Genomic DNA, 71,062 nt, shown 5'->3' on the forward strand with positions numbered 1-71,062 from the left:
TCCCTCATTGACACACTCACTTAGACATTCATTCATTCATTCATTGTCTCAGCCATTCGCTCACTCGTTCACTAACAGCGATAGAATGTCAAACCTGGCTGGCAGCTTCTAACATGGCTCCTAGTGGGCCTCACTTCTGGTTTCTCTCTTGCACAGTTCTCCCCCCTTGAAAACCCACTGCGCCTAGAATCATATTCCTAGTGTAAAGAAGACAGTGAAAATGACAGATCCATGGTCATAAGACAGTGTGGGGTACAGGGGAGAGAAGGAAAGAGAGAGATACAGAGACAGAGAAAGGAAGGAACTCTGCATCCGGCCCATGGTACATCCATTTTCCATGATGTCCTACCTGGAGCCAAGAGTACTCTGCTTCTTTGTAAGTTAATAAATACACAAAGAGTTAGCTGGTGGACTTGAACCTATATAAATTGGTAAATTCATTAAACATAAATCTAAAAATTCCCATTAAAACAAAGGTTTGTTAGACTCTCTGTGCATGCGCGCGCGTGTGTGTGTGTGAGTGTGTGTGTGTGTGTGTGTGTGTGTGTGATGTATGCATGTGTGCTCACCCATGAGAAGGCCAGAAGTTGAGACTGGGTTTCTTCCTCAATACTTTCTCCACTTTATATTTATTTTTACTTTTAAGACTTACTTTATTATTTTTTGTTTGAATGTTCACACACACACACACACACACACACACACACACACACACACACGCCATGTGTGTCCTGCTGAGGTCAGAGGAAGGTGTCAGATCCCCTGGAACTGGAGCTATGGATGGTTGTGAAGCACCATGTTAGCAGAAGGAGTCAAACTTGGCTTCTCTTGCTGCTCTCTGTCACTGAGCTGTCTCTCTGGTGCTATGTATTTGTGTTTGAGACATAGTATCTCTCTCTCTCTCTCTCGAGCTTGCTACCTGTCCCTGGTCCTCAGCTCTGGGATTATGGACACATGCCATTGCCCCCAGATTTTACATGACAGCTAGGGATTCGAACTTGGTCCTCATGCTTTTGCAACAAGCACTGTACCAATTGAGCCACCGTCTGCTTGCCTCCCCTCTTATAATTCTTATTTTATTTATTTACTTTTGGTTTTTCTGAGACAGGGTTTCTGTGTGTAGCCCTGGCTGTCCAGGATCTAGCTCTGTAGACCAGGCTGGCCTTGAACTCAGAGACCTGTCTGCCTCTGCCTCCAGAGTGCTGGGATTAAAGGGATGTGTTGCCACTGCCTGGCTTAATTTTTGTTTTAAGAAGACTGATTTAAGGGCATTCAATCATTCTAGCTGCTTCGTTTTAAACCTATCTTCTTGGTATTTAAGAGGTAGACTGGATAGCCGAGCCTGCCATGTTTATCTTATAAACAGTAAGGCTAAGTAGTTAGGAGAAGAAGGAGAAGGAAGAGTATGGATAACTGAGGTGAGGCTTGTAGCCATCCCTAGCTTACCCATCTACTGGCTCCCTGCTTCCTTGAAGAGAAAGAAGTTCCTATTGCTGGCTTGCTTGAGTTAACAGTGCTCTTTGCGTGGTGTCTGATTCTCACAGACAAATCAACGCGACTCTTGAGATAGAGGACTTGGCATAGCCATCTGCAAAAATCTAATGGGCGTACTATCTTTTGACTTAATAAATACTACTTTCTTAATACGTGCTAATGATACTAATTTCAACTTAGTTAAACCTACAATGTTGGGGCTGGAGAGCTGGCTCAGTGGTTAAGAGCACTGACTGCTCTCCCAGAGGTCCCGAGTTCAATTCCCAGCAACCACATGGTGGCTCACAACCATCTATAATGAGATCTAATGACCTCTTCTGGTGTGTCTGAAGACAGCTACAGTGTACTTATATATAATAAATAAATATATCTTTAAAAAAAAACCTACAAGGTTGTGTACCACATGAAGCCAACACTGAGGTGCTATAGCTTGACAGGTCATAGGACCTTGTTGTCATAAAATTATAAAAAATAAAATGCTCTCTTTTAGGTCCGGCGGCAACATAGTGCCCTAAGATATCTGTTAGATATCTTAGTCTCAGGCAGCAAAGCCTCTCTCCCACTCTCATCTCATATCACACTGCCGAAGGCCTCTCTCTGAGCCCGGCAGCAATCTCTCCACCTATCTAGTTCCCAAGGCAGGTTTCCATGCTAGAAACACACATCCCAACTCCGTGGCAGCCCAGACAGCCGCCCCACACTCCCTCACACTTAAATCTGCACATGAAAGAACATACAACACAACAACCTCTGACCCAATTGATAAGATATAATTGCCCACCTAAACATACAAAGCCCTGTACACATCCATCCCTCAAGACCATTCAGAACAACCTGTAAACACACAGAGTGGAATCTTAACGTCAGCTTCCATGTTCTCTCCACCACTTCTCTGCAGCCTCCTCCCCCTTCCGTTCCTGTCTCCTCCTCTTCCTTCATACTTTTCTCCCGCCCATCCTTCCTCCTCGTCCAATGACAGGCCTCACTTAACCTTGTGCCTGCCTCACCTGTGACATCAGCCCACAGGACCTGACACCTCAAAGGAGTTTAATAGGTTCAAATCCATGTCATGTGTATAATACCTGAGACAGCTACTTCTCACACCTAGAAGGACATCCCTGTATATCCTAGAAGAAAACCTTAACGAGATTTCTGACTTCCTTCAGGCAGCCACCAATCGCAAACAACCTGGATCTTCCTACGGGGTTTGGGGAGGGAATCACAAAAGTCCAAGTTTTCCTGCGCTCAGCAAATATTTCTGGAACCCCCTGCTGAGTGCCAAATGCTGTAATCCTGTTAAGGATACAGCCAGTGATAAACAGACAATGGACAGACGTCTCTGGTGGTGCACAGGTTATGTCTAAATTGAGAAGAGAGCAACCGATGAACAGCTGCGAAAAGCAGCCCACAGAAAGGCAACGGGTTGACCTAGGAGGAAGTGGGCGGCACAGAACAGGGAAGCCTGGTTACATGGAAAGGTGAGGGGTGATGAAAGACCAAAGGGAGCAAATGGCAGGCAAACAACTAAGCTAAAACCGTCAATCAAGTCATGCCACGGAGGAGCCGTCTGACAGCAGAGCCTGTCCTCCTGAATGGGTCACTCAGAGCCACCCTCTGAGTCTTCGGAGAACTTGGCACACGGAGAGTCCCACTGCACTGTGGTGGGAGTTGCACGGTGGGGAGCGGGAGTTTAGAAAAATGATCACTACCAACCATGTTCTGGATGCTTCAGAAGGGTCCACAAGTGCCCACGGTGACTGCACCTCAAAGAAGGCACAGTTGAAATGTCCTCTCACACAACACAGGCTGAAAAGAGGCTTAGCATTTTGTCCAAGGTGCAAAGGCAAGAAGCGGGGGGGGGGGGGCACCCCGATGAGCAGTCCTACTCACCTTACGACCCCCTCCCCCTCCTACCAAACTCTCTGTGACTCCTGACCAGACCACCAGGCAGAGAACAGCTGGAGCTGAAGAAGCACCAGGGGCTCAGAACTCGCTCCCGTCCCCACTTGCTGGAGGACTAAGCTCATGTGTGGAAAGTTCTGGATTCAGCACTCCTTCTGACTGCGGCTCTGGGAGGGGCTTTGTGGGGCAGGTGTGGGGAAGGGCCGTGGGAGATGCCATCTCAGCACTGAGAGCTTTAAAGTTACAGAGAACTAGGGGCTGCCCCTCTGACTCCCTCACACATGTACTTCATCAGACCCATCCTTAGCTATTGTTCCTGAGAGAAAGGTCTCAGGACAGAGTCTGTTCTGGAAGCCACTCCAGAGCACAGGGTCCCGAAATGTACAGGGGGTATCAGGTCTCTGTCTTAGGGATTTTAGTGCTGTGAAGAGACACTATGACCAAGGCAACTCTTACAAAGGACAACATATAATTGGGGCTGGCTTACAAATTCAGAGGTTTAGTCCAGTATCAGCCAGGTGGGAGCATGGCAGCATCCAGACAGGCATGGTGATAGAGAAGCTGAAGGTTCTCCATCTTGTTCAGAAGGCAGCTAGGAAAAGACTGGCTTCCAGGAAGCTAGGATGAGGGTCTTAAAGGCCACACCCACAGTGACACCTTCCTAAAACAAGGCCACACCTATTCCAACAAGGCCATACCCTGTAGTACAAGTCCCTGGGCCAAGCATATTCAAACCACCACAATCTCCCAGGGAACACTGCCTGAGTCAGACCCATCCACCTTGACAGTCTGTCCCTATAAACAAGAAAGAGACAAGGACTAAGTCCAGCAAGAAAAACTGTGTTGACACAATGCATTTCCCATTCTTAACTTACCTGTGAGACCGGTTGGAACTGACCTACCAGGAATCCAGTGGTACAGGGTCTCTCCCTCTGTATCTTCACCCTCTGCACTGGACAATGTCACTCAGACACTTCGTCCCAGGTGGCAGGTTTGAAACAAGAGGACCATTCAACTGCATCCCACCGACGCCACTGAAAAGAGACGGTAGCTAGGTGGTGTTGGGGCTCATCTTTAATCCCAGCACTAGGCAGAGGCAGGTGGATCTGAGCTCCAGGCCAGCCTGGTCTACAGAGTTCCAGGATAGCCAGGACTATAAAGAGAAACCCTGTCTTGGCGGGGGGGGGGGGGGTGGTGGTGGTGGTATAACATGTTTGTATTTGTGGGAGTGCTCACACATGGGCATATGCAGGGGTGTGTGCCCATGTATAGCCCATGGGGATCTTCATCTATGGCTTTCCATGAGATAGCCGCTCATTGAACTAGACGCTCTCTGTTTTGGTTGGGCTGGCTGGCCAGCAAGCTCTTGGTATCCTCCTGTCTCTGCTCCACACCACCACCAGGGTTTCAGGCAAGCTCAGACAAGCTGTGCTTTATAAGTGCATGCTGGGAATTCACACTCATGTGCAGGCCCTAGGTTTGCAGAGCAAGAACTCTTACCTGCTAAATCATTTTCCCTGACTCAGATTTAAAACAACTTGTTCTGGGGCTGGGGAGATGGCTCAGTTATAAAGGTTGCCAAACAAGGATGAAGTTTAGAAGTTCAACACTTCCTACATCAAAATAGCTAAAAGCATAAGACGTATAATCCCAGACTGGGGAGGTAGTGGGGAATTGGATGAGTCTTGGGGTTGTCCAGACTATCAATCTAGCCAAACTGGTAAGCTACAGGTTGAGTTGACCCCTACCCTCCACACAGATGCATACACATATGCAAACACATGTGTGCACTCACATGCACACACGCGCACACACACACACACACACACATACACACACATAGATACACACATATGCACCCAACCATACATATACAAAGGTAGTTTTAGAAATTTAGAAATCATAGAAAGTATTTAAATTCAAAATTATATGTGTATGTACAGGTATGGCTGTTTGTTGTGTTGTATTGTGACAGGGTCTCATGCAGTCCAGGATGGCTACCACACCCAGCTTCAAAATGTCAAAGACATAGTAAATGTATGGTGGCAACTCCAAGTTGCTATTTAATGTGCTTTGTATTACAAGAGATAAAACCAACCCCTGACCCATGGGCTGTTAAACAGACATAAAAGACAGTCAAAGCATGCTGTCCCATATCCCACTATATCCTGGTCTAATATACATAGCCAAAAAATAAACGTGTAAAAATTATCTTATTTAAAAATTACAAGAAGGTTTTTATATTTAACAAATGTGGCAAAGTGAGATTCCCTTTTTCTTAAACTATTTCTAGAACTATTAACTTACTAAAGAACTACTAACTTACTAAAGAACTGGTCCTTTACCAAATCATTGCCATAAACTATTCTTCTGTGACTGTGGATTTAGTTCAGTTAGTAGAGTACATACTCAAGGCCCTGGGTTCAATCCCCAGCACTGTCTAAACCAGGCATGGTGGCACACACCTCTAATCCCAACACTGAGGGAGTAAAGGCAGAAGAATAAATAGTTTGGTGTCATCCTCAGTACCTAATGGAGTCTGAGGCTACATGAGTCTCAAAACTTTTTTTTCTCTGTATAAACATACAAGAAGGAGATGAGACCACTGATAAAGCCATGCAATATTATTAGCCTTGGCTTCATCAGAGACTGGATGCTTTATTATTATTACTATTACTATTACTATTATTATTATTATACTACACATTTGGGGGTGTTTATGTATGTGCCATGGCATGTATGTGAAGGTCACAGGACAACTTTTGGGAGTCAATTCCTTCCTTCTACTAGATGGCTCCTGGGGCTAGAACTTAAGTCATCAAGCTGGATAGCAAGGGCCATTCCTGCTGAGCCATCCCACTGGACCAGAGGCTAGCATCTTGTCCTTTCAGTTGCTCCAGGCAGACCATCTTTGGATTATGTGTTAGCCACTCTGACCCGTTCCTCTCCTGCTTTGAGTCGCTACACTGTTTTAATAAAGCATACAGCATAGTAGAAAACAGTGTATGGGCTTGACTGAAAACTCTGGACCCAAACCTTACTCTGTGACTTTGATCTGGTTGCTTGGCCTCTCTGTGCTTCCTTTTGCTCATCTGAAAAAAATTAACATACCTAATGAAGGTTTATTCACACTCCCTCCCCCTGAATTTTCCACCTCACCCTGTTCTTTCTTTTCCACTTTCAGGAGCCTGGGTTTAGATGACAACCTCAAAGAGCCCTTCTGCCCCTTCTACTGAGCTGGCCTTTTATTTTTAAAAATTTTTTTTAAATTATTTATTATATAAAAGTACACTGTTGCTATCTTCTGAAGATCCCATTACAGATGGTTGTGAGCCACCATGTGGTTGCTGGGATTTGAACTCAGGACCTCTGGAAGAGCAATCAGGGCTCTTAACCACTGAGACATCTCTCCAACACCCTGAGCTGACTTTCTTGGACATTGTGGTGGTGGTGGTGCTGCTGGTGGTGCTGGTGGTGCTGGTGGTGCTGGTGGTGGTAGGAGCCTGTACCAAGTGTGAGCTCTGTGGTGGCAGTGATGGCCTCTGAAAAGCCAGCTTGTTGGCTCTCACCACTCCTACGACCTCCCAAGCTTCTGGACTCAGAAGTGACGCTTTGTATTCTTAGCTTATTTATTCCTGGAGAGGTTAAATCATGGGTCACTTGTCCAAGGTTGCCCAGGGAGTAAGCGCTCCATCTCCCTCTAAAAAAAGCAACAGAAGACCAGGAAAATGGCTCAACCGGTAAAGGCACCTGGCAACAAGCCAAACATCCTGCGTTCGATTCCCAGGATCAACGTGGTGGAAGGAGAGAGCTGATTCCCATAAACTGGCTTCTGCTCTCCGTACCTGTACTGTGGTGCACGTGTGCACACATGCACACATGCATGCACACATACGCACACAGACACACATGCATGCACACACACTAAACAATAAAGTCATAATGTTTTTAATTTGGTTTTTCCAGGCAATGCTTCTTTGTGTGGCCTTGGCTGTCCTTGAACTAGCTCTGTAGACCAGGCTGGTCTTGGAACTCACAGACCCACCTGCTTCTGCCTCTATCTCCTGAGAGCAGGGATTGAACAAGTTTGCCACCACACTTGGCTTAATTTTTTTTTAACCGTATGTGAATGATGAATTACCTTAGCCCCACACTGAGTACTTAAGAAGGGGTGGGGTAATTGTTTGGTGGGTGCAATGCTTGTTGAGGACATGAGCTGGGAACCCCAGCTCGCCCTGGGTATAGACACATGTTATCTGTAACCTCAGCACTTGGGGACAGAGACAGGTGAACCCCCAGGGCTCCAGCACCTACATGGTGTCTCACAACCATCTGTAACTACAGTTCCAGGGCAACATCCATCCTCTCCTGGCCTCCAAGAGTACCAGACATGCATGCAGTACCCACATACATACACACCTACAGGCTAAACAGCCATACATAAAACATAAATAAATAAATATTTTGAAAGAGAAAGGGTGTTCTTGCTGGGTGTGTGCCTTTGATCCCAACACTTAGGGAGCAGAGGTATGCATAGTGAGACCCTATCTCAAACAAACAAACATACAACAAAAACAAAGACAAAAACAAACCCTCCTCTTTATTGGAATATAGTTATATAATTGTACGCCAGTGCCAATGTGCATCAAATCCTACACTAAAATGGCTACATCTCATTATTTTCTGTTATTACACGCTTGTATGTTAAATTCTGTCATATTACAAATGCAGCTTTGACACTGTCCAAACATCACCCTAATAATCTGCCTGTCTTCTCCTCCTTTCTCACCTCTCCTCACTTCTGACCTTCCGGGGACAACCCCCCCACCCCCGCTGTGCTTCTCCCTGATCAATTTCTCTGTTGAAGGGCCAGATTCCAAGTCACTTCCAATATTCTATACTCCACTTTGAATATGGTCTCGGTGTGAGAGAATAGGTGCTTGTCTTAGTCAGGGTTTGTTTTCCTGCACAAAACATCATGACCAAGAAGTGAGTTGAGGAGGAAAAGGGTTTATTCAGCTTACACTTCCACATTGCTGTTCATCACCAAAGGAAGTCAGGACTGGAACTCACACAGGGCAGGGACTTGGAGGCAGGAGCTGATGCAGAGGCCATGGAGGGGTGCTGCTTACTGGCTTGCTTCCCCTGGCTTGCTCGACTTGCTTTCTTATAGAACCCAGGACCACCAGCCCAGGGACATAAACATTCACAATGGGCTGGGTCCTCCCACTTTGATCACTTGTTGAGAAAATGCCTTACATCTGGATTTCATGGCATTTTCTCAAGGGAAGCTCCTTTCTCTGTGATAACTCCAGCTTGTGTCAAATTGACACACAAAACCAGCCAGTACACTGACAAAGGGTTTGATATACAGGCTGGGGAAGCTGGGTCCCATGACGTCTTTTGCAGAGAGTTAACCAAGGCCCAGACTTCCCATGGGCGTCATCGTTCACTGCCCCTCTCTGGAAACATCTTGAATTCTCTACTAAGACAATACATTTGTTTGTTTGTTTGTTTGTTTGTTTGTTTATTGAGACCCGGTTTCTTTGTGTAGCTCTGGCTGTAATGGAACTTACTCTGTAGACCAGGCTGGCCTTGAACTCAGAGCCTCCCTAGTGCTGGGATTAAAGGTCTGTGCCACCACTGTCTAACAATGCTAACTTCTTTGCTCTACGTCATCCACTCCCTAATTTCTTTTTAAAGTCAGTTTCATTTCTTTCCCCAGATCCTCACACATGTGATTTCTTTCCTTCAAGGACCTGCGGTCTCTTCACTCAGAAAAGTGTTTCTCGGAAACGGTTTCTCTTAGTCTGTCAGGAAGGCATGCTAACTGTAGTATATTCCATTGGGGCCCACACAACACACCAGGAGAAACTCCCATAAAAAGCCAGGCCTTATCTTGTCTGCCAAGAGACCCCAGCCCCAGCCCCAACACACCCCCACTCCCACCCCCCACCGCCTCACCCCCCACCCCCGGTGGCTAAACAACCAAACTCTTCCAAAGATGTTGATGTTGAAAGGGGCTCAGCCCTCAGGAGGCGGCCACAGCTGAGCGAAGCAAACGGCCTCTTCACACATGTGCTCCAAGTATCCAGGAGGGTGAGCCTGTTCTTTGTTCTATTGAAGAGGAGGGGTATTTGCAGGCAGTGGGGAGCTCCCTGAGTTGCAGATTCAGCCCTGGTTCTTCTAAAATTTCAGGCCTGACGGAATCTTTCTTTCCAAGGTTATGTCTTTGGCCTCAGAATTCTGGAGACTCTGAGTGATGACCATTCCTCTGGTCCCGACTCTGCAGAAGTGCCTCATTCCCAGACCGATGGGAACCAGTTCACACATGGAAAGCAAAGCAAGCTCTGTGGTAGCAGAACCAGCCCAACCACTCTGAGCTCGGCGGCTTTCTGTCCTGACAAGGCCTGGAATGAGCAAGCACAGTGGGCAAAACCAAACGGAGGCTGTCTGGGAGGACGAGCAGCGCCTTCACCCAAAGCAGAGAACAGGAGAAACAAACCCCCGCCATCAGCCAAAGAAGGTCTAAAGGCCTTTCTGGACCGGAACATCCTGGAAAGCAGGAAGCGGATAAAAGAGGCTCCTACTTTCTCTCCACTGTTGGGTGTCCCTGGGGAAGACAAGGCCCTAGCTCAGCAAAGCCTCAGACAATCTCAGGAAATGGAGGCGCCGGGTGCTAGGAAGGGGGAAGGGGGTAAGGGAGGCTGCAAACAGAAGTCTGATCAAGCTCTCCAAGGTGTCCTCCTTCCGGTGGAAAGGGGCAGACGGACATCTCAGCCATCTCACTCGGGAGACACTGAGGTGCTGAGAGCTGCCCGGCATGCCCCACTCATGCTTCGGCTTTCTCCCAGCTTGCTTTCACATCCCTCAGACCAGTTCCTACATCTACCAGTTTCCAGTAGATTCGAAACTCATCCCCATCACCAAGCACCGATAAAAAACGACCTAAGTGTCCTCCTCACAGTGCCTGACACACAGCTACAGCCTTATTCTTTTTTTTTTCCCCTTAGATACTCATTACTATTACTCTGACACAAGGCTTCCATCAGTGCCATGGATTACATGCCATCGTACTTTTGTGTGTGCATGTACTCGCTTTCGTGTGTGTGTGTGTGTGTGTGTGTGTGTGTGTGTGTGTGTGTGTCCAATGAACCCCTAAGATATACTTGTCTCCCAGCCCCCAGGTGCCTCTTCAGGCTTTTACATGGGTGCTGGGATTGCTGAACTCAGGCAAGAATGCTTTTGTGTTGAGATTTTACCTCCTAAGTCATCTTCCAGGCCCTAAAGTCCTCCCTCTTACAGAGGATCAGGCAGCCAAGAATCATATTTGAGGGAAACTGTAACCATGAAAGAGAGAGAGCCAACAAACAGAAACAAGCAGAACTCCAAGGAGACACAGGCAGTGTGGAGACCAGGAAGAATGAAGAATTTCTACTAGACTTTCGACTCCCAGAGGACTTACGAGTTGCGAAACAAGAAGACAATGTTAGGGGCTGGGGATTTAGCTCAGTGGTAGAGCGCTTACCTAGGAAGCGCAAGGCCCTGGGTTCGGTCCCCAGCTCCGAAAAAAAGAACCAAAAAAAAAAAAAAAGAAGACAATGTTAGAAAGAGAGCATCGAACAAGAAACATTCTAAAAGTTTAAAGTGATAGCAAAATACAGAAAGGTTAAAGTAAAAGAGAAAAAAAACTTCTAAGAAAAAAAGCTACTAGGTTAAGAAAAAAGACTTAAAAGTTAGACAATCATTTTTGGAAGTTTTGACATCCAAATTACTGAACTCCCAGAAGAGAAAAGCAAGCAAGCAAACAAGGAGCCATATGTGGCAGCTCATGCTATAGAGACCCCATAATCCTATCACGTAGGGAAGCAGAGGCAGGAGGATCTTTGAGTTCAAAGCCAGCCTGGTCTGCACATCAAGTTTCAGGACTGCTAAGAGTCACATAGTGAGACTCTGCCTCAAAAAGAATAAAAGAAAGAGAGAGGAAGGTGGGGGAGAGGAAGAAGAGGAAGAAGAGGAAGAAGAGGAAGAAGAGGAAGAAGAGGAAGAAGAAGAAGAAGAAGAAGAAGAAGAAGAAGAAGAAGAAGAAGAAGAAGAAGAAGAAGAAGAAGAAGAAGAAGAAGAAGAAGAAGAAGAGGAAGAAGAAGAAGAAGAAGAAGAAGAAGAAGAAGAAGAAGAAGAAGAAGAAGAAGAAGAAGAAGAAGAAGAAGAAGAAGAAGAAGAAGACGACGAAGAAGAAGAAACCTGTAGGAGACAATTGCAAAGAGCTTAGGGACATGAAGTACCAGATGAAAGGGACCAATTAAGGACCAGATTAAAGGATATAAGCACCAGAAGACATGCCATACATATTCCAGGACACCAGATGTGTAGAGAAATCCTGAAACCTTCAGGGAAGGACATTTTACACAGAGGGATCTGCAGCCAGGATCATGTTTTTCTCAGTGGCAGCAATGGGAGGAAGACAGTGAAGTATCTTCCTAAATCCTGAGGGAAGATGATTTCCAACCTAGACTTCTATACCCTGCCAACTCTCAGCTGGGACAAGTGTGTGAGGATAGACTAAAGATACCCTGGGGACAGAAGAGGTGGCTCGGCAATTCAGAGCAGTAGCCGAACTTGAACCGAGGACCTGAATTCGGTTGCCACCATACAAATGAAGCGACTCACAATCTGCCTGGATCTCCAGCTCCAGGAGTTCAATGCCCCTTTCTGCCTTTATAGGTGTGCGTGCATGTACACACACACACACACACACACACACACACACACACACAAATAAGAGTTGTGGTTTGAATAAGAATTCTGCCCACAGACATGTATTTGAACGCTTAGGGAGTAGCATTAGAAAGTATGGCCTTGGAGGAAGTATGTCCCTTAGGGTGGGCTTTCAGTTTAGTTTTGCTTTGTTTTTTGAGACATTGTTTCTCGGTGTAGCCCTGATTGTCCTGGAACTAATTCTGTAGAACAGGCTGGCCTGGAACTCACAGAGATCCACCTGCCTCTGCCTCCCGAGGACTGGGATTAAAGGCAGGCACCCACACTGCCACCCTGACCACCCAGCTGGCTTTGAGGTTTCAAATGCCCAAGCCAGGCCAGTGGCTCTTTCCTGCTGTTTGCAGATCCAGATGTAGAACTCTCCGCTCTTTCTCCAGCACCATGACTACCGGCATGCCTCTGTGCTTGCCACCATGATGATAATGAACTAAAGCCCTGAACCTGTAAGCCAGTCCCAATGAAATGTTTTTGTTTGTAAGAGTTGCCACAGTCACAGTATCTCTTCACAGCAGTAGAAACCTAACTAAGATAGTTGTTTTGCCTGCGTGTAAGTCACATGTGAGCCTGGTCCCTGAAGAGGCCAGAAGAGGGTATCAGGTTTCCTGGAATTGGAGTTATGCATGGTTATGAGCTGCCATGTGGGTGCAGGAAACAGAATCCCAGTCTTCATGAATAGCAGCCAAGTGGTTTTAACTGCCAAGTCACCTCTCCAGTCACACTTCCTCCAACAAGGCCATACCTTCTAATGCCACTCCCTAAGCGTTCAAATGTGCGTCTGTGAGGGCCATCCACATTCAAACCACCAGAGGTGGAAATTCCTTTAGCTCATACAGGGTTTCTCAGTGAGTGCCCAGGGACTATTTGAACATATATGTGAGATTTGTGACAGAAGGGTGAACAGGTGAGTGGTCGTGTTTGCTAAGTGTCAATGTTCTCTGTGTTGAAGCTGTGTTCCTTCAAAGACCACCGAAAGCCCAGGGGAGGCTGAGATGGGAGGAAAAGTCAAAAACGAAACTAAGGCTATTAATCTGTTTTCTAAAAGATCTGGGTGCTGGGAATGTTGTCATACATTTAATCCTAGTACTCAGCACTCGGGGCAGAGGCAAGTGGATCTCTGTAAGTTCGAGGCCCGCTTGGTCAATGTAGTAAAGTCCAGACCAGCTGGAGTAACACAGTGAGACTGCCTTTTTAAAAAAATCTGTGAGATGTCTACTCCCGAATGAAACCTGTCCCAAACACTACTCTGTCACCAGTACCTTACCGCACCTCCAAGGCCCACCCTCTAAGCATTTACCCCAACAGCTGGGATGCCCAACACTAGGGGGCGCTCTTCCACCACAGTGGCCCTGTCCTCCCCCCTCCCCTTGGAAAAAGCAGAGGCCCTTTTCTGGAAAGACTGAAAACCCAGAAACTCCTCGTGTTGGGTGCAGCTTCTTGTCATGACTAGAGGGTCTTTCCAGGCAGCAATGGCTCATCTACTAAATCCGCATACACCATTCTTAGTTTCACAGAAAAGGGAGGTGTCAGGGGCTAAATGAATCTTAGTTCACTAGCCTGACGGTGGCAACCCTGGACTCCCTTCCTTCTATGTGACAGCTATCTTGGGAAGAATAAACTAAAGGCTATCCTTCTGAAGTCTCTTCTTATATGCCAACGTCCATTTGACATGGCTTCCCTGCGGAAGTAGGTTCGTGGCTGGTCCAACCATTTGTGGACCCCAGAGAACAGAGGAGGGAAGGGAGCAGGGAGCACAGCTCCCCTGTCCTTACCATTTCCTTGGATAACCCCACCCCTGCAGCATCACCAGATTGAAGACCCACAGAGGACGGCCAGAGGCTCAAGGACTACACGCGCAGCCTGGGAAGTCCGGCTCCTTTGGTTTTAGGAAAGTCTCTCCAGACCTCACAGGCGTGGTTCCTTAATACACAAATGCTCCATCTTTTAAAGATTTAACCCAGAGGACACAGCCCCTTCCCAGCAGCCCTATATGAGGCTGCTGGTCTGAGGCCTGGGAAGAAAAGGGGGAGGTCACAGTGATGGAAGGCTGGGCTTGGGAGATATAATCTAAAAGTAGTGGTAGGGGCCGTGAGGATGAGCAGAGGGTGTGTGGAAAAACACAGGAGGCTCTTGCTTGGCTCTCCCACCATTGGAACAAAGAAGGGTTGGTATCTTCATCTCCACGCCACTTGTCACTTACCTTAGCTCTTCTAGTGGTTTGTTTCTGGCCCTGGATTCTAGTAGGCTTCCTGTTCCCATAACCTGTCAAGTGGAGTGTCAAGGGAAGCTGGGAAGGAGAATTTCACAACTAGCTGGTTTCCTTTGATGTTGCCACCGGAGCCCAGAGGCCCTCCTCCCCCAATCAACCATTTGGGAAGTAAAGAAGACCTCTTCTTGGTAACTCAAGGCAAGGGGGGGGGGGGCTGCAGAGAACCTGCCCTCACATTCCAGCAGGGGGCTGGGAGGTACAGCTGCCTAATCTGGAGGAGGGTATGGGTATTTGAACAATTTGCTAAGCCCAGAACACACCTCTGATGCAGCCACACCCCTGTGAGCTGAGCTCTCCAAAGCAATGGCTTTCTCTGAGAATTGGGTCAGCTTTGCAGCGTTCCCCGGGCAAGATTCCAAACCCAGCCAGTCCCAGAGTCATCTGGGAAGAATCATTACCTGCAGGGGGTGGGAAGGATCAGGGAGAGAGACTGAGTTAGGAAGCACCCACCCCCCCCCACCCGCACACCTCCCTACTTGAGTCTCTTTTCTCCTGTTCTCAGTGAAGCTCGCTGGCCACCCCGGGGCCCACCTGTTCATATCTTCCCCTGGCATGTCTGAGATGAGGCCACGTTCTCCAGCACCCTGCAGAGCCAGGTGTGGCTGCCAGCTCAGGCAGATTCTATTAAGGCCCCAGGCCTGACCCTGCCTGAGAGGCCCCACCCTTTATCCTTCTTGTAAAGAGGAGGGAAAAAATGTGTACAAATTGTATTTGAGACTCCCTCTCCTCACTCTGTCCCTTTGAGTCTTGGTCTGAAGCAGCCTTGCCCACCCCCAAAATGAACCTTTGGGTTCTAGCTGCCTTAAACTGGCCCCTTTCTTCAACTATCTCAGGAATGCTTGTTTGTCAAACATCTTGTTAGGTGTCCCTTCAAGCACTGGTAAACCCCAGGACTGCGCCATACGGCCTTTCCCCTGATTTTGTAACTCAGAGCCTATGTGCCCGTACCTAGTCTCTCTCCTAGGTGTCTCCACCAAGGGTTTCCAAGAATGCTGCCCATGAAGTGAGGACACCTGGGAACCTCTTCTCTAGTCTTTGTCATAAGGTTCCCACCTACCGAAGCTAGTGGGGACAATAGTGTGCGAGCCAGTTTGTCTTTGAAAGGTAGCCTTCAGCTTGGCACATTTGTTTCCTCATCAGTCTCAGACACAATCAGGATCTAAAATGCAATGTTTGGATTTCAAGTAAAACATACACACATTTTCTTTTGGTTTTAGACTTTTATTTACTTCATCTTATAGGTATGCTATACTTTGCTTGCATGTGTGATCGACAACCACGTGGGTGCCTGGTACCAGCATAATTCAGAACTGCCTATCAGATAGCCTGGAACTGGAGTTACAGATGCTTGTGAACCACCAGGTGGGTGCTGGGACCCGTAGGCACATCCTTTGTAAAGGCAGCAAGGGTGGTTAACTCCTAAGGAATCCCCGCCACACACACACACACACACACACACACACACACACTCTTAAAGGAAAGCTTTATGCAAAACTAGTCACATCCCTGGCTATTGAGTTTGAAAGGTTTCCCATCCTTGGTCTACTCCAGCAAAGTTGGGAATTGAGATCGCTGTGCTGAGGAAAGGAGGGGAGGACCTGGCCAGCCCACGGCAGAAATCTAGGCTGATTCTAGGTGAATGGGATTGAGGAAGGAATGCATGCCGACGGGGAGCTCTAACCAGAGGAGGGAGGAGGAGGGGAGTCAGAAATGACAGACAGAGGAGTCCATTCCACACTAAAGTAGAACACCAGAAGCCAGAGAAGGGGAAGACAAAGAGGGCTGGCTAGGTGTAGACAAATTGGAAAAGATTGGAACTGGGGACAGGTAGGTGGAAGCAGAGACTCTCTGGGCCCGCCTTATCAGGCTAGGGTACCCGGATTCCGAAGACCAAGAAAAGAGTCCTGGCTTCATCAGCTATTCTCTGTGTGAGTTATTCTCTAGGTAAGTTATTAAACTCTCTGAGCCTTGGTTTCTTATTTATTACAGAGATAATGAGAGCACGGTTGGAGAGTGACTAGAATCTTATGGCCGAGTAAAGAGCAAGTGGTGACCCGCCTTGTGCTTGACTTAAAGCTGAACGGAGCTGGGGAGAAGTTAGAGAGAGTGCCCAGTGAGTGGCTGATTCATTTGGGTAGTGGGTTAAATCCACCAGATTTTCAACCCAGATTCACACACTTCCTGTAGAGGCGGGATCTAAAAGAGCTGGCGAAGGTGTTTGTAAACAATAAAAGTGCAATTCAAAGTTTGCCGCTGGGGGGTGAAATAGTAGGGGTTAGGAAAGAGGCTGGGCAGCTGCGGGCCGAAGCATCGGTTGGTTCGCCTGCAACACGGCCCAAGCTGGGCGGATGTAAAGTGCTTTGCAGTCCTCCCGCCATCTCCAAAAAGCCACAGACCCCTCTTGCAGCCACCACCGGGCGTTCGAGGCTTATCCCTGGAAGTCGTCCCTCGGTGCATGTAAGGATGACGGGTGAGAACCGGGTGCGGACAGTGGTGGGGCGATCTTGGGACCAGTTGGTTAAGACACCCCCAACAGCTAGGACAGCAAGGCAGAAGGCAGGGAATGCCGTAAGGCCCCAGAGCCCAGGGTGGCACAAGGGGACAAGGCTGAGGCCAGCCCAGCCGCCGGCCGCAGCGCCGCCTCCCCGGAGGAAGGCGGGGGCTGGGCCAGGAGGCGGGGGGAGGCGGAGAGCGGAGGAGGGCGGCGCGCTGAGAGGTTATTTGTGGTTCGCTTTGATCCCGAGGGGGAACCTGAAACTCTCACATTCCTGGCATAGCAGCCGCCTCCAGCGCGGGCTGACCTAGAGGCTGCGCACTGGGGCGCGAGCAAGCAGATCGTCGGCGCCACCGACGAGTGCGCACCTCCGTTGCCGACCGTACCTAAGCCGAACCCGGTCTGCGTGCGCCGGCAGCCGCGGGCCGCAGCGGTAAGCAAGGCGCCTGGCGCTCCGGGTAGTGCGCGAAGCCTGCGGGGACGCTTCCCAGCGGCACCCGGACACCGCGATCAGCCCGACTCTTTCTGGAGATCGGAGCTGGAGTGGAGGAGCCTCCCCGGGGAGGGGACACTGTGCACCCTTTCGAGGATTGATCCTGGGTGTCTGTCTAGCCTAGGCTGCTCGCGCTTTTGTGGGGGTGAGGACACGATTCTCCGACCCACTGGGGCTGGAGGAAGGACAGAGGATCAGTGTTTGGGAGTGTGCGTCTCGTACGGGGCAAGTGAATAGCTGCTGTAGGCATATCTCGCCGAATACGGGGTCACCGTGATTGCTTTGTCTAGATTGGGGATACAGGTGGCTTTTACCGTCAGCTAGCTCAAGAATTCCTCTTTGTCTTCCTTGGAAAATCCTCTCCGGAGCCACGAACTGGCTCTCACTTAGAAAGAATGCAGCCTGCTGTCCAGTCCGGTGACGTCAGCGCTGAAGTATTTGGAAAACAAAGAGGGTTAGGGAGAGAGGCGGACCCGCGATGCTTAAAGACCTCTCGCGGGTGTGGGTTTTGCTTGCCCGGGGCACTCGGGCAACCACCAGTGCTAGTGGTCCACCTCGGTGGAGGTGGGAAACGCGGGAACCTTGGTCTGGCTGACTTAGAGACTAGCGTTGGTTCTTTTTGCTGGAGGGAGCCCGAGCCAAGGCCAGAGAAGCATGTTTGCTTAGAAAGGTAGCTGGTTTTCCGAGTGCAGTGTTCCAGAGCAGCCCAGGTACAACGTCCGAGTAAGGAAGCTGATTTTTAGAAATTGCTCAACCCTAAGAATTTGAAAGATTGTGCATCTAGGGGATTAGATTGGGACGTGTGTGTGATGAGAGGCCTCGGAAATGTTCCGTGCTCCCGGGGAGCCTGGCTCATAGTTGGCGCGCCTGGAATCTGTCGGGAAGGCTTTGCATTCCTTCTAGCCGCTCCCGGATCCTCCTTAGCGGGAGTCAGCCCAGACAGTGATTAACGTAGGAAATGCCGCGTAGAAAAAGCTGCGTGCGAACAGTCTCAAGTCTTACACATTGTAGGGTGCAGCTGGGGTGGGGGTGGGGGTATTAGTTGCCGGCTTGGGTGCCCTCGGGGCTCATTACCAACATACCATTCAGGGCTCTGCCAACACACCATTCCCAAAGTGGGGCTGCACACTGGGGATAGCACGGAAGAGAAAGGGGCCACATCCCCACGAGCCCTTCCTTCGTCTTCCCCCTCACCTCATTACCCCATCAACTGGCATAGGTGGTCGTTACTAATATCAACAGAGATACAGAGGGTCATCCCCTGTGTACCTCTAGGGTACAAGTAGAGGCTTTTCTAAGTTTGTATGTGTGTGTGTGTGAAGAAAGGAGGAGGAGGATCAATATTTTGCTGGCTCAATTACTGCAGTCACACCTCTGCCTCACCAGTTCACATGCAGCTTCTTAGGCTGCTCACCTTGCAGAGTGACTGCGAAGGTCATCTGTGACAAGGATTTATTTTATCTGCAGCCCAGGGTCCGACTCCTGGAAGAGAAGCCAGTGGAGGGTGGTGGACTATGGTGGCTCAAGCCTCCTCATTTGAAACAGTCAATGGAGTCATTTGCTTAGGGCTTCTTTCTACTGGGCTACATTCTGTCTTTGGCCACTCTGCGAGTAAACTGAGGTCCTACTGCTTAAGTGGTTGAATTTGATGGACACCTGTCCTGGGGTCACTCGTGAGAGCGTTTGGGGGTAGTGGCTGATTGTAGGCGAGTGTGATTATTAGATAACCTTCAGGTTTTCTGTTGTATTTCTGTGGTCTCCATACATGTCCTTAGAATGGTAAGCATTTGCCAAGGATTTATAGCATGCCAGGCGTTCTACCTCTTACATTTCAACTCCCAAGAGGCACACACACACACACACACACACACACACACACACACACACACACACACGGCAGACTAAGATCAGAAGCTCAGTAACTAAACTTAATCAATTGATGGCCATATTGGCACTTGGATCTGGGCCTGTGTAAAACCACCCAACTATCTCACCTTCTCCTTCATCCAGAGTGTTTTGGCAAGTGCCCCTCCCTCCTTTGTATGTGCTTCCACTGACTGCTATTCTTTCTGTCTGTTAGGTGCTCTGAGACCAGGTGCCTGCTGGCCATTGTCTAGGCAGGTGTGTGCAAGCCAGAGAAGCATGAGGACACTGGAAGACTCCTCAGGGACAGTCCTGCACCGCCTCATCCAGGAGCAGCTGCGCTACGGCAACCTGACAGAGACTCGCACTCTGTTGGCCATCCAGCAGCAGGCCCTGCGGGGTGGGGCTGGAGCTGGGGGCACAGGGAGCCCCCAGGCCTCCCTGGAGATCGGAGCACCGGAGGACAGTCAGGTGCTACAGCAGGCCACCAGGCAGGAGCCCCAGGGCCAGGAGCATCAGGGTGGAGAGACCCACCTGGCAGAGAACAGGCTGTACCGACTCTGCCCACAGCCCAGCAAGGGAGAAGAGCTGCCCACCTATGAGGAAGCCAAAGCCCATTCGCAGTACTATGCAGCGCAGCAGGCAGGCTCCCGGCTGCATGGTGGGGACCGGGATCCTAGAGGGGCCTCAGGAGGCAGCCGACGTCAGGATGAGGCTCTTCGAGAGTTGAGGCACGGCCATGTGCGCTCCTTGAGTGAACGACTTCTGCAGCTGTCCCTGGAAAGAAATGGTGCCCGGGTCCCCAGCCACATGAGCTCTTCCCACAGTTTCCCTCAGCTGGCCCGCAGCCAGCAAGGTCCCCAGCCCCGAGGACCCCCAGCTGAGGGCCCGGAGCCCCGTGGGCCACCACCTCAGTACCCACACGCTGTAATGGCTCAGGAGACTGCGGCTGTCAATGACCCAAGATACCGTCCGAGAAGCAGCCCACACTTCCAGCATGCTGAAGTCAGGTAACCTTGGGTTTCTTCTAGTTCAGTGTCCCAGGAGGAGAACCCCAATATCATACATGTCGAGGATCTCAACTTTCATGTCATGATCCCGATCCCAGGGCACCCCCACCAGCTCCTGGGGCTGTCTGATGTAAATCTACTCTCTTTTGTCTTGAGAAGGGAGGGCTGGTGGCTGGAGGGATGGGAGGACTTAGCTGATCCAGTTATGGAAGCACATGCCTGAAATATTTAGGTGAGGCAGGAAGATCACAAGTTGACCACCATCCTGGGCTAAGTAGCAAGACTGTCTAAAACAAAAAGAAACTGACATCATTGTTTTAACTCAGAATATAGATGGCATTGTCTATAGCATTCAAATAAGGAGGGGAGGGTCCCAGGGGATGTGAAGGGGGGTTCAAAGGTGAGAGTTTTTTTTTCTTTCAAAGAAAGGACTAATTAAAGACAATGGGAACCCTTACCAAACTGCTCCGAGTTAAGTAGGCCAAAGGTGGAACTTCTGGAAGGTTTTTAAGAAAAAGTGGGCATTTTTGGTTGTTGTCGTCAGTCATTGGGATGTGTTGCTAATGAGGCTGAAAGAACTAGGTGGCTCGCTAAGCCACTTCTGTACAGTTCTGCCTTGTCTGCCAGTTAATTACTTATTAGGGTGTCCCTTGTGCTTGTCATTGTGGGCCTAGGTGAGTGAGTGGTTTTGGTTTGTTTGTTTGTTTTTTTTTTTTTTTTGGTGGAGGCTCAGAATGCTGTTAACCCAGGGTAGTGACTTGGCTTGACTGAATGTGAAGTCTTGGGTGTGTGTGTGTGTGTGTGTGTGTGTGTGTGTGCGCGTGCTGATCAACTCTTATAAGAGATATCAATATCAGCCTTAGAGAATGGGTCATAGAGGTGGGAGACCAACGAGAGCAAGCAGGAAGCTAGATCACTGCCGGAGTCCAGGTTCCTAGAAATGAGGGGCCACCTTAGTCATCTTAGCTGGCCCCTGCGCCTTTTCCAGAGAAACAGGCACTGCTGCTGTATCTCCCTGGGGGTGGGGTGAGGTGGGGCTCCAGGGAACCTAACCTGGAGATCCTCTGGGTTCAAGGTCAGTGTCTGGCTCACTTCGCCCTTGCTGAGTCCTCATTTGGTCCCTCTATTTCCCACCAATTGGTTTTCCCACCAATTGAAGAGAGTGGTGGCCCTGGGCCCTCGTGGGTTTACTCCAGCCTCCTGGATCCCCACCTCGCCTCCCACCTCAGGGCCGGTCAGGAAGAGTTTCTTCTTTTGGACCAGCCCTCTTGAACCCTGCCAGGAAAAGATAATATCCAGGCAAGGAAGTGGGCTGTTTGCAGGAGAACAAAAAGACAGGGAGGAGGGCAGTGGGAAATGAAGAACCAGGAGTGAGTGTGAACAACGGAAAGGAGTCGCTATTCTTCTCTGGGGCTAAATCATTCTTGAAGAATGTCAGTTGTGTCTGCCTGGCCTGTGGGGGGCAGGGAAGGGTGGAGGGGGACAACAGTTTTCTGAGGCCACCCTGAGAGTGACCACACTTGGCAGCAAGGGAGAGTTTAGCCAGGCCAGTGGCACTCTCTACCCTGCTCTCCCTGGAGCTGGTAGGAAAAAGCACATGCAGGCTTTTTCCTTGGCTCACCAGATGAGGAGTATTTATTTGTTAGGGACTGAGTCAGGGGCTCAAAGAACAGGGGAGCCATAGGCTACAGGGACGATTTTTGAACACTGGGAGTTGGGGGGGGTGGAGGGGGGTTGGCCCAGAAGTGAAATCCAACTTCCAAGAGGCTTCTGGAAAATTCTTAGTATAACTGAGAAGGCGGTTGTGACTCTTAGGGTTACAAGGCCCCAGAAAGGCCCTGTGACTACCTGTGCCTCACTCTGTTCTCTATTAGAGCATGAGGATGTGTTACACTCATGGCCAAGGGCCGGTAGAACGCAGTCCTGAGCTCCGCTGTTGAGCTAATCCAGAGGTGGCCCCTTGTTCTTCATAAACTGAGTTGCTCACCTACAGAGATGGAGGCTAGACAGTCATGGGCGAACCTGCTGTCACTGGTGTCAAGCCCAGCTTCTGTGGCTCCTCGTGATTTAGCAGACACAGGTGACACTTGGCAGACACAGCACTGGTTTACTGAAGGCCTAGCAGCAGCGGGAGCTGAAATCTGTCCCCGTTTGTGAGACTGAGCTCATCTGATTCTCTGCTGTCACCTTAGCTGGGGGGTCTTTGAAAAGAGTTTTAGTAGTTGGGGGTAGCAGGACCCTGAAACAGAGAGGGGAAAACTCAGGTGTGCTGCTTTAGCTGACTTGGCTTACCTGCCCGAATCCCTTTACCCCCACACCCCATACCTGGGATTTTGTGTGGCTCCCATCCCCAAAGAACCTTCTATCAATTCAAAAGGTCAAGGGTGCGTTTTTTTTTTTTTTGTTTTTTTTTTTTTGTTTGTTTTTTTTTTCCGGAGCTGGGGACCGAACCCAGGGCCTTGCGCTTCCTAGGTAAGCGCTCTACCACTGAGCTAAATCCCCAGCCCCCAAGGGTGCGTTTTTAAAGATAATGTTTAAGCTGTATTTGCTTGGGACAACTAGGATGGCTTGGGCTGATCCCTAAGGCAGCTGTGAACAGAACGAACGTCAGGATGCAGCACCCTGCACACGGGTCCCACTCTCTAACTCTTCGAATCTTAGGCACATAACTTTGTGGCACAGGCTCTCCCTATAGTAGCTCCCTAAAGCCGGGGAGGCTCAATCATCGGCAATAATAGCCAGTGAGTGTGTGTCTGTCTGTGTGTCCATCTCTGAGCTCCGATCACCTCTTCTCTTCCAGGATCCTGCAGGCACAGGTACCACCGGTTTTCCTCCAGCAGCAACAGTACCAGTACCTGCAGCAACCCCAGGAGCACTCCCCACCCCTCCATCCAGCCGCTCTAGGCCATGGTCCCCCAAGTTCCTTCAGTCCACCTGCCCTGGAGGGACCACCCGGTGCCCAGGCCACTTCGGGCAGTGCCCACCTGGCCCAGATGGAGAGCGTGCTGAGGGAGAACGCCAGGCTGCAGAGGGACAATGAGCGGTTGCAGAGAGAGCTGGAGAGCACTTCAGAGAAGGCCAGCTGCATAGAAAAGGTGGGGACTCCCGAAGGCACTCCTGTGTGGGCAGTGCAGAGGGAGGCAGAGGAGCAGGGAAGCCTATCAGGCTGCCTTCTGCAGCACATGCACACACACACACACACACACACACACACACACACACACACACACACACCCCAAGCTGACTCCAGACAGCTGAGGAACAGCCAAGAGGCCTGCCCTGTTGCATGAGCAGTTGCTGGCCAGTGGTGGTTAGAAAGAACTCATTCACTAGCTCACTGCACACTTGTACCCTCGCCCTGCGCAGCCCCCCCTGTGGACACCTCCCACAGAGAGCCCTTTGTGCACCCACACAACAGCCAGTCTGTTCCAGGCCAGCTCTGGCCAAAGAGAAAGCCCCTCCTCTTAGGGAGAAGAAAAAGCAACGTGTTGGCAAAGCAAGCCAGCTAGGAGCACGTGGAAGACCTGTGGCTTCCAAGTGGGAGGGGCAGCCACATGCTCTGGGCAGAGGCAGCTCAGGCTGGGGTCTGGCACCCCCACTTCCTCGGGGGAAGCCTAGCCAATTGTGTACTAAGGCTCAACTTTAGCAATAGCCTCAGGCCTTCCACTTACCATCTATCTACAGCATTCTGAATAGGCTGAACCACCTATATCCTCATCCCTGGTCCTTGGTAAACACTAAGCACGGGGCAGGCTGGAGGTACCATACCACCCTTGAAGAACATCTAGCCCAGGGTCCAGGCAGTAGTCTGGCCTACCTAAGAGGCTGCAGTCCTGTGGTAATCTCACTAGATCCACTGGCCTCCCTCCCTGGGACCCTTCCTGACAGTGAATTTATTGTCTTTCTCTTACAGCTGGAAAATGAAATCCAGCGGCTCTCAGAGGCCCATGAGAGCCTGATGAGGACCTCGTCCAAGCGTGAGGCCCTGGAGAAGACCATGAGGAACAAGATGGACAGTGAAATGAGACGGTTACAGGACTTTAACCGAGACCTTAGAGGTGAGAACTGGGCTCATGGGTTGGGGACGTTGGGAGGACATCATCTGTCAGACTTTGGGGCGGGGCTCTGTTTTAGGGAGGAAATTCAATTCTACACTATTGAGGCCTACATTAGCCCTCATCATTGGGCTCTGATCTGAGCTGGGACTTCCTTATAATCCCATCTCCCCAGCTTAGAGGGTGTGAGCATACAGTTAGGGCCAAGATTAAAGTCCAGGCTAACAGCATCCCTGGATGTTAAAAACCTCTTTTCTCCTTATTTGAAACAGAGAGATTGGAGTCCGCAAACCGCCACCTGGCAAGCAAGACCCAGGAAGCCCAGGCGGGCAGTCAGGACATGGTGGCTAAACTGCTTGCTCAGAGTGAGTAGGGGACCATTTGAGAAACCTGGGTGGGTGTACAGGCCATGAGGCCACTATGACGTGACCCCACTGCCACGACCACTCCCTTCCCCTTGAGGTTTAACCCGCTTCCTGGCAGAGTGGTACTTCAGGAACAGTTTTGCTGAATGGCTGCTGTGGGAAGGGGTGGTTTCCAAAGTTGGATGGGGACTAGGGAACAGTAACTGGCTGAGCCACACAGTAGGGACTCTCAGTACAGCATTAGTCCCTTCTGTAGGGAGGCCATGACAGTCCTGGCTATAGTTAAATGGAGGACAGTGCTGGTTCTTCAGAGTTTCCTAGCAATTCCAGGCAACAGAAAGGCTGGGGACACAAGAAGCTACAGGGGATGGTTGAGCTGGCATAGCGTCCTTAGGGTAGCCGCAAATGGGTTTGGTCAACAGCTCCGGTCTAAAGGAGGCATTCATAAAGTTTCTCTTTAAAATAATGAGGTCCGGGCTGGAGAGATGGCTCAGTGGTTAAGAGCCACTGACTGCTCTTCCAGAGGTCCTGAGTTCAATTCCCAGCAACCACACGGTGGTTTACAACCATCTGTAATGAGATCTGGATGCCTTCTCCTGATGTTGTCTGAAGACAGCTACAGTGAACTCTTATATATATAATAAGTATATCTTTCCAGGCATCCCGGGAGCTTCATTAGTTGAGCTGAGCTAAGCACCTGGCCAGCACAGGGTAGGAATTCATCCAGAAAATGGCAGGGAGGTGAGATGAGCTTAACAGGTACAGGGGAAAAGTGTTCTTGAGCTGGAGGTTTGAGATTAGGAAGGCCCTAGTGACCCCAGATTTTCTGGGACCAGCCGAAGCATGGAGGCCGCAGGAGGAGGTCTCAGACACTGAGGGGAAATGGCAGACTTGTAGGTAAGAAGGAAGGATACTTATGAGAGTACTTTGAAGTGTTTAAAGAGGTGAAGACTCTAGAGAGGGGGGCTTCTGGATGGCAGCCGCCCCCTCACCCTCTTCCTTCAGGGACTTAAGAGTATTTGTAAGTTTGGCAGGAAATGGGCTCAGATTGGGCAAGACCTAGGCTATCCACTACTACCTTTCAAAACGGGGTGGTTAAAGGTCTCTAGAACAGAGGTGAAGGGGAAAGAGGTGTGTCGCCTAAGGGTTTGCCCTTGGGAGTCTGCAGAAGACTGGGAAGTTAGGGGTGCTTTGGTGGGAGGGGTGGATTTTGGACCCAGTGGCAAAGAAAGGAAGTCTTAGGGAGGGTTTCTGGAAGCCTGCAGAGGGGGAGGGGGGCAGAAGCAGCCGGGAGGCGTTTCCGCTCCCCGGGGAGCGAGCTAGCGCCAGGCTGTTCTTGGCTTCTTGCTGGAGCCATTAATCTCTGCAGCCGCGGTGACCTGGATGCCTGGCATTCCAGAGCCGCTGGGCTGTTCCGCTCCCAGCCCGTCCCCCTCCGTTCCCTCCCCTCGCACCCCCCTCCCTGCGCGCCTGACAGTGGCGCCCTTCGCCCTGGTGGCGCCCTGCCTAGCTTTGGGAGGAGAGAGCATGAGCACAAAGAGAGGCTGGGACCTGAATGTGGGGAGCCTGCTAAGTAGACTCAGCCTCCCACTGGCAACCATGGTGTCTTAGAGATTGTACAAGGCATCTGGAAACACAACAACAACAACAAAACCGGATCCACAGCCCCTAGGAACTAAGAAAAACCCTAGCATTCACAGGTTTTTGTTGTTGTCGTTGTTTTGTTATGTAACTGCCATTCCGAAATGGCTGAGGTTGACCCTTATTTCTGGAGGGTACAGAATCCCCCCCATAAGCCACTGGCTCACCCTTTAACGAGTCATAGCAGCAGCCCCCAGCTCTGCCTGCATAGCCTGTTGGGCCTTCAGGAGCTGGCTGAGGCCTGACTACTGGTCCTGCCTGCTTTGCACAGGCGTTACGTTGGGCTGGCACGCGGTACGGAAGTATCTACTTCCTAGTACTGCTAGGGCTGGAGTGAGGCTGGATATTATTCAGACCCCGAGGGGCTTCTTCCCACCACCCCACTCACCAGTTGGCAAGCCAATGGAGTATGAACAGTTGCTTTAAAGTATCATGGAATAGCCCCATCATTTCCCTCCACACCAGAGTGAGGCCAGTCCAGGCTGGCTGCAGCCTTCGGAAGGGCAAAGGAGATGGCCCGGATTGCCCCAAGTTCTCCTTCCATGCTGTTTAAGGAGTTGGTGATGGGAGGCCTCTGCATACTAGGACCGTGGCCTAGCCACGCACAGCCCAAAGAAAGTTAAGTTTCTGCTGTCTTCCCAGCCACATTTCAAGAGATCAGTAGCTCAAGGTGGCCTTGTTAGTTACCGTTTTTTGGATAATGTAGAACAATCCACTATAGCAGAAAATCTCACTGATGTTTTGTTCTACAACCCTGTCCCCTACAGTGAGCTCTCCAGGGAAATAGGCTGCCAGTCTTGGTCAACTCACCCAAGACTCCCAAAGGGCGAGTGCTTCCAGGCGGAGGGTGGGCTTAAAGCGTCTGTGTTCTTGCCTTGGCTCGCTAGGTGGAGAGGCTCTCTTAGTGGGGCTTCTCCAGTCAGTTAGCAAAGTGCTCAGGGATAGCTAAAATCTTGGACACAAGTCTTTGGGCTAGCATCCTGTTCATTGCGCTGCAAGGTTTGAATTCCCTTGTGGGCCTGCATGTGGGTCCACAGACCATGGGTTTCTGAAAGGGATGCTAGTCTGCAGGCTGCACTTAAGAGTCCATTTTGGCAAGAAGGACTGTATGCCATATTGCTGGAGGCATGTGGTTCCCATGTTTCTTTTATTAATCAGGAGCCTCAAATTCTACCTAGATTAAATGTGATAAGGTCAAAAGTGCCCTTCCTGATCGAATGACCTTGCTACAGTACCCTAATCTATAAAAGGTTGGCACAGTTTCTGCCTGGGCCGTCTGGTTATCACGAAGCTTAAGGAAAATATGCTTTGGTGATGGCCATGCCTGGCACAATTGGAGCAGCTGAAAGGCCACTTTAGGTTGGTTGTTCCAGCAAGGTCACAGGGTCAGGCTCTCCCATTTACTCTTACCTTAATCTGCATCTCTCTGAAGCGTAATACGTAACTCGCTGGAGTGTCAAGAGCGTGTGAGAGAGAGAGGGGCAGCTTCAGTACAGAGCCCACAAGTGGGTAAAGGTGGCCACCATCACTGACCCACTCCTCTTTAACGTCTCCCCCCGACAGGCTATGAGCAGCAACAGGAGCAAGAGAAGCTGGAGCGGGAGATGGCGCTGCTGCGTGGTGCCATCGAGGACCAGAGGCGACGGGCTGAACTGCTGGAGCAGGCTCTGGGCAACGCGCAGAGCCGCGCCGCTCGAGCGGAGGAGGAGCTACGCAAGAAGCAGGCCTACGTGGAGAAGGTGGAGCGGCTGCAGCAGGCGCTGGGACAGTTGCAGGCTGCTTGTGAAAAGCGGGAGCAGCTGGAGCTGCGTCTGCGCACGCGCCTGGAGCAGGAACTCAAAGCCTTGCGCGCGCAGCAGGTAAGCGCGGGAGACCGGTGCCGCTGGTGGCGCAGGGCAGAATCTAAGGGCTCCCCGATCTCTAGGCTTTGTCCCCTTGGAAAGATGATTGTTCCATGTCCCCCTTAGCTGCTTGTATAGCGAAGGATCGGCCACGAGCCCTACCGTGGCACTTAAGAAATTTGGTACCTTAGTACCAGTCAGTAATAACGTTCCTGTCGAAGACTGGACCGCTCTGATCCATCTTCCCAAAATAGGAAGGAAGGTGTCTGAGCTCTGAGTCCGTGCTTGGACATAAACATCTCTTGTGTTTACAAACCAGATAGAGCTCTGTCTCCACACCCTATCCTGTCATAGAAGTAGGGGGACCAACGCTTAGTCGTCCCACCGTGAATGCCACTCACATTCCAACTCCCATCAGAGAATTGCTTTTTTCAGTCATCCGTGCCCCTGTGCTCCTGACCACCAGGATAAAGGAGGGGATGTGAGGATGTTTGTTATTCCCTGTATCTCTGGGTGGGAGTAGAAGGGCTGTGTGTGCTGTGCATGGCCGAACAAAAGGATGCATCTGTGAGAGTCTTCGTGTAAGTCTGAGGAACGAAGTTCCCCGCACGCCAGCCTTGACCCTTGACCATGCTATTCCTTGCTCTGCAGAGGCAGACAGGCACCCTCACAGGTGGTGGCGGTAGCCACACTGGGTCCACGGAGCTCAGTGCCCTGCGACTGTCAGAACAGCTTCGGGAGAAGGAGGAACAGATATTGGCTCTAGAGGCGGACATGACCAAGTGGGAACAAAAGTATTTGGAGGAACGGGCCATGAGGCAGTTTGCCATGGATGCGGCTGCCACTGCGGCTGCCCAGCGAGACACCACTCTCATCAGACACTCCCCCCAGCCCTCGCCCAGCAGCAGTTTCAACGAAGGCCTGCTGGCAGGCAACCACAGGCACCAGGAGATGGAGAGCAGGTACCGTAGGGTCGGGCAGGGGTATCTGTAGTCAGGGTAGACTGGTGCTATCCAGTCTTTCTGCCCAGTCCTTTGTCCCTGGTAAACAGGCCCCACCCATAGCAGCTCAATATGTTTGGCATTCCAGAAATTATAAACAATTGCCTCCCTGAGTGAATCCCTGATATGCGCAGGCTTGAGTTGGGTGGGTACCTCCCAAGCTCTGGCCACTACTCCTCTGTAAGGGATCTTACAAGGCCAAGAGGCCCTGCCTGCCTCGGGGAGGGATGTCTGGGTTTCTTTCCAACTTCCGTGAGGTGGGTGGGATGGAGGAGCTGAGCCTGTGGGTCTGACAGTGTGACCTCCTCCCATGTGACAGGTTGAAGGTGCTCCATGCCCAGATCCTAGAGAAAGACGCAGTGATCAAGGTCCTTCAACAGCGTTCCAGGAAAGACCCTGGCAAGGCTACCCAGGGCACCCTACGGCCCGCCAAGTCGGTGCCGTCCATCTTTGCAGCTGCAGTGGGGACTCAGGGCTGGCAAGGGTTCTCAACCAGCGAGCGACAAACTGATGCACCTGCCCGACAGACAGTAGGTATGAAGAGGCTTGCAGTGGGGTGGAAAGGTGTACAAAGTTTGGAATGCATATTACCAGACTCTTTCTCAGAATACACACCCACTGAGACCAGGGCTTCCTGACCCCTCTTTTAGGGGACCTGGCTTATTCTTTGGCTCTCATGACCCTGAAACCTCCTGTTAGTAGAGTGGATGCTAGACCGCCAGCTGCTTGCTAATAGATCTAGTCAAGGTTCTACGGTTCCTGAGTGAATACTAAGAAATTCTAGATTTCAGCCACAAGCATCAATGCCTAATGTGACCCCACCTATTCCCATTTTCTATCCATTAGACATCTTGAAAATTAAGAGCTACCCAGTCCACAGGGTTTGCTTGGGGTGTCCTTCATCAAGACCTTGTCTCCTACCTCAAGCAGTATCCATCAGTGTCCATTCTTTCTTACAGACCGTGGACCAGCAGAAGAGCCCCCGGCCACACCTCCTCTCCCTGCCCACACCAAACATGGCAGCAGAGACGGGAGCACCCAAACTGATGGCCCTGCAGACAGCACCTCTGCCTGCTTGGCCTCAGAACCCGACAGCCTCCTGGGGTGCAACGGTAGCCAGAGGACAACCTCTCTGGGTAAGTAACCCCACTTTATTAGATGGGGGTTGAGGACATGGTAGAGGTGTGAACTGGGACACGTGGGCCCGTTTTCCTCAAACTCATCCACCATGGGAAGCCCCACAGTTGGGTGTCAGAAGTTGTCTCAATGGGAGACAGCCGTTGAGCCATTTCAGAAAGGAAGCAGCTCAACAGAAGGCACTGTACTCCTCCCCAGTTGCCCTCACATCCTCCTGCCAGTACAAATATCTAAGATGAAGGAACTTGGCCTGATAGTGATCTTGGGTTGGGAAGCTCTTTGGAAGAGCCCAGAAAGGAGAAACTTTAGAGGAAACCTTTTCTCTTTCTACTCTGATTTCACATTCGCTCTTGCATAGCTGCCTGCGTGTGCCCCCATGATCTCAGAAAAACCACAGGGATGATAGGAATGCTGCAGCCAGCTTCTAACCCTGGGGGCACCCCTCCACCGATCACTCCAGCTAGTTCAGAGTCTAAACACAGGCATGCTTCCTCAGCTGAGGGGAGGGAGGAGCCTTGTGCTTAGAAGAGGAATCCGAGGACCAAGGCAGCTTAGGGAAGGGAAGGGGGTCTGTGGAAAGATCCTGTGTTGGGAGCTGAAGAGAATCAGTGGATAGTACTCACAGTGCAGTCTTGTGTTCTTTCTCCAGACTCTATAGCTGCAACCAGAGTCCAGGATCTGTCAGACATGGTGGAAATACTGATCTGAAGGAAGGAGGCCTTGGGGACCCTGAAGCCTGGCTCCCCCATGGCATTCCAGCAATTGTCTTCAAATGCTGCACCTCACTTCCTCCAACCAGCAATGGTTTGGTGCAGGAGCTCAGAGAGGAGCACTCCAGGGGAGCCAGAAAAGGCTGCACCCCCAGAAGACTGCTTTTTTTTGACCTATATTTCTCCCACGACAATGAGGAAGGAAGAGGTCTGTTGCTGGAGCAGGAAGGGGCTGAGCCCCCTCCGTCCTGCCAGTTTGTATTTGGGCATGAAGGGAAAGGAGACTGGATTCTGATTCCCAAGAATGGCTGGACACCAGCCAAATGGTCTGCAGGGATAATCAGGCCAAACCATGGTGTTCTGTGGCTAAGCATGGCCCCAGCCAGCCCTAACTGCTCTCAGTCCCTCACTGCCTTCTTCAGATCACTAAGACTTGAATCTTTTGGGGAACCATTGGGAGTGTGAGCCTTTCGGGAGCCACCAGCATGTCCCCTTGCTTGGAGTAGGTTAGAGGCCATTTGAGAGGCCCGCAGAACAGTGTGTTTTGTATATAATTCTCTTTCCTTGGGAACAGAAGACTAAGCATGCTGGTTCAGAGTCTCCTTCCAGAGCTGTGCTGCCTGCCCCTGCTTGCCACAGTTCTTGAAACATTTGACAGGTCTACCAGATGTCCCTCTGCCTCCAGTTCTTGGCGGTGTTTTTTTGATACTGGTTGCCTTTCCTCTGTTTTAAACCCCTGTGTTCAATGCCCGTGGGATTCTTGTCACCAGCCTTTGTTGTGAACGGCTCCACCGCTCCTACCCCTGGGACATCCTGTCAGTTTGGTTATAAACTGAGCCAGATGCGATGAGCCACAACAAGCGGATATCTGTCATACCCAGCCCCAGGTTCTCTTTGAAGAAACTGGAGACGTTGTTCTCATAAACGTGTTCGTTCCCACCAGCAGGGACTGGGAGAGGGAGCTATGCTGTTAAAAGTAATCGGTGAACTTAAAGAAAAGTCCCCACTAGGTGCCCCCATCACAGAATGGCACCCAAGAGGCTGGCTCCTCGAGCTTTGGTGCCCCAGCCCTGAAGCAGGGCCAGCTACTCGGAATTAGGCAGCCTACCAGCAGCAGTGACTTTAACTTCTGGTCTTAAAGTAACCCCCATTCAGCTGAAAAAGCGATTGGTGGATTGCAGATCTGTTGTGTTTTCTCTTGTTGTTTTGTTCGTTTTTTCTCTCATTGTTTGAAGTTCTGTCTGTTGTTCCATTCCCATGGTTCTCCGTGTTTCCTTTTTAAACATTTGCATTTGCTGGGCAATTGCGTATTTTTTTAATTCCCCTTTTCCCCTGTGTAAAGCTGAGAAATACATCTGGTTCATGTGCGTTGTTTACAAAGATAAAAGTTTAAAAAAAAAACAAAAAAAAAGGAGGGAAAAACAAAAAATATCGTGAAAGAAAAAAAACAACTTAATATATTTTGGATTAATATTTGGTATTTCTTTTAAAATATTTTTTTTGTGCTGTGAACGTTTTCTGCCAAAGACCATGACGTGTGTCTGTGTGTTTAAGTTATCATGAATATTTAAGGTGCAAACATGGCTGTTTTGTCACGCCACTCTGTACCAGGATTGCCGAAGCATTCCACTGGGTATGACAGTATTTTAATAAAAAAAAAAGCTTATACGGAGATGTTTATCTGTTTGTTTATTGGTTGAGACACTGTCTAGGTTTGAATCTAAGTTACCTTCCAACTATAGTTTCTCCCACCATGGCCTCCGTAATGGTGGATTTCCAGGTGAGTGCCACCACCTCCAACTCCAGGCCTGGTTATCTACAAGGATGAAGAAAGAGGGGAAAGGTTCTGAGGGGGTCACCCACGTCTGCTTCCTCCAAGATATGTGCCACTTCCAACCAGAGATCATGTGAAATGATATTAAGGATAGTTTAAATGACATGGCTGCCCTTGCCTCCACACTCTGCCTGCGGTGACACAGATCATCTGAGGGTAACAAGGGTAATCAATTGTGATTTGGGTTGCTGTACAAAGGTGCCAACACATTACCCACTCTACTCTCTCGTTCAGTGCACACAACCTTGTTAAAGGATACCATGTGGACCCTCCAACCGGACCCGTGCACAGTAGGTCAGAGAGTGACAAGTTCTTGGGCACCTGTTTTCAGCCACCTTTTGTGATACCATAACCACTCTTCCCAAGGTTCACAAAAGTATTTCTCCAGCACCCCCTTAATCTTGGCATTGAATCCAATCAGAATGCAGGTGGGCGTAAGGATAACCAGGAGGCAGCAGACCACCAGATGGGCCATAAAGGCCCATGACAGCAAGCGAACCTGTGACCATGGGTGAAGAGCCTTCAGGGCCAGTGTGGGCACTCACCAGCCATCTTGGAATGACCAAGTTGGTGTTCTAAAGAGGGTGTCTTTTGCCCAACCTGCTTGTCATAGGAATGGAATTGAACAGATGAGCAGAATTCAGAACACACAAAGACTTCTCTAGCCATCCTCATAGCAAGTGACTATGGACTTTGCTGTCTCCCTTCTCTGTGACTATTAAGAGTTCCCTTTATATTTCCTGTAGACTGAAAGAAGGAAAAAATGAATCCCAATGTGTGGGGGACATGTATGTGTCCCCCAGAGGAAGGTGCAGGGGCAGCAATATTTTCTGTTTTTATGCTCCTCCATGACCCTCTGACTCCCTTGTAAGTCTTCTCAGAGAAGAAACTAAACAGGTTATTCAACTCATTCTGCAATCCTCCCTAACTGAGCCCTGGAAACAAGCAGCAGCTGGTGGTGGTGAGTTGGAAAGGCTCTGAGGAGAAAGGTATTTGCCTCAGGTGTCTGGACACCTGCAAAGGGGTGGGGCCTGGGTGGTTCTGCTAGGCCCTTTAGAAACCAAGTTGGTCAGAGGGGACAACCTAATCTGAGCCCCCATCTAGGATGACTAAATAGGCCTGGCTATGTGGCTCAGGGTGTGTGGGGGGGAGTGGGGATGGGGTGGTGGTGAAGCATACTGATCCAGGAGCTGTATATGAGCTACTGGCTTGGCTTCTCTCCTCTCTCTCACCTTCTGGTTAATTATTAACTCTCCCTTAGCACAAGAATGTGCCAAGCTCAAAGAGCGTCCTAACAATGGGCCAAAGTAGCGACAGTAAACAGATACGAACCAAACCGACAGATAGCCAAAGCCTCCCCATGGGTCCCAGGGAACCCCAGCTGGACAGGAAACTTGTTTTTAGAGCCGCCACCTTGTCTCTTAGCCCAAGTGAGGATCTAACGAACACTTAGTGTCTTCATAGGCCTTGGTGGGTGACCAAGCCAGCTGGAGCAAGTCCAGAGACCTCATGGCAGCCATGAGGCTATGGGTCAACTATGTCCGGGTCTAACCCAGGCAGAGCACTACAGCATCCTTTGGAAATGGGTAACTTCATACACCATGAATCCCCCATTTTGAAGTGCACACTTACATCTCAGAATTTACTTTAAGCCACTGGTCAAGCACCGGTCAGCTGATCTACTTTCCACGTGGCCTGTTAGCTCCCAGGATAACTTCTTGAACTTTCTATAGCTGACAGGATTCCTCCCTACATCCTGGACCTAGGAGCAATGGAACCCACTTCCACCCAGCTGCAAAGGTCACTGTTTGCTCTAAGCTGGAGCCCTCTACCACTAGACCCTCCCGTCATGAATCCCAAGTATGGGGTATGAGTTCTTCCCAAATGGGCCAGTGAGTATTGGCTCTACAGAGAGTTGCCTTTTTTGTTTTTTTTTAAGAAAAGTCTGAATCTTACTTAATTAAATTTGTAAGAAAAATGGTGCCAAAGTTGAGTCTGTTATATTTTTGGGTTTTTTTTTTTGTTTTTGTTTTTGTTTTTTTTGTTTTTTGGTTCTTTTTTTCGGAGCTGGGGACCGAACCCAGGGCCTTGTGCTTCCTAGGTAAGCGCTCTACCACTGAGCTAAATCCCCAGCCCCATATTTTTGTTTTTTAAGGGACCTGTTAAGGCTTCATTATTAACGTCACGTTAACTCTACTTAGGAGCACTGGGCATCGTGCCTACCCAAAGAGGGTTTTAGGAAATGCCCATGGTTAAGGCTTACCTTTGTCTCTTTTAGTGGGGCTTGGAACTGGAGATGGAGTAAGTTGAGGTCTATGGCACTAGCAGTCTGGAAGTCCAGACAGATGAACCAGCCTAGCAAGATCTGAATTTATGTCTGACCTATGTCTTGGGCCTCCTTTGTGCCGCAAAGCAAACCTCGGTCCTCAGAAGCAGCAGCAGGATGGGGCCTATCTGACTGTAGCCACTACACTGTTGAGGGGACACCATGCTCCTCTATTCCGATGGTCTGCCAGTTTTGGATTTAGAGCATGGCCAGTGTCATAATCTGTCCTCAGATAGGTGTCTTTTGCAAGTCCAAATGTTCCTACCTAAGGACACATTCCAGGTATATTAGGCAACCTCATGGTCATTTCTCTGTCAGGACTGACCCTTCTTGGATCTGTCTGGCCCATGACAATGACTTTCTAGCTGCGAGGTCCCTGTCCAGACCCTCCTCTGCAGCTTCTGCTTGCTCAATATAGTGTACTGTGGTAATCTCCACAACAGATTGCATCAGCAGCAAGCATGCGAGCCTCTCTATGGCATAGCAGCAGCTGTACAAGCGACTACCAAAGCTTGCCCTGAGAACCATGGAGACCTTCATTTTTATGTGTAAGTGTGTGCAGTGTATTTGTGTGTGTGTGTGTGGGTGTATGTGTGAGCGCGTGCGTGTGCGTGCATGCACGCGTGTACAGGTGCACATGCCCCTGTGATGAGGCCAGAGGAGGATATTGTGTTTCTTGCTTTATCAATGTCTCATTCCCTTGAGACAGGGTACCTCATGGAACCTAGAGCTAGGCTGATCCATCAGTCCTCCTGTCTCTGCACTCCACAAAACTGATGTTGCAAGCTCACCATGCCCATGCCCAACTCTTTTCATCTGGTCTAGGAATCCAAACTCAGATCCTCACATTTGCACAGCACAAGAGCCTTCCTCCCTAAGGGGTGAGCCCTCTGCTTTTGTGTGGCTGACTTCTCTTTCCTCCATCCTGTGTCTCTAAAGTGGCTGTGGTGTCTCTGCCTTTTTTCCTCCCACCACTCACTCACTTTTTCATTCATTCATTCATTCATTCATTCATTCAATAACAGATGTTTACTGAGGCCAAACAGTCAATGTAAAGTGAATTCTGCTTCCGAACACTTTATGTCCCAACTGTCTGTTCGATTGTTGTATGCCCTCCCGAAGCCAAGCTCAGGATTGCTCAGAAGTGCTGTGTGAATAGTCTAGACAGGAACTGTCCCACATCTGTTTCTCTGGCTCCAGATTTGATCAGGCATCAAATCCCTACACATGCAGCATCTAAATAACACTTGGCAGTTCCGCTCCGAGCATCTCACATGTCATTTCTGTGCCTAGGACGCTTTCCCCATGAATATCGCTAGCAGTATCCATTGTCTTCCTCCTCGATTCTTTTGTGGTCCCACATGAGCTGGAGACAGGAAAGAGCTGCATTCCAGGGCTGAGGGACCTCTTGTCAGGGGGACATTCTTTAGGGCTCTGCTGGCTTGAGAAGGAGCCTCAGGTGAGATGACACAGCAGAGGCATGTTCCCTGTCTACGTGACAGTCACGTGTGGCCCCAAGCAAGATCCAGACGGTAGTCCCTGGGGATATTTTGACCAGAAGTCCAAAGTCCCACCCCATTGACCAGACCCCCATCATTCCCTAGAGATGAGAGGATGACAGGGACTTTGTGGGCGGAGTCCTCCAGGTCAGAGGAGGAGAAGCTGAGCCCCAGGGCCTGGGCTGAGCCATAGGAGTGCATGAACAGGCAGCTGTGGGTGTGTGAGCCCAGAACTGGCCACACAGGATGGCTGGCCCCTGAGTCAAGCCCAGGCACTGACAGCCATATGAGCCTAAACCAGTAGAGCCGTGGGAACAGCAGGTCCCTCCACCCCTAAGAAAGCTGCTCTTGCCTGGAGCCACTTCTCCCTGGCTCTGCCAGCCCTGGGATCAATCCCTCTAGATTCGGGCCAGAAGCGGGGTGGGTACAAATGCTCTTTCTCAGGTTTATCTTCTGGTGCTAAGGTCCCAAATTCAGATTAAGATAAAGGTATCAGGTTGTCAGGCGAACGGGCTCCTGAGAACATCCTGTAATTCTCAGGCGGCGTCAAGCTCCTTGCCCTGCCTCTCTGGAAACAGAACCTCTGAAATCAAGGATCAGGGAGGGGGTGGGTTGCCTCTGGGGCCAGCCTCGAATTAGCTATGTTACCAAGGATGCGACCTTGAACTTTTGACTTTCTCACCTCCACCTCTGAAGTGCTGGGACTACAGGAGTGGACCCTGATGCTCCTTTGGTGTCATTTAGGGTTGAACCCCAGACCTCACGCCCCTTGGGTGACACGTGCACATACATATTCTTTTTAAAGCAAATCTTATGGGTGTGTCTTGTTTTCACGTATCTATGTGTAGCACAGAAGAAGGGTGGTGGTGGTGGTGGTCGTGGGGTCAGCCCTTATAAATGGAGACAGCCGCGAGTTTCCATGTGGTTACTTGCAACCAAACCAGGATCCTTTGCAAGGGAAGCCATACTCTATATCATAGACATCTCTCTAGCCCTCACACATATGACACACATGTTCTTATGAACCTGCATCTACATCTACAACAGACATGCACACAAGCCCCGAAACTACAGATTCATGTGTGCTCTGAGCAAACGCCAGCATCTCCAGTGAGTGGCAAGCATGTGGGTGAGATGAAGTCCATGTATCAGTCCAAGAAGTACCCCCAACACGGCTCTGAAGGAGCAGGCAGCGAGGAAGCTCATTCCCTCTCTACCAGCTGCAGGGAGCACCAGGCAAGGCAGGGTCAGGTTAGACAGGAATAACCCCAGAACTCCTGGGTCCTGACTCAACACCAGAAGCAGACAGCCATACTCATTCTTGACAAGTAGGTCACCACGGCCAGCCCGTATGCTGGGACCTAGAGTCTACTGGAAAAGATTTGGGAAAAACCCAGGTGTTGCAGACAGACCAGAGTTTGATTGTTTGGCGTCTGGTGCATTGGGGCTGGGAAACGTGTTTCACAACACCACTGGGTATTGTCACTGGGCCCAGAAAGCAGCTTAGGAGAGGCTGCAGCATGGAGAAGCAAGAGGACTCAACCTAGTTGGGTACTTCTCAAGCCTATCTGTCTGCTAGGTGCTGTGCTGGGTGCTCTGCTGGGATACAACCCTACAACTTGACTTTTCTTGCTTCCAGTTGATAGACATGGGAACTGAGGCTACAGGAGAGCAGTGAATCCCTCCAGGCCAGGGCTTCTTAAACTTCTCACATACATACACAATAAATAAATGGAATTTTTAAAAGGTTATGATAGCAAGACAGTCTCCCTGAGCCCCTCTGATAAGTTGGATGACTAATCTAAATTCTGGAGCCTTCCTGGAGGGGCCAGTGGGAGAATATATGAAGATCCCTTAGCATGACGTGTGGGATAGAGCATGGAGATGTTGTCATTATTACTACTATACTATTTCTTTCTACCATTATTCTAGAAGAAAGTCTAGTAGACTCTCTTGCAGCTACCTTTTATTGATAACGTTCCAATCTAAACTTGGTATGGTGGCACGAGTCTATGATCTCAGCCCCGGAAGGTAAGCAAAGGTAGGAAGGTAAGTTCAAGGTCATTTTCAGCTATGTAGCAAGTTTGATGCCAGCCTGGGTTACATAAGACCTCCCACAAAGCATCTGGCATACCACGGAGCAGCTGGAAGGGCTCCCCTTCATCTTCCACTGGATACACAAGACTGTTTATTTTGGGCAAGTGGGTAAAAGGTTTCCCGTCATCTCCCTTAAGGACAAGGAAAGCCACTCTGCCTCTCTACCCTTTGTCCCCATCATTTCAAGCTGCCCTTTGATTCTCATAGTAATATTGCAGTTACAACACAGAGACAGTGACACAGAAGAAGGCCAGAGACAGCTGGGGCCAAAGCCCTGCCTGCCAGCTCTAGAGTGGACCCCGAGATTCTGTTCCTGTACAATGTGAATTCTCTGGGTTCTGGTTTCAGTACTCTAGGCCCTGTGTCTTCCGAGCCAGCCTTCCCCAAGCTGGGCAGTGAGTCCACCAGGAATGTGTAACTGCTCTGCTTATCGGTGTGCTTTAAGAATTGGCCTCTGCCGGGGCTGGGGATTTAGCTCAGTGGCAGAGCGCTTACCTAGGAAGCGCAAGGCCCTGGGTTCGGTCCCCAGCTCCGGAAAAAAAAAAAAACCAAAAAAAAAAAAAAAGAATTGGCCTCTGCCTTCTCCTCCAAGGATTCAGATGAGCAGAGCCAACAAGGCAAAACGTTGACTGGGAATGGCCCCCTCAAGCCAGGGCCAGCTGTGCCTACTCTTGGGTGAGACCTGAGTGCTTTTTGGAAGACTAAATTCCCATCATCTCACAGAGACTCTATTAATGGCGATTTTATCATGGTCCCAGCAAAAGGTGACTAAAACCTTGAGGGAATTGAACAGATAGAGAATGAGGTGACTTAGGGGACTTTGAAAGCCTAGAGACAGTAAAAGACACACGTCTGGAGAGTGAAGAGACCACAACAGGCTGTTCTGAGCAAACCTTCTTTCCTTCTATTTAAAGATTTCTTTTATTGTTTATTATGTATGAATGGGTACCCTAGAAGACCAGATCAGAAGGGGTCAGATGTCTCAGAACTGGAGAGAGAGATTTTTATGAACAGCCTGATGTAGGTGTAGGTGCTAAGAGCAGAACTCAGGTCCTCTGTCAGTGGTTAGTAAGCATGGTGCCTTCTCTTTAGCCCTAGCAAACTTTCATAGCTAGAGAAAGTATAGAGGCTGCCTATTCCAGGGTGTTCATTACAGCATTGTTTATAACAGTGAACAATCGAAAATAACACCACCGCGTGCCGCGCCCAACCTCGACCAGCAAGGAAGACACGACCACAGGAGATCTTCTTCAAGCAGTTTTACTCAGGAACCTTGATACAATCTTCTGACCTCTAACTCTTCTGACTCTCTCTCTCTCTCTCTCTCTCTCTCTCTCTGACCTCTCTCTCTTCTGACTCTCTCTCTTTGGGGAACGCCCTGCACCACACTTAAATAGCTAGCACTGGCCAGTCCTAGCAAGCCACGTGGGTCATGTAGATAGGCTGTAACTATGCGGAAGCTAGCAGGCCAGGCAAACATAGCCAAATAAGGACTTGTTTACTGCAAGGAGCGCTCACCGTTGGGAGGGTGGAAGGCGGAAACCAGCGCCATCTTTGAGGCGCGGCACGTCGCAGCTCTCTACAACCTTGGTCTAAGCACAGGGGACAGATGACAAAATTATGGTTCAACCAAACACGGGCAAAGCTGGTGGTACACAGACACACACACACACACACACACACACACACACACACACACACACACACACACACATATATATATTGAGAGAGAGACAGAGACAGAGACAAAGACACAGAGAGACAGAGACAGAGAAGACAGTCAGAGAGAGAACACCAACAGGAAGAAGCCGCTGCCCCCATGTGAGGAAGTTGTTTCAGGCTGCCAAGTTCTCTGCCTCGACACAGTCACTCACCACGGTCAGTCTCTATCATCACTGGGTGCAGACCTACTGTGCATGCTATTCCCTGTCTCCAGAACATTCTCCCCACCACTCTCCTAGCCCTCTGCCCCGATAAGTTCTTCTGACCCCTTAGGAGTTAGCATTAGCATTATCCCTCTAGGGAAGGATTTTTGGCTGTCCCACAGTGAGTTAGGTCACCCTGTTTCATGTTCTCATTATATCCCTGTAAAACTCCATTAGTGCCATTTAGGAGAGCATTTGTGACAACTCTCCCTCGCTGAGGCATTCTACTTAATGAAGGCAGAGGAATGTGGAAAATCCAAAGTCACTGTCAGAAGCAGATCTCCAGGACCAGTGTCACCCTCGGACATCAAATCTGACTAACGGAAAGCTTACTAAACAATAGTATTCACATAGTCTAGAAATAATCTTCCCTGGCTAGAGAGATGGCTCGGTGGGTAAAAGGGTTTGCTGCACAAACATAAAGACCCGAGTTCAGATCCCAGAACCCAGGAACAGGTAGGCTATGATCTTGGTGTTATAGAGGAGCTGTGGGCATGTGAAGTTAGAGGGATCTCTGGGGCTCACTAGCTACCAGCCTAGTTCTAGTTCAGTGGTTCTTAACCTTCCTAATGCTGAGACCCTTTAATACAGTTCCTCAAGCAGTTCCTTAAGCATACAACTATTTCATTACTACTCCCTAACTGTAATTTTGCCACGGCTACAAATTGTAATGTAAATATCTGATAGGCAATGAATCAGGTATTCGACCCCCGTGACCCACAGACTGAGAACCATGGTTCTAGGTTCCTTGCCCCAAGGGAACAAGGTGAGGGACAAGTTAAAGCAGAACACTCGGAGGTCCTTTGCTCCCACTTCCATGGGAGTGACTGAGCATGAGCCTGTGCTCAGTCATACTTCCCCCTACCCCCAAAAATGTATTTTTAAAGACAGTATCGGGTTGGGGATTTAGCTCAGTGGTAGAGCGCTTGCCTAGCAAGCACAAGGCCCTGGGTTCGGTCCCCAGCTCTGAAAAAAAAAAAAAAAAAGAAAGACAATATCTCAAAATGTTTCTCAGGCTGGCTTAGAACTTACTGTGTTGACCAGGTAGACCTTGAACTCATGGGTATCCATCTGCCTCTGCTTCCTGAGTGCTGGGATTAGAGTGTGCCACCAAACCTGGCCCCGATATATATATATATATATATATATATATATATATATATATATTTACAAAGGAATAAAATTGTAACTTTAGAGTGGAGAAGCATTAAGCCATGCGACCAAGATAAACATCATCAGTGATTGGACTTGGTGACATCATGAGCCCTGGATACAATGTAACAAGAGCAGGTCACATCCAGGCACCCCTTCCCACTAAGGCACAACATGCATCTCCATATGAGAAAATATCACACAAATGCCAATTCCCTGCTGTTTTGCTTGAGGCAGGGCGATCTGATACAGCCCAGGCATACATGAACTCATGATCCCTCTGCCTCGATCTCTTCAGTGTGCTCGGACTACACCCAGCTAGTACTTAGAAAGATTGTTCTCTTAGAAAGTTTGTTCTCTTCCTATTCCACTTACGATGGGGGCACAACTTTCAAGAGTCGGTTCTTTCCTCGCACCATGTGAGTTCCAGGGAAGGAACTCACATTGTCGGGCTTGTGCTTTACCCAGTGAGCTCTCTCCCAGCCTTAGACCCAACTCTTAAAAAGTCGTAAGACAGCTGGGTGTGATGGCTCATGTCTTCAATTCTAGAAGTAAGGAGGCCGAGGCAGGTGGACGGCTGAGAGTGTCAGACCAGCCAGTTCAAAAGAGAAAAAAGTCTTCGGGAGAGAGAGATGGTGCAGTGGTTAAGGACACCTGCTGCTCTGGCAGAGGACCTCCATGGCGGCTCACAACTGTCTGTAACTCTAGTCCCAGGGGACCCAATGCCCTCTTCTGTGGCCACCAGACATTACATGACAGAGACAAACATGGGGGCAAATCACACATACACATAAAAATAAACAGATGTGTGCCACCACTGCCCAGCAGGTTCTCTTCATTTTACAATCTAAAAGGATCCCAAAACTTTGACAGGTGAAAAGCTATAGTGTGCAAGGATCTGCTTCATGTCTATGTCACCGGCTAGGCCATCAGCTTCATGGAGTCGGAGGCCACAGATACTGCCTTTTCATTGTTATCTCCCGATGTGATGCATTCAGTGAGTATGTGCCGATTAACAGATACAGTTACAGACATGGGGGACATGGGGGACATGGGAGACATGGGGGGACATGGGGGGACATGGGGGACATGGAGGGACATGGGGGAACATGGGGGACATGGGGGACATGGGGGACATGGAGGACATGGAGGGACATAGGGGACATGGGGGACATGGAGGACATAGGGGATATCATGAAGTATTAACTGACAAAAAAGGACGCATGGTTTGTAGCTCGGTTGGTATGACATCCTGGACTCATTCTCCAGCATCAGGAGATGGAGACAGGAAGATCAGAAGTTCAAGACCATCCTCAGCCACACCTAGGTCAAGGCCGCTCTGGGCTTTGTGAGATGGTGTCTGAAAATAAAGAAAAATTTAAACAGCCAAAATCTACGTTCCTGTAGTCTTAGTAATTAAGAGGCAGGAGGATTGCCAAAAGTTGAGACTAGTCTGGTCTATCCAGTGAGTTCTAGGCCAATCAGAGCTACAAAGCAAGACCTATCTCATACGTAATTGCTTAATTAATTACAATTTAAAACTAAGTGGAAGTGAAAATACCTACGCCAATGTTTCCATAAATAAAAAGACTGTAAAGAAGAGGGGTGTTGGTCCCCAGCACTGGGGAGGCAGAGGCAGGAGAATCTCTGTGAGTTCGAGGTCAGCCTGGTCTACAGAGCGAGCTCCAGAACAGTCAAGGCTACACTGAGAAACCCTATCTAAAAAACAAACAAACAAAAAAACCCCATAAAGATTCAGAAATGAACTGGGGACAGTGGCTGTCACTGGGTGAAATAGTCAAAGGTGGTCTTTATTTTGGTCTTAAAAATCAATCAAACAAACAAAACAAACAAACAAAAAAAACCAAAACAACCCCCCTTGTGTTGCACGCAGGTCCCTGTGCACAGACCTGGAGGCAGTCCCTGTTGGGTAGGAAGCTGGTGCATGAGTTTGAGCTCCACAAACTGGTACCTGGATGCAGGATAGCTATAGGCAGCAATGGGATGCAATACTGAATGGAGGCGGTAACCCCCTCCATTTCTTAGCTCTGTGATTCAGGCGGCTTATGTTTCCTGGGCACATTTCCACATCACAACTCCTGGCCATTTATCCCGTGGCTCACGGGAGGTTTTCCTCCCACAGTTCTAGAGAGTTGCCTTCTTGAGGCTGAGATGTTGTCGAGGGTACACCACTCTGAATACGGTGTGGGAGGAGTCTTCTTGAATCTTCTAAGCTTCTAGCACAGCGGTTCTCCTCACGAGTGGTGACCCCCAAGCCATAACATTTTTTTTTGGTTCTTTTTTTCGGAGCCGGGGACCGAACCCAGGGCCTTGCGCTTCCTAGGCAAGCGCTCTACCACTGAGCTAAATCCCCAACCCCTGTAACATTTTTGTTGCTGTTTTACAACTGTAAGTCTGTTGCCATTATGAATCGTAATATTAATATCTGTGTTTTCCCATGGTCTTAGGAGACCCCTTTGTGGTCTCCACCCACAGGTTGAGAAATATTGCTCTAGAAGCTCCTGGCAATTCTTATCCTTCCTCTCTTATAGCTGAAACATGTCCATCCCTACCTCATGTCTCTAGATCTAAATCTTCATATCCTTTTCCTAATCCAGTATGACCATATCTGATTTCTTCTTTCTCCCCTCCTTCCTTTTCCTCCTCTTCCTCTTCTTCCTCCTCCTCCTCTTCTTCCTCCTCCTCCTCCTCCTCTTCCTCCTCCTCTTGTTCCTCCTTCTTGAGTATCATGTAGCCTAGGCCTTGAACTGACTGTCCTGTCAAGGATGACCTTTGAACTTTTGCTCCTCAGGTCTCCACTTCCTGAACCTTGGACTTACATGTACATAGCGCCATGCCGGGTTTATGTGGTGCTGGGGACAGAGCCCAGGGCTTTGTGCATACTGGGCACAATCCTCTACAAACTTAGGGGTGGCCGCAACTCAGATGTCACCTGATTTTGTTTATACCTTCAAAGCTTATTTCCAAATAAGTTAACATTTACAGGTAAAGGGCTTAAGGTTCTGAATATCTGTTCTTGAAAAGTAATCCAATCTACCACATTTTCTCTCGCTGTCTGTGGTGCCATTCAAAAACTGGGCTGATTAGAGTTACATTGTATCTACTCCCAATTCACAACTCAACAGTTAGGGCTGGGCTGAGTTAAAAAGTTCTGCAGATCTCCTGAGGTCATTAGTATGTTTGTTTGTTTATTTGTTTATTATGTGTGTTCCTCTTCTGAGTATAAAAGGCCCAAGATGGCTTTTTTCCTGTATTTAACTCTTGGTCCTGGCTATAGTCAGTCATGTGAGCTTTGACTGTGATGGCGCCCATCTGCCTCACGGCCTCTCAGACTGTAATAAAAGCCAAAGCTTCCGTGCCTGCTCACCCTTCCAGCCTGACGGGGCTGCTCTATTTTTATGGTTCACACAAGCAAGGTAAATTCAAATCAAAAGACTCCTCTTCTCTGTAGAAGTGACAGAGGCAGCTTACAAAAGGGCCTGCAGATAGCAATAATGGAGGTATCGAGCCATCTTTAGAAATGATCTCCGTAGACCTCCAGTTCTGCAAGGTAAGGTAAACAGATCCAGGCCTTGCTCATAAGAACTCACCACAGCGGGGATGGGGATTTAGCTCAGTGGTAGAGCGCTTGACTAGGAAGCGGAAGGCCCTGGGTTCGGTCCCCAGCTCCGAAAAATAGAACCAAAAAAAAAAAAAAAAAAAAGAACTCACCACAGCGGCTGACCAGGATCCTGTCAGGAAAGCTCAGTGGATTCGCATAGAGATAAAATAAAAAAAAAAAGAAAAGAAAAAGAAAAAAGAAAGCAAGACCCCATTGTGAACGGCAGACAGCATGACTCCCATGCCCTTGGCCATGGACCAATCAGAGACTAGGATCATAATTTAACTATAAAGCCAGGATGGTACGACCTCAGACCCTGAAGGAACAGCTCAGACTCCTAAGCAATGCTCTCTGAGGCAAGATATTTTACGACAAGAGCTGGTAGAGAAATCAGACTGGAGTTAATCCTTGGCAGAGGCCCCCCCCCCCCCCTCCCTTCCCTTTCCCCAGTGACGGCTCAGGAGAGGTCTGGCAGGCCACACCGAAGTGGGAGGAAAAGCCCTGAGGGTATATATCCGGTGTCACAGGAGGTGAAGTCCTGGCCGAACCATTCACTGTGTGACTTTGAGCCTGTTTCCTCATCTGTGAAATGTGGGCTCTCGGAGCTTTCATAAGAAACGAGAATGCTTTGCCAATGCTGCAATCATCTCTGAGGACCACACAGCCCCTGGCTCTCTCATGCATGGACGCATGCATGCACGCCTGCCATGGTCGACCTTGTCTGCGGAGAGCAACCTACTCTGCCTAGGACTTTTCTTGGCCTTCTTCATCCTCTGCTAATTCTCTTCTGCCCGAGCTTTGAATGAGGACACCATCTTCACTGTGAATCTTAGGTTTCTCTCTTGAGGTTAAAAAATAACAAAAACAAACAAAAAAACATTTTTAATTTTACTTCTTTTTTATATATAGAATAGAGTTTATTCGGGGCATGGGGGGAGGAGTTAAGGGGGTAGTAGGGCAGAGAAAGAGAGAGTAGAGAAGGAGAGGAGGAGAGGAGAGGCCAGCCATGAGCACGTGGAGAGAAGCGGGGAGGGGAATGGGGAGAGAAGGGACAAAGGGGCCAGAGAGAGCAAGAGGAAGCAGGAGAAAGAGAGCTTAATTTTAATTCTTATTGTTTGAAATGTCTTTCATTTTTTAAATTAGGTATATATGTCTGGAAGAGTGTGTACATATGAGGCCAGGCAAGTCACATAGATCTAGAGGAACGTGCTGGATTCAGAGTCCCTTGTGTGTGGCCACACCAGGTAAACCAGGAGTGAACTCTGGTTTACCTCCAGTCATTCTCCTGCCTGATTTTATTTTCTTTCTGTCTTATATCCTTCCTTCCTTCCCTCCTTCCTTCCTTCCTTCCTTTTTATTTTTCTCACTCCCCTAACATGGGGGGAGACTGATCCCAGGGTCTCCTGCAAGCTGACTACCACTGGATCACATCCCCAGCTCCTTCTCTGTGGTTTCTCAATCCGAATGGTTACAGAACTGGAGGTTTTAGAACCAGAACTCTCTAAATGGTTATGCTTCTCTCCGTCCTGGGGAGGAACCAGAACAGGAACAAAAGGGGCAAGTGAATCCTGGGGCTGGGTCAGGCCAGCTCCCAGCTGTCTCTGAAGACTTTTTCCAAAGAAACTTCCACTTAACATAAACTTGCAGCGAAAGGAATTTTCTCTAAGACAGTTGGTTTGTTCAAGGTTTATTGAGCAATTCAACCTGGCCCGCCCTAGACACACAGCAGAGACATCATGAGTCCTTTCTCCTGAAGACAGAACAGGGCTCGGAATGTGAAAGGGGCTGCCACTCAGAGAGGGCATGTTTAACTTAGGGGTGTCTGCAAAGGCCTCAGAGAGGGCATGCGGAACTCAGGGGCATCTGTGAAGGCCTTGTGGAGGGGATGCCGGCCCGAGCCTTACGTCTGTGGATGAGTTTCCCTGGCAGTGGTGAGGCTCCAAGTGAGAAGTCTCACAAAAGATGGGAAATGTTCTGGTTTTAGTTTCATTGATTTCTTAACAAAACAAAACAGGGTCTCATGTAGCCCAGATTCGCTCCTGTTTTTCCATGTAGCTAAGGATGACCTCGAGTGTCTGATCTTCCTCCTCAGCCTTCCACATATTGTGGTTATAGATGTGTGTCCCCACCACCATTTTATGGGATTCTGAGGATCGAATTCAGGGCCTTATGCACAGCTGCATTCTCAGCTCAGAGACTAAAATGGTCCAGAAAAGTCTTACTAGCTTCTGTGAGGGCACAGAAAATGGATAGGCATGACCTTGCTTGAAACTGAGGTGTCCCCATGGATTGGGGCTCAGGTAGAGAAGTTAGGGGATTATTTTATGTGTTGGATTTTTTTCTTTTGGTTTGACTTGGGATTTGTTCTTGTTTCCATTTGATTTTCCCCAGATCTTTTTTTTTCTTCTGGCTTACGAGGGCCAGCCCTTTACAATGGGGTCTAGTGGAGGTCATGGGGCAGACCCAATATTCTAAATAATTGTCGGTTCAGCCCTACAGAGCTTCATGAATGATCCTGAGTACCCCGCTATGGTTGGCGCAGCTCAGGAAGGACTGCGGCTTGACACAGAGCTTGGGAAGCTCACCCGCATCGAAGGCACTTGCTTTGGAAACATTCCGGACGGCTGTGGCCTCTACAGTGTTCGGAATGACGAACTTCTTCATGGCCTTGTCCTTGGGCACACACTGGTCGTAGTTTGTACAACTTCACTGTACAAGGCTGAGGCCTTTTTTGACGTGATCACTGATTCTTTTTTCTTTTCTTTTCTTTTCTTTTCTTTCTTTCTTCTTTCTTTCTTTCTATCTTTCCTTCATTTTTTTTGTCACCTTGTAGCTAAGACCTGAAAATTTTTTGAGTTCTGTTTTCTTTTGCTTTATGTGTACATGTGTTTTGTTTCCATGTATGTCTGTACATTACATGGATTCCTGGAGCCTGTGGATATCAGAAGAGACCTTTCAATCCCTAGAGCTAGAGTTAAATACAGGCAACTGCGAGCTGCCACGCTCATGCTTGGAATTATACTAGCCAAAGCAGAAAGTACTCGTAACCACTGAGCTATCTTTGTGTTTTTGTGTGTTTATAAGATTTTTCTTACTTTTCTTAAGTAATTCCAGAGTGACAGACACCAGAGTAAGGACTTAATAAACTAGGCAGAAACACCGTTCATCTAAAGCAGTCAAAGGATCTAGTGATTAGAAAGGGGCATCAGAGAAGGTGGTTAGCTCAATCCCAAGGCATTGCCTGGACACAGAGCTATTGTCAAAGACCGAGGACAACCCATTATGAGGCAGTGTGAACAGGCAAAACATGAAATGCACTTAGTCAGAATGCTGGCAAAGACCCAGCTCCATCTCCCTGGGCATGGTCCTGTTTGCCCATCCGACCCACAAGGCAACCGGTCCAGCGACTTCAATAATAGGCAGTCTGATGCTCAAACATGGCTGTCATCAGACTGTGATAGCCCTGAGGAAAAGGTCGGCCTTGTTCCTGTGGCAGCCCCAGCTCCAGCTTAGACCCGGCATTGGATAGAGGCTGGCAGTAGGAGTTGCTAGCAAATAGATAACTACTTCAGAACTTTCCAGAGAGCTAGCCACTGATATAACCAGGGAATTCCTTAGAAGAAAGCACCACAGGACACAGCAAGCTCAGACCAGGAGAGTTTGCTCTCTGAGTCAAACAGAGATGAAGGAGGCCCCAGCAGGGTATCAGGCTGTCAGACCAGAGCTACCAGGAGATCCTGGTCCCGGATAGGAGGAACTCATGGGCAAAGGACTAAGGACAGACTAGAAACCTAAGACCTGTGTAACCACAGAAAGTCTCAGTAGGGCCTGGGAAGATAGCTCAGTCAGTTTGGGGCCCAGAGTTTGATCTCCAAAACTCAAGTTTAAAAAGCTGTGCTTAGAGCCAAGCATGGTGATCCACACTTTTAATCCCAACACTCAGGATGCAAAGGCAGGCTGATCGCTATGAATTGGAGACCTGTCTAGACTACATTACAAGTTCCAGATTAGCCAGCACTATAGAGCGAGGGAGACCCTGTCTCAGAGAGAGAGAGAGAGAGAGAGAGAGAGAGAGAGAGAGAGAGAGGAGAAAGAGGAGGAGGAGGAAGAAGAAGAGGAGGAAGAGGAGGAGGAGGGGGGGAAAAGGAGGAGGAGGAAGAGGAGGAGAAGCTGTGTGTGGTGGAATGTATTTGTCACCCTAAGGTTGGAAAAGCTGAGAAAAGTGAATTGCTGGGGGGGGGGGGGGTCACGTCCCAAGCTCCAGGCCAGCAAGAAACTAGTCTCAAAAAAGAAAAAGAAAAAGTGGATGATGTTTGAAGAGGCTGATATTTGGCTTTCTCATGCCTTCACTTGTGTTTCTACACCCTACACCACACACACACACACACACACACACACACACACACACGGGGAAAGAGGGGAGGATGGGGGGGGGGAGAGAGAGAGAGAGAGAGAGAGAGAGAGAGAGAGAGAGAGAGAGAGAAAGCACAAAAGATCTGCAGCTATCTCTGGAATGTTCATTATGGTCAGGCCTTGTACCTGGGCTCAGTAAATGCCCAAGAACAGGGTGGCCAAGATCCATACTTGGGAAGTGAGTCAGCCCCAGCATAGCAGGCAGACACTGCTGTCAGGTGAGCAGGAGTTACCAGGCAGGGTCCTTGCGGCTTTTCAGAGTGTTCCCACCTGGGCCCCTTTAACCGGGTGCTGGGTTGGCAGAGGAGAGCTGTAGGCCGGGTAGAACTTCGGGTCTGCTAGGGTCGAAGCTACTCTCGTTTGGGAAAGAAACGTACAGGGTGAACATCTGGCCTGTAAGTACCACGGGCGAGCACTCAAGGACTTGAGGCACAGGAGAAGTGTGGCTAGAAAGGAAATCAAAGCCATCAAAGGAAGCCGTGAGTGTTCGAGCAGAATCAGATGCTACCTTGACTGTATGTGGGACACTAGAGGGGGGCTGTAGGTGGGAGTGAGGTCAGGCCGCCGCCCACCATGCCTTGGGTTCCAAAGCCCATCATGCCTTGCGCTGTGCTCCTTCAACTAAGTAGCTTTGACTCAAACTCCCAACAGCACCCTCCCTGAAGGTCAAAGGGCATCCAAGAGCAGCAGCAGGCAAGAAGCCAGTGCGTCTTCCTCCCTAGCCATACTCCTTCTTGTAGATTGACTACTAGGTAGTAAACCGTGAGGATAATGACACTCAGAACCCCAGGATGTAGGAGGATGCCTGGACAGCAGGCCTCCAACCCTTTCTAGAATGGAATTCTCCTTAGTAACATATCGGGTTCTCAAGTAGCTAGCTCTGGCCTGTAGGCCTGCCCCACCTGGCCCTCCCAAGCCCTGGCTTCCCGTTGGGCTGGTCCTACTGAGGTAGAAGGCTCCAGGGCCATATTTTGGGCCCTTCCCTCCCCTATACCTGTGTCAATGACTCTTTCTGCTTTCCACCCCAGCTTTACCGAGAATGCTCACCCTAGGCTTGGCTCTTCATCAACAACCTGAGGCTCCCCAGCCTCATCACCTGTCAGGCAGACGGGGCTTGGCTTCGTTTCTGATCCTCCACCTTCGTTGCCTGACCTCCACCACTGCCTACCTTGGCACCAGCCAGTGATGTGCAAGTTCCCAGGACCCACCTTAGCCCCTCTGCACAGCACCAGTTGGTAGAGACTGAGACATGCATGGAGCAGGCGTGTGAGACTTCCTAGTCTTTCCCCCTTGAGCCCACCCCTCAACTGCCCTCTCACTTCACTCCTATGCAAATGATTTTTAATGATTTGTAGAAGCGTCTCTGCATGTAGGTGTCATGTGAATCCAGCTGCTTGAAGAAGCCAGAGGCATCAGATCCCCTGCAGTTATAGTTACAGAGGATTATGAGTCACCAGTGGGTGCTGGGAACTGAACTCAGGTCTTCTGAAGGAAAACAATTGCTCTTAACCTCTGAGTCATCTTTCTAGCCCCATAAAAATGTTTTAAATTCATATAGATGTCTCGTGTTGCATGTACATCTGTGCACAATTTGCATGCCCCGACCCTGTGGAGGGCATGAGAGGGCATTGGATCCCCTGGAATTGGAGCTACCAATGATTGTGAGCTACCATGTGGGTGCTGGGAACTGAGCCTGGATCCTCTATAAGATTGACAAGTGCTCTTCCCTGCTGAGCCGTCTCCCCAAGGCCAAGCGTCATTTTCAGGAGCTACTTGACTGCCATGTGGAGTATAGACTATAACAGCTCTTGACAGCTCTTTCCCTGGGGCTGGAGGGAGATGATAAAACCCACAGTATAGGAGAAGGTGTGCCCAGCACAGAGAGCAGAGACCCTACAGGCAGGCAACACAGCAGCTGAGGCTGGGTCCCTGGGAGCAGCCAGAAGGTCTCCCAGTACAAGAACAGCCAGGAGATGCAGATGTGATGGCTGCATAAGGAAGGACAGGAGAAGAAAATCACAAATTACACACACCACACCACACACACACACACACACACACATACACACAAACACACAAATGGGGCGGGAGGGAGTATTGGATGCATATGAGTGTTTTGCTCGCATTCATGCCTGTGTACCGTGTGTGAAGGGCCCACAGAAACCAGAAGAGAACATTAGATACCCTAGGCCTGGTGTTCCGGGCAGTTGCGAGCCATCACTTGTGTACTGGGGATTGAACCCAGGTCTTCTGTAAGAGCATCCAGTGCTCTTAAGCATTGAGCCAATGCTCCAACCCCACATGGCTGAACCTTGGAGTAAGTTCTATCAGTTGTTAATCTGTCCTCCTGGAACAGAAATGGCAAACCTGTGCACTTTACTCTCTTAGCCATGTAAGGAACTTATTTTGCAAGTTAGTGTCTGGAGCTCGAAAGGATCCAAGAGAATCTGACTGAAGTCACACAACACATCAGACACAGAGGAGGGTCAAGCCTGTCTAACATCCAAACTCTGGGTAATGTAAATAGTTGATATATGCTTGTCACACATATATTCAACAGATTCCCTGGGCATGTAAACTTGGGAAATGCCGGTTTCAATGAACTTGAGCAGACTCTCTTTTCAGAGCGTGGAGAAAACCTTTTGACCATGGACTCCTGTTCCCATTGGAGCTGCTTTTCCTCAGAAGCAAATTCCAGGACCTCCTGACCCACAAAGCCAGAGATGGGGCCAAAGGCCTCTTACTTCAAGCTGTTTGTATTCTCACTTTACAGCTACAACTCTCCCTCCAACATGCACACACCTTATGCTTGAGGAGCGGGGACTGATTTTTAATTCGACTTTGAAGAATCTTGGGTAAAGGATAGTGGGGAAGCCAAACACCTCTGACCCCTAAGAGATACTTTCCTTACAGTGTCTAAGGTGACGTGTCTTTGGGACACTGCCAAACACAAAAGCCATTGCATGCATTAAGGCTTCTTCGGGAGGGACTTGTGTGAATGTGGTATCATTTTAATAGGAAGCCGAGAGACAGAGAAACAGAGTCAAGGTGGAGAGAGAGGAGCCATCTTTAGGAGAAAGAGCAAGGTTTGCACAGACCAGTCCCAGGAGAAGCCAGGAATGGAGCTGCCTTTGGTGATAGAAGCCTTGGGAGCAGCAAAGAATTGGATTTGGATCTGCAGGCGTGAGAACTGTGGGAGAAGCTTGAGGCAGAGGCCGATCTAGGAACAGGGACTGGGATATGAGTCAGTTGGTACAGTGCCTGCCCTTTATGCACAAAGCCCTGGATTGGGTTCCCAGTATCGCAGGCGCAGAGACTGGAGGTTCATGGGTATAACCCAGCACCTGAGAAGTAGAAGAAAGAGGGTCAGAAGTTCAAATCATTCTCTGCTACTGGCTCTCCAAGCTGGCCTTGAGCAACACACACACACACACACACACACACACACACACTCACACACACACACACACACTCAAAGCAACCCTCTCCCCCCCACACACACACCACCTTCTCTCTCATTTCTTAATGCAATGTCAGCTTGCATGTAGCTACTCCACATCTTGCCTGTTTCCCCCTCCTCCCTCTCCCCTCCCCCAAAGCCTCCTCAGCCCAGAGTCTTTGTCAACCATGTTCCCTTAGGTTCCCTGCAGATGGCTGCTCTCCCTGAGAACTTTGTATCAGGCCGTCTCTCACTGTATGCAGCATCTTTCTGCAACTTCCGTTGAAGAATAGCTACTCTGGACACCAAGGAATGTTTGGTCATTGAGAAAGTGTGGACAGATGACCTTCCCCCTTGAAGAGCGCCATTAACACTCTTTCCTTGACCCTTTCTGCCTCCTGAGATCAGCCTTCCTGAGCCAGTCCCTTCCAGGGCATGGGGCACAGGGTCCCCAGAGACATTCTCCCCAGCTATGCTGGACACTTCCCCACCCCCTAGAGCAGAGGCCAAAAGAAGAAGGGCAAAGGGAAATGAAGGGTGGAGAGAGAGGAAAAGGCCCGACGGAGGCCATCAGACCTGTGACCCCCGATACCCCCAACCCATGCATGGAATGAATAAGGACCAGCTGCTGGGGTAGCACTGGTGTCTTTTGGACTTCCAGGGCTCTGGTTGGATAACTCCTTTGATGTGTTTGTCCTTTGGCCTCAAAGAGGCAGCTTTGACTTGGTAGCTCACGATAGCTTTAAATACAGCAATCCAAGGTCACCCCAGGCCCTTTTTCCAACACAAGTCCATCTCTCCTTTGGTTTTCAGGAAGGACCAGGGCCCCAGAGCCTCATTAATCTGTTGTCAGACTCCCTGATGGCATGCTAGGTATTTTTACAATTGTTCTAAAATCTCATTATCTTGGCCATTCCGACTTCGAAGTGGCCGCTGTTGGCTGAATACGTGACCGACCACCAATGATTCCCTCCAGGGAATGCCAAGCAGAGCTCCCTGGGCAGCTGGCCACCATCCAAACATGCTCCTCTCTGTGGAAAAGCACTGAGATGTCAAAAACAGAAGGGTTGGTCTCCACACACAGGATACCTGTAAACATTGAAGCACATTCCAAAGAAAAACAAAAGTAAGATTACGAGTCTGAGGAGCTGGGAGGAGCTCAGAGCCCACTTCACTCATTCTCTCCAGTCTGTCCTGGATACACTGGTCATTTCACACTCACCTGTGTTATTATTTGCTCAATTCATCTGGCAAATATTTACTGACCAACCACTATTCTAGATGCTTGGACGGCATCCGGAAACGGAGACGAGCCTCTCCCCTCCCAAGGGCTTGTGTTCTGTGGAAAGATCATTGGTAAAAGGAGAAGGCAGAAAATGTTAGAAGGTGATACACACTAGACAGACAAGCCAGGTAAAGTGAAGCTGGGGAGAAGACACCTCTGTGGAACTTTCCAGAAGGAGCAGTTAGAGAGCAGCCTTTCAGGAACAGGCACGAAGTGGAGCAGAGACAGGAGGCTGGTGGGAGAAGCCTGAGCTCACTTGCCCTAGGTCACAGTAAGGACTTAGGATGTCAGGGGAACAAAATAGGGGACCACTAAGAGAAAGGGAGTGACACTGTTGTGCTTTGTCCCCATGAGAGCACCTGGAAGGTGAGGTCTGCCTGCAACTCCATGTCTACCACAAGGTCTGACAAGAGTACAAAAATTCCGGGGCCTGGAGATGGCTCAGTGGGTAGGAGAGCTTGCTGAACAAGTGTAAAGACTAAAATTTGACACCCCCCCCAGCACCAGTGTAAAAGACAGGTAGGTATCGTCTGTTGCATATCTGTAACCTCAGTGCTGTGGAGAGCAAGACGGGAAGATTACAAAGGCTTGTTAACACCAGTCTAGCTCCAGGTTCAGTGAGAGAGCCTATCTCAAGGGGATAGGGCAAAGGGTGAAAGAGCTAACACATGAGCATGAACACGTACACACACATACACACACACATTCCACACATAAATACACCATATACTCACAAAAATGCACACGCATACACACACACCACATAATTATACTTCACACATACATACACACAGAAAATATACCACCTTCTCACACACATAAATATAAACATTCATATACACGCCTTACAAATATACTACACACACACAAGTCTGCCATACATACACATAAACATACACATACATACATCGAACCACACAACTATACTCTATACATACACACAGAAATACACCACATACTCATACACCTAAACATACACCTACATATGCCATATAAATACACTACAAACACAAACACACCACACACTCAAACACACCACACACTCAAACACATACATATGCTCACACACTCACACATACCACACACGTACACACACATCACACCATGCACACATTCACAACACTCATACACATTCAACACATACCACACACTCTCTCAGACACACAAACCACTCACACACGAATACCTACATGTTCAGCACACATTCAGCGTACCACAATACATGCATACTGCCACACACACACCACATTCTTACGCACATACAAGCACCACGTACACTCTCTTCATACATGTACAGAATGCAACATTTCAATTGGAATGAATGAAGAAATGAAGAACTGACACTCATACTTTCCCTGGAACATAGGACAGTAGAGAAACAGGACAAATATGCCTCCAATCTGGGGACCGTATCTAGAGGTCTGTGTTTCAAATGCCTGGGGAGTTTCCCGTGACCCTCACACACAGACCCTTGCCCACAACTGCGAATCCAAAGCTGAAGGGTAGGAAAGTCCTGGACGGGATAGAACATGAGTATACCTTTTTTAAAAGGGATTTATTTGTTTCCCTTCTGTCTGGTTTTTTGTTTTTGTTTTTGTTTTTGTTTTTTGTCTTTTGCCTGAATCTATGTATGTGCACTGTGTACATGGAGTGCAGAGCCTGAGGAAGCCAGAAGAAAGCACTGGATCCCCTGAAATTGGAGCTACAGATCATTGTTGGCCCCTCTGTAGGTGCTTGGAACTGAACCCTGTCCTCCAGAAGACCTGCAGGTACTCTCAACTGCCGAGCCATCTCTCCGGTCCCAAGAATACTCTTCTTGTGTTCACCCCATCTAGACATTCTCAAACACTTTTAAATACTCGGCCTGCTAGCATCACCAGCCCCAGGGCACACACTTAATAAGTGAATAAATGATGGTTAGCTAAATCCACAGATGTATGCATGGATGAGTGAAAGAATTGGTTACTCAGATAGCTGGAATTATTACTGTTGTGGCTGTGATTATTACTCTTATTATCATGATTGATTGATTGGTTTTTTTTTTTTTCAAGACAGGGTTTCTTTGTGTAACAGTCTTGGCTGTTCAGAAACTCGTTCTGTAGCTAGGCTGGCCTTGAACTCACAGAGATCCATTTGCCTCTGCCTATTGACCTCGGGGCAAGCACTCTACCAACTGGGCTGCATCCCTAGCCTCAGATACTTGGAATTATTATAAACAAATGACATTCCGGAGAACAGGAAGCCCCATGCTGTTGCTTCCTGTCCTACATCTACCCACAGCCCTAACAGGACCTCTCTGGGTTGTTTTATATTACAGTGGATTTTACCTGCTCTGTCCTGTCCAAGTCGGAGTATAGGGATTTTTAGGGTGTTTAGAAGCAGACACCTTGTGTGGCCCTATGTACTTCTTTGCAGCTCTGAACCAGTAAGGTTCCTCTCCAAATGAGAGAGTTGCTGGGGAATGAGGTTCTACTAGATGGCCAGTGTCCCAGAGAAAAAGATGATGGAGCCTGAGGTGTAGTCACTGGAGGTGTGACGTGTGGAGGGGACAGGCAGGCAGGCCTCATCCCATTTCTCAAGAGAATGTGTAGCCAGGCTCCCACGCCAGAGCTTCAGGGACCAAGATCAAATGCTGTAGGAAACGTTGGGACCACAAGCACAAGATGGGAGAACCAGAAGTCCCTCCCGTCGTCCGCCCTGTCCCTTCACTCAGCCTAATGGCATCCAGAGCCTGGAGCGCCGAGTCTCACAGATTCTTGGCCTCTGGCTTGCAGGTGCTGGCTGCCTGAGATTTTTTTGCCTGTAAACAGTCAAGAGCCCCTGATTATCTTACATAGTTGGAATAGGCACTCTCATTTTTTTTTTCTTCACTCCTCTTCCCAGAACTCAAGAAAGGCCAGAGATTCCACAAGCCATCTGACTCAACCTGATTTCCTCCTTCCTCCTGCTTCTCCACCCTGTGACCCTACAAAAGCAGGCCCAGAACCCAAGGCTCCATAGCCAGGCCTAAGCCTGTCGTCACACCTGGTGGTCAGGAGTCTTTAATCTTACGGCCCCAGGGGTCACCTGGTACACACTATGGAGCGGACAGCTCTATACTGCTAAGAGAGTATGGTGGTGGGAGGTGGGGGCCCAGGGGGTGTGGATAGCCAATGGCCTACTACAGATCAGGCATCCTGAATTCAAATCCTGGCTCCCCAGCTAAAAATATGGCAAATGAGTTATCCTCTGTGAACCACGGTTTCCTCCCGTGTAAGTGGGTGTGGCCTTAGTTTCTTTTCCTTGAGGAGGCTGCAGGGATTGAGCGGACAGTGCACAGAGTTCCTAACAATGACTCAGATTATCATATTTCCATCAGACAAAGAAAACAGAAGGCTCAGGTCTGTGGGATTAACTGGGATTCGAGACAGAGGGGACATTGGGATTGGCACTTTACAAAGAGAGCAAAGCAATTACAAAAAGGGGAGGGATCCAGGAAGAGTTTGGAATGTCTAATAGAAGTCCTTGGAAAAGTTGAAGAGCTGGGCATGATGGCACAATGCCTTCGATCCCAGCACTTGGGAGGCAGAGGCAGGCAGATGTCTGGGAGGCCAAATAGGCCTGTCTGCACAGGGCGTTCCAGGCCAGCCAGAGCTGTGAAAGGAGATTGTCTCAGAAAAACAAAAACAAAACAAAACAAAACCAAAAAAATGAATAAAACAGGAACAAAAATCAAACATCACAGATAAAAATGGCTGCACAACCAAGGACTCTGAGCCCAGTCAGCAAGCTGTCTTTTTGGAAGCCCAGGGTGTCCAGTCTGAACTGGGAAGGGGACAGGACTTAAGATGAACAGAGTCCTTCTTGGGAGGCCATAGAAGCCTTGCCAGGAAAGGCCTAGCCTTAGATCTGGCTCGTCTCTCTCTCTGGCTTCTCTGTGGCGTTTGACTCTCTCTCCCTAACACCCCATCTTGTTCTTGTTCTTACTCCTCTTGAATTCTGAGGACCACGTGGGTTCTGAGTCCCTCTGCCTCTATCATGCTGGTCTCTCTGAACACTCTGTTTCCTCCCAGCCACAAATGTCAGCTTCTCAAGTGTTCGGGTTTTTTGGAAGAGAAAGGGGTGCAGACACAAGTGTCCATGTTTGGTGTGCCGCTCAAGGCAGAACCCTCCCTCCGCCCCGCCGAACTATTACTTTACTTTATAGCCTGTCTCTGTGAGCACTCCTCTCTGTTCACATCTGGTCCACCATCATACAGCTGCTGCTTCTATCCTGGAACTCACTCTGTAGACCAGGCTGGCCTCGAGCTCAGAGATCCATCCACCTGCCTCTGCCTCTGCCTCTGCCTCCTGAGTGCTGAGCTCTAAGCTGTGCACCAGCACCGCCCAGGGAAAATGCTACATTCTTGGAAAAGGGTATGCATGCTTGGCGTCGAGATATTATCTTTGCTCTCTGGTTTTTCAGGACTCAGATTCGGGGAACCCGTCCATCTGCCTCTGTGCCTGTGATAGCAGAGTTTTGTGGCTGAGTCAGGATGCTGCTGCACCCGCCTACAAAAGTGCAGTCCCATAGAAGTGAGCAATTGGGATACGTCACCACGTACCCTATGCTGGAAACTGTCTCGAGAGCCCATTTACACTGTTTCCGTCATAAGATAATGGTGTGAGGCGGGATATATGTTCTATTAGCTCAGTTTGGCCACAACACGTACATGTTTCCAAATGTCATATACCGTGAAGATACACACTTTGCATTTAGCAATTAAAAAATATTTTAAAGGTGAAAAGGGATGCTGAGAGCAGGTCGCAGGAGAAGGTCAGCCAAGCTACCTCTAAACCACACCCCACAAGCCAGCCACAAAGGCCTTTGTGACTTTGCCAGAGGCTGGAGGACATGCCTTTGCTATACTCAGCAATCGAGGACAACGGGAGCCCCGCCCTGATGGTATTCTAGGGTCCAGCCATCTGCACTTTCCTCCCCCAAGCATCAGGGCTCCAGCTATGCTGGGATGTAAGCAGGGGCCATGCACCTCCTCTCTGGCAGACTCAAATGTGTCTCAGTTGTGGATCCTTTGTAGGGTAACTGAAGGCCTCTCTTCTTAGTGAAAGGAATGTAGGGGCAGGACGGGAGAGAGGAAGCTGAGGGAGAAAAGGCACAGTGTGACTGACTGATACAAGAATCCTGTGCAGCAGGAATTACTGTGCCCATTGCATGGATGAGATTAAGGTATCTGTCAAGGTCATTTCTACACAAGAAAGAGCTAAGCCACCGAATCCCCCGTCTGCCTGACTTGGAAGCAGAGGTCTTCTTTCAAAAGCTTAAGATCGCTAATCAGGGGGTTGGGGATTTAGCTCAGTGGTAGAGCGCTTGCCTAGGAAGTGCAAGGCCCTGGGTTCGGTCCCCAGCTCCGGAAAAAAAAAAAGAACCAAAAGATCGCTAATCGTACCACGGCGATATAGCAACTTTATTTACTATGTATATGTGTATTGACCGTCATTAAGATTGGGTCTCATGGAGCCACCGCTGGCTTTGATTTCCTTTAGTCTAGAATAACCTTGAGCGTCCCTCAGCGTCCCCCAGGTGCTGGGATTGCAGGAATGCACCCCATACCTGCAGTGCTGGGGATCAAACCCTGGTAAGTACTCTACCAACCGACCTGCACCCCTACCCCATTACCTAGAGTTTTTTGTTGGTTTTGGTTATTGGGACAGCATTTTACTCTGTAGCTCTGACTGACCTGAGACTCAGTCTGTACACACCCCCGCCTTGCCCCCCACCCCCGATGACACTGAACTCATGGTAATCCTGTATCAACCTCTCGAGTACCGAGATTACAGATGTGGGCCACCATATACTTGGGGAGGGGTATTCCTGGAGTTGGAACCAAGGGCTTTGTGTATTCTAGACAACTTATCTACCTTTGAACTGCACCTTCAGTGTAACCTTTTTAAAATTTTCCTTCTAATCTATTTCTTGTTCTGGTGCCAAAAACTATCATGTATTTTTATTGTTGTTCATTTATCACTGTGTTTTAATGTTTATAATGTTGTTAGTTTTTACAATCATCACTTTTGCTTGAACGGAGTGGTGCATGCCTATAATTCCAGCATTCCAGACATAGAGGCAAGAGGATGGGCCACAAATCCTCAGTGAGCACATCCTACAAAGAATTCCAGGCCATCTGGAACTGTAGTGTGCGTCTCTGTCTCAATTAAAAATAATAATAAAATCACTTTTACATACTAGTCCACCCTGTAGACGTATGATTCAGTCAGCCGTCATGGAGCATTCGGTGTCTCAGCACTGTAAATTGTCTCCACCCAAGCCTGGTCTGAGAAGCAGGGCTCTCACCTGCCCTGTCTGGAAGGTTATGTAGGTCACTGGAACCTGACTCGACCTCCTGTATCGCAGTCAGGCACTCTAAGAGTGTCGGGTAAGCCCCAAATTCTCTCCCTCTCCCGTGCTTCCCTCTGCAGACCCATCATAGTCTGTTCCCATGCATGCAGGCCACAGAATTGGAAGCCACCAAGGTAGTGTCATGCTGACAGTGACATGTCCCTGCACATAGACATCTCAGGAACCAGAGAGCACCGAAACAACACCAAGTCAGCCATGATCTCAACCCTGGGATGGGAGCAAACTCTCTGCCAAGAGCCCCGAGTAGCTAACGCTTGGTGTCCAGTCTCTTAAGAAAGCCCCTCGGAGAAAGTGGTGCTTTCTGGAAGCAGGAACACTTTGGGCAGGAGAATAGGCCAGCACAAACGCCCAAGGTGATGGGCCGAAGATCACATTTTCAGGATGCTTCTCTGCTTTCTGTGTTTGCAAAGCAGATATTTGGGGAGGTTGGGCTCCGAATTGCTTCGTGGTTGCCAGCCTCGTGGGAAATGGCTCACATTCTTAGCATAGTTAAAGAGCTGTGAAGCAACAGAAAAGATTGCTCTGAGGCCTCTGGGGAACTAAGGGAGATGATCCACGGCTTTGGCATGCCTCCTTGGACGGGTTCTGAGATGGGATGCACCAGATATTTTTTTCCAAGAAGGCAGGGTGGTGGTGAGTCTCTAAAGGGTCTATTTGTGGGAATCACAGCATGGCTTACGCAATCCCAGGCCTGATGGCTTTCCGAGACCACTTCTGCAGCCCGTGACTAGAAAAGCACCCCAAACAAGCAGAAGTTAGCTTCACAGTCATTCATGAGCAAAGCTTACTCTGTATCTGCTGGGAAGATGATTAACATTTAAGTTCACTCTATAACCACTGGGAAAGATGATTAACATTTCTCCTTTTTTCTTCTCCTCTCCCCTTTCTTCTTCTCGTCCTCTTGTAGCCCAGGTTGGCCTCCAACTCTCCATGAAAAGAAGGATAACCCTGACCTTCATATATTCCAGCCTCTCTCCCATGTGCTAGGGTTATAGACATGCACCACTCACCTGACTGAGATTTCTGGGCTTTTGTTTTTGTTTTTGTTTCTCCCCTTGGATACACTGCTGTCATTGAAAATGCATATCATTTCAAAACCAACATCGATAACATTTTTATGTATCCTTTGAAAGCTTTATACAGGTATATAGTTTATCTTCCCTCACTCCAGCTCCCCCAACTTTTTTTTTTTTGGTTCTTTTTTTTTTTTCGGAGCTGGGGACCGAACCCAGGGCCTTGCGCTTCCTAGGTAAGCGCTCTACCACTGAGCTAAATCCCCAGCCCCATACCTTTTTTTTTTAATAAGCCGCTGAGTCTGATTAGTGTTGCCCCTGTGCTCACGAGTGTTTACTGGGCCATGGGAAGTCTACAACAGCATTTTAAAAAATAAACAACCAAGCGAAAAGGCCCTGGGGTAAAAGGCGTTTTATCTCCTGTCTTGATAGTAAACCTCAGATATGCTCTTCTTCATTCGAAAATTCTAAATCCCATGTCCTCTTTCCAGCAGATGATTCTACGACCAGCCACCCAGCTGGAAAGGAAGGTAGAGTCAACCCTGTCACTGGTGTGTGTGTTCCCTGCTGGCTACAGTGGCTGGTGGCCAAAAACCACACCTATTGAATTCCCTGAACTGAGAAAGCAGCATTCCTGAGACCACTTAGTAGTACGGGCAGCCTCAGAAGGCCATGCCAGGAAGTGCAGAGGGAGAATTTCTTCCTGGTACTGCCTCTGTGGCCAACACACAGGGCCCTGTCCGGCTGGCTGGGGTGGCTGAGCACCTATAGAAGTTAGACATGCCTGCCCCAGAACCCTTGCCCACTGAGCCTCTGAAGGGAGAGAACAGGGAAGCAGCCCGCTGTTCCTGTCTGTCTGAATGCGAACCAGGCAGAAACGCTCCAGGGACTTGAGGCCAGGTGTGTGACTGGGATAAGAGAGGTCCTGAGGCTTGGAGGAAGAATGAGAGGCATGTCTCAGAAGTGTGGGAGCCCCGCAGGTGTGAGTGCTAAAGGGTTGAAGGGAGACAGGGCCTACCTAGAGTTTGAACTTCCTGTCAAGCAGAGGTTCTCAGACCTACCACACTTCAACTACCATCTCTTAAAAAACAGCAGTATCCATTTTTTTAAAAAAAGATTTATTTAATGTACGTAAGTACACTGTTGATCCCTTCAGACACACCAGAAGAGGGCACTGCACCCCATTACAGATGGTTGTGAGCCACCATGTCATTGCTGGGAATAGAACTCAGGACCTCTGGAAAAGCAGTCAGTGCTCTTAACCTCTGAGCCATCTCTCCAGACCAGCAGTATCCATTTTAGGGACCATAACCAACTTAGCCCAATTTCTCCGGGATTGGACTAGGATTTTTCTTTTAATTTATTTATTTAATGTATGTGAGTACACTGTAGCTGTCTTCAGACACACCAGAAGAGGGCATCAGATCATCATCAGATTGATGGCCCTCAATCCTAGGGCCATCTCTCCAGCCCTAGGATTTTTTCTAAAGATCCCTTGTAGTTACAATATTCATCGAGGCAGGAGAATCAATGCCTTGAAGATATTAAATGTAGGAACCTTCTGTGATTCATCCACCATCTTTTCTCTGCGGGACTGATTCTCAAATCCCTGCGGTTACCTACCGCCTTTTAAACCCATTGCAGCCCCACCTCTGTGCTGACCACCCAGCTGCAGTGAGCATGGCCATCTGAGGTCTACAGTCACTTAGGACCCAGGCTTATGGCTGGGCATCGACGCCAGCAGGCAGGAGTTTATTTGCCTATCCAGTGGAACTACCTGTACTCATTGCAGCAGGGCCTACGGTCCTCTTACGATTTCTTGTTACCAGCTGACCTACCTCCTACATCCATGTAAGCCACAACGTCTGCTCTGTATTTCCTGGGTGATTTACAAAACGTCTAATACAAATGAACAGTCTTGCTGTCCAAGAGTAACCTGGGTCATGGTAACGGGTATGTGCAGTATAGAGGATTATAGAAAGAACAGCTGGGCCAGAGAGATGGCTCAGTGGTTAAGAGCACTGACTGCTCTTCCAGAGGTCCTGAGTTCAATTCTCAGCAACCATCTGTAATGGGATCTGATGCCCTCTTCTGGTGTGTCTGAAGACAGCTACAGTGTACTCACATGCATAAGGTAAATGAATAATTCTTAAATAACAACAGCAACAAAAAGGGGATGAGAACCTGAATGGTCCCCTACAGTTCCCAGAATGCAAATAGTCCTATGAGTTCAGAGTAGAGGGGGAACAGGAAGGATGTGGTCCTGGCGCAGGGGCAGGGGAGGGTGGAGGGACAGACAGGCAACCTCGGTTGTACGGCTTTTAGTCACAGACTAAAGGGGTGGATTCCAGGCTTCACCGTCGAAACTTCGCCATATTGAGTGAGGAGTTGTATGAGGGACTACACTGAATTAGACGAGGAGTGGACGACTAGTAAAGATGCTACAGCAAGTTGGGGAAGGAGGGCTGACACCCCTAGGTCTTCCTGTAGCTTTTCAAAGAAGTCACCTGTGGGATCCATGGGGTATGCTCTCAGATCTGGGGCTGGCATTGAAAGTATTCTCACAGATCTTACCCAAGACATACATCTAGAGATCTCAGTCACCCCAGCTCCATATTCCTGAGTTCCTAAACTAATATGAGCATTGGTGGCCCCCAAGTGTCAGGAGGTCCCCCCTCAGTTGACCTTGCATGTGGGCCAGCATCTGTCCTTTATGAGGAAGCCAATGGACATTAACAGTCTCTGTCCAACAGAAGACTAGCAAAAGGCTCTTTAGCCTGGAATGTGTTTTAGGGACTACTTTAGGAGTTGGAGCTGCTGGGTTTCCAGGAAGTCGATGAGCTGGAGTCAGGAATTCAAGATAACTTAAAGGAGTGAGTGGAATCTGTAAATGAAAGGGGCAGGGGGTTGGGGATTTAGCTCAGTGGTAGAGCGCTTGCCTAGGAAGCGCAAGGCCCTGGGTTAGGTCCCCAGCTCTGAAAAAAAGAACCAAAAAAAAAAAAAAAAAAAAGAAAGGGGCAGAAAGCAGGATTACGGTCATTGGATCCCACCGACCTGCTGGGCTCTGCCCAGCTCTAGTGGCTATTAGAGGAGTCCTGTGTTGGAGGGGACTGGGCTGCTAGCTGACAGCAGGCTTGCCAGGGGCCGTCCTATCCTGGAGGAAAATTTTGAATGAAGATGTCTCTGAGCTCTGCATCTGAGTAAGATGTCTTAGTGTCTGTCTCCAAGACCCTTCTCCTGGGCTCCTGGCCAAGCAGGTCATTGCTGTAGGTTGAACCATGGCCTGTCTCCAACCTGGCCCATTTTCTTTTCCTCCCACCTCATGAGGTAGAGAGAACATCTCTCTAGGGGGCTGTGCTGTCCCTCCCTCCCTCCCTACTTCCCAGCACTGAATCCTTTCTCTTTTCTTCTCTGTGTGAGGGAGAATGCATGTGTGTGTGCACATGTGCGTTTGGAGATCAGGACCAACTGTGGGCATCATTTCTCAGGCATTATCCATCTTGCTTTAGAAGCAGGGTCTCTCACTGGCTTGGAACTGGCTGAGCCATTGTACAGGCTGGGATCATGAGAAGCCACAGGTTCAAGCCACAGGTTCTGCCTATCTCCGTCTCTCTGGTCCTAGGATCACAAACATGGTCTCCCGTGCCTGCTCTTTGGTTTGTTTGTCTGCTTTTTTTTTTTTTTTTTTTCGGAGCTGGGGACCGAACCCAGGGCCTTGCGCTTGCTAGGCAAGCGCTCTACCACTGAGCTAAATCCCCAACCCCTGTCTGTTTGTTTTTAAACATAGATTCTCAACATTACTGTTCACAATGGAAGTGCTTCACAAACTGAGCTATGGCCCTAGCCTTTCCCTTTCCTCTTGTCTTTTGGAAACACTTTGCCCACAGCCCACCAGGAATAGAATCAAAAGCCAAACGTTTGCCTGACCAGATATCTGCATCTCCAGTCACTGAGGGCTCAACTTCCTAACTCAGCACAAGTCACAGTCAGTCAGTCGTAAACAGGCAAAGATCCCCCACAGTAACTTGAAGTCGAGGAAGACCCGACTCTCCGATGCCAAGATGTTCAGCCTGACTCCCAGCAAAAGAAATCCAAGCTAAAGCAACAGCAAGATACTGTCATCACCTATCAGATTGGCAAAGATCAGACAGTTTGGTTTGGCTCCGAGTCGCCAGGGAAACAGTAGCTCATGGGCCGGGTTGAGATCGTGACTCGACAAAGCCGTGTGGAAGAGGATTTGGCAACCTGTCCCTCTGTTCCAAATTCCCACGGTCTTCAAAAGGCAGAAGAATGTGATAATTAGGAATGGGAGTTGGAGTAGGACACCTTGGTTTGAGTCCCAGCTATGCCAGCCATTTCACTTCCCTGAGCCTGGATTCTTCTCATCTGCAAAATGGTATGAGTTAGCACAGCCGGCCCTCAAGCTGGCTTCAAGCGCTATGATGCACAGATTGCTGTACAGTGCTCACAGCAAATCCCAGCTTTCAGAAATTACTATGCAAATGTTAATGATCCTTATTATTAATTGCCCCGGCAATTTGACTGCTGGGAATCTACCCTACAGACACTCTTGTACATGGGCTGAGCCTCCGTGCGCTGAGGCCACTGGGCAGAAAACTAGAACCAATCCAAATGGCCACAGACAGCTAGCTTAATACTGGTGTGTGTTAAACAGTATACTCGACTGATTATGAAAGTAATGGCAAGTGACTTTTCTTTTTAAATTTCTGTTCAATGTGCACAGTGTGCTGCTTGAAATGTCTATAAGTAGGCAGGGGAGAGAGGGCATACTGCTATAAGCCTGCATCCCAGCACCTAGTAGATTAGGAGTTCAAGGTCTGATTGAGCTACATGAGACCCTGTCTCAAAAAATAAAAGGGGGTTGGGGATTTAGCTCAGTGGTAGAGCGCTTGCCTAGCAAGCGCAAGGCCTGGGTTCGGTCCCCAGCTCGGGGGGGGGGGGGGGACTACAGATGCAGCCCAGGGGCGGGGTGCTTGTCTAACATATGCAAGGGATATGGGTTCGATTCCTAGCACCAGAAAGTTAAAAAAATCACAATAATACATAAGAATCAGGGTAATACAGACCCGAGTACATCTTATCTATAATTACAAATTTCAAAACCCTCTAATTTAAAAAAAAACGCCACAAATATGTTTTGTAGTAAAATCTAAATTCAACAGACTGAAGGCTGATCGTGCATTTATCTTATTGGTGCTGAAGTATTAGTGTGGCACAATCCACAGAACACTGCCTTCCTTCATTCCTTGAATTCCAAATTCCAAACTACATTGCTTCTGCTTTTTTTTTTTCAGATAAAGGATCGTGGATTCATAACCTGATTTATCCCACCTCACCCTCCCCACACACCCCATATTAAAATATCCCTGTAACAACACAGGAAAGACTAGCCCGTGAAGGAACTGTGAATTGGGAGGGAAACTCTTTTGAAGTATTTCAATCTACGGTTTTAAAGAGTATTTGCATACTTTCGTTAAAGAAAGAACTCAGATTTAAGCTCTCCACGCATTCACTAAAGTCCCGCCCTCTGCCCGTGCTGGGCGTGGTAGGCTGCCTGGGAACTTGGACCTGGGAAGTAGGGCTCGAGGGTGGGGCCAGGTGGGACGCGAGCCTCACCTCTGAGTCACAGTGCTGCCCTGGGCACCATCGTGTGGTCGCCTCCCTAGAAAAGCGCAGATAATGAGGGTGACTCAGCCCCCCCCTCATCAGCTTCCTCCTCTACACTTTTTCCCACCAGGGGCTCTAAAACTGCCCCTCACACACCTCCTCACCGCACGTCCTCAGCAAAGACCCAGAGAAAGGGCACTGGGTCCCAGAACCAAAGAACATTCAAAAAGTGTTTAAAGCACCCAGCAATGGTAGTCGCTAGGTACTTTGAACCTCCGGGCTAGCAAGAGGAGGAAAGGTGAGATTCTGTCTTGGAAGAGACTGTCTCAAGGTCACAGAGAATAAAAGCAGTCACACAGGCGAGCAGAAGACAGGCTGGCACAAGGCCTGGACACGATTTTTTAAAATGTATTCTTTTTACTGTATTTTTAAAAATGTATTTATTTTTATTCCGTGTGTATGAGCGTTCTCCTGCATGTGTATGTGTCTGTTGATCATGTGAGTGCCTAGTGCCCTGGACACGAGAAGAAAGTGTGAGACCCAGAAGTTACAGATGTTGTCAACCTCCATGTGGGTTCTGGGAACTGAACCTGGGCCCTCTACAAGTAGAGCGAGCCTGTTTAACTGCTGGGCTATCTCTCCAGCTCCTTCCTTTTATTTTTTAAAAGTCTGCCCTACTAATTTGCCCAGGCTAGCCCTGAATCTGTGCATTCAAGCCATTCTCTTGCCTCAGTCTTCTGGGTAGCTGAGACTACAGGCATGGTTATACCAAATGATAGAAGGAATCCATTTTATTGAAACTGAGATGATCCAAGTGGAGTTGACTGTGATAGCCTGGGGTTTATGGCACTTCGGTACGGTCTTTTCTTCTTCTCTATGGGTCCTTGTGACATATGTGCATATCTTTTTGTATTTTTCTCTAAATCTCTCTAAATACTCATGCAGTGCATATACCTGATATATACACATATGCAAATCTGTGTGCGTGATGATACACGCACATGTATATTTCATGTCTCTACAAGAATACCTGCACATACATACCCACATGTATGCATGACCACACATGCATATATATGTAGTCATATGTTTAAATATGTCACAAACTCAAGAATGAACCTGTCCATTATTCACTCATAGAAAATGTCCTCGATAAATCTCTTGAAACTCAAGTGACTGATCCTTGGAGAACATGAACCAATAAAACACACACACACACATATGACTATAGAGTTCACATACCAGTTTCTAGGTCAGTTATTCTAGATAACTATAATGAGAATATTATGTGGATACTGATAGGGATTGTACTATTGTCACAGTATTTTTCACAGTGTCTAAAAAATGTAAACAAAGCAACATCCGTCCGTAAGCTATGGTCAAATAAAGTAGCATGCATCCAGGTGTAAGAGTGCTATACAAGGTTCTGTTGAGATGGCTTGGTGGTTAGGAGCACTGACTGCTCTTCCAGAGGTCCTGAGTTCAATTCCCAGCACCCACATAGTGGCTCACAACCATCTGTAATGGGATCTGCTGCCCTCTTCTGATCTGTCTGAGGACAGTGACAGTGTACTCACATATGTAAAATAAATAAAACCTTTAAAAAAAGATGCCATACAAACTGGACACTGGGGACGCATACCTTTATGCTAGCGCTAAGGAGATGCAAGAGAGCCTCTGTGAGAGCCAGACCAATCTGCTCTACAGAGTGAGTTCCAGGACAGCCAGGGCTACACAGAGAAACCCTCTCTAGGACCATCCCCCCCCCCCAAAAAAAGGACTTACTCTTTGCTTTTGCAGAGGACCCAGGATCAGTTCCCAGTACCTGCATGGTGACTCGACCGTCTGTAACTCTAGTTCCAGGTAACCTAACCCCTCTTCTGGCCTCCATGAGCTCCTGCACAAAGGCATGCATAGAAAATAAATATTTTTAGAAGAAGAAACTGCCAGCATCATTAAAAAGAATGAAAAGGGAGCTTAGCGGTGAAGAGCACTGTCTGCTCTGTCTGCTCTGCCAGAAGCCCCAGGTGTGAGTTCCAGCACTCACACAGCAGCCCACAAACACCTGCAACTCCAGTTCCAGGGGATCTGATGCCTTCTTCTGGCCTCTACGGATACCAGGCACACATGTGGTGCACAAACATACATGCAGGCAAAAGATCAATATATATAAATAAATAAATAAATAAATAAATAAATAAATAGTAATCAATCTAGGGAACAAAGAATTAAACTAGCGATGGACTTTTGTTCTTTTTTTTTCCAGGGTATTCTTTCTTTCTTTCTTTCTTTATTTTGCATTCTTTTTTTTTCTTTCTTTTATTTTCCGGAGCTGAGGACCGAACCCAGGACCTTGCGCTTGCTAGGCAAGCGCTCTACCACTGAGCTAAATCCCCAACCCCTTCTTTATTTTTTTTGACAACCTCATATATGTATACAATGTATGTTTGAACCCAGAACTAGTGATAGATTTTCATTGTCTTAGGGTATTGTGAATGTATTAATCTATTATTAGTAGCATTTGTATTAATGCAGAAGAAAAGATAGGCACAGTATTTAAGTAAGCCATGGATTTTAGAGACTTATTTTAATTATGTAAGCGTATGCACGTGTGAGGTGTGTGCGTGTGTGTGAGTGTGTGTGAGTGCGTGTGTAGGGCCATGTGCACACAAGTGCAGCACCTAAGATGGTTAGAAGACGGCATTGGATCCTCCGTTGCTGGAGTTACAAGCAGCTCTGAGTTATGTTAGGAACTGAACTCAGGTCCCCTGGAAGGAAAATATGTCCCCTGGAGCACTGAGCCATTTTTCCAGCTCCAAGAGCCATTCATTTTATCTAACAATCTTAGTTGAGTGGCTTCTGAAGGGTCTAGAACTGTACATTTCCATACACATTGTAGTTGAACTCTCCGTAGCCGAAAGTGCATCAGCGGTAACAGCAATAGACCCTGCATTTCTTTGTTTTAAATCATTGCACTTTATTTATTTTGTGTGCCTGCCTGGCGTGTGTGGTATGTGCCACGGCATGCCTGTGGAGGGACTTCCTGGGTCAGTTTCTCTTTTTGCCCTGTGGTTCTCTGGAATTGAACTCTAGTCATGAGACTAGGCAGCAAGTGCCTTTGCTGGCTGGGCCATCTGGTAGACCCCAGTTGGTTTGCTACTGTTCTCTCTCCATGTATCGATTTACACGGACACGGTAGACATGGTTCTCCTTGAACTTGCTTTGTAGCCAAGAAAGAACCTGGCCTCCCAACTTGGCTTTGCAAGAGCCAGGATTACAGATGTGAGACTCTGGGTGCAGCTTTTTCTATTTTTCTATTTTTTCTATTTATTTTTCTATTTTTTTTAATCTACCTTAGGACCAGTAGGTTTCTCATCATTTT

At 48.8% G+C, this 71,062-nt stretch overlaps 1 protein-coding gene and 2 long non-coding RNA genes across 6 annotated transcripts; 2 read left to right on the top strand and 1 right to left on the bottom strand.

The window, feature by feature from the left end:
- Positions 1–8,809: 8,809 nt before the first annotated feature.
- Positions 8,810–15,080, bottom strand: LOC148004322 (uncharacterized). Of its 2 annotated transcripts, none has more exons than XR_015627391.1 (4): positions 14,972–15,080; positions 14,701–14,838; positions 14,372–14,458; positions 8,810–10,009 (listed from the first exon to the last, which is right to left on the bottom strand). It is a non-coding gene; the product is annotated as an uncharacterized LOC148004322 (long non-coding RNA). The 2 variants fall into 2 exon arrangements; XR_015627390.1 differs by having other exon boundaries at positions 14,372–14,433; positions 14,972–15,040.
- A 1,664-nt stretch (positions 15,081–16,744) lies between these two features.
- On the top strand, positions 16,745–32,722 carry Amotl2 (angiomotin like 2). 3 transcript variants are annotated; one of them, XM_087563596.1, is made up of 10 exons: positions 16,745–16,910; positions 19,508–20,300; positions 23,101–23,395; positions 24,214–24,358; positions 24,628–24,720; positions 27,925–28,220; positions 28,854–29,164; positions 29,523–29,737; positions 30,163–30,339; positions 30,990–32,722. In XM_087563596.1, exons 1-10 carry the CDS (start codon positions 16,904–16,906, stop codon positions 31,046–31,048), a joined length of 2,391 nt encoding a protein of 796 aa, XP_087419722.1. In that variant the 5' UTR covers positions 16,745–16,903; the 3' UTR covers positions 31,049–32,722.
- Positions 32,723–46,032: 13,310 nt separating this feature from the next.
- Positions 46,033–48,558, top strand: LOC148004323 (uncharacterized). The gene is made up of 3 exons (XR_015628233.1): positions 46,033–46,352; positions 46,649–46,749; positions 47,997–48,558. It is a non-coding gene; the product is annotated as an uncharacterized LOC148004323 (long non-coding RNA).
- Positions 48,559–71,062: the final 22,504 nt, after the last annotated feature.

This window comes from Rattus norvegicus, chromosome 8 (assembly GCF_021556685.1).
Source record: "Rattus norvegicus strain SHRSP/BbbUtx chromosome 8, alternate assembly SHRSP_T2T, whole genome shotgun sequence".
Classification (NCBI taxonomy): Eukaryota; Metazoa; Chordata; class Mammalia; order Rodentia; family Muridae; genus Rattus; species Rattus norvegicus.

Bases quoted from the DNA above. Each gene is read 5' to 3' on its own strand.
- Amotl2 (XM_087563596.1), top strand. The intron at 28,221-28,853 runs GTAAGCGCGGGA...CTTGCTCTGCAG, and splicing joins AAGCCTTGCGCGCGCAGCAG to AGGCAGACAGGCACCCTCAC. The intron at 29,738-30,162 runs GTATGAAGAGGC...TCTTTCTTACAG, and splicing joins ACCTGCCCGACAGACAGTAG to ACCGTGGACCAGCAGAAGAG.